This window comes from Gasterosteus aculeatus, chromosome 16 (assembly GCF_964276395.1).
Source record: "Gasterosteus aculeatus chromosome 16, fGasAcu3.hap1.1, whole genome shotgun sequence".
Classification (NCBI taxonomy): Eukaryota; Metazoa; Chordata; class Actinopteri; order Perciformes; family Gasterosteidae; genus Gasterosteus; species Gasterosteus aculeatus.
In genome coordinates this window covers 15,394,948-15,457,432 of record NC_135704.1, presented here as the reverse complement: position 1 = coordinate 15,457,432, position 62,485 = coordinate 15,394,948, and the positions used below count along the sequence as shown (strand labels likewise).

Here is a 62,485-nt window from a genome sequence, read left to right as displayed (position 1 = left end):
AGACATCTCTGTCGGGAGAAACAGGTTAATAGTTAACGTTTTCCACCACCAATCATTACTAAGAGTCTGGTGGACACACACGGACCACAGGTAGACCCAAACAGTCCAAAGCAGAGCTGCGAGAAAGTGGTCGTAGTGGACATTTTGCACATGCTCGTCATGTATCGGTCTAGTGATCATGCTGCTGTGGACATAAACAATTGTTTAAATCTGGGAGAATAAATAACCAAGAATATCAGTCTGTTGAAAGTCATGTCGAGTCCATAAAGTCCATATAGCAACTTAAACCCACATTACTACCGGTTATTTTTAATCTCCCTTCTTTTTATTAATAAGAGGAAGTAATTTGATTGCGTCATATTCTACATGACATTATTTCTGTCATGACAGATGTCGTATTGTTTAGCGATTTTAGGCCGTTGGTTTCTACGCCCTTCATAGTCAGGTCACGTTAATGTGTGAAGTTCCTGGACGGAACTGAGCTTGTAAACGACGCCTATAAAATATTGAATTCTCTGTGATCTCTTCTTCATTACTGTAGATAAGGGACAGTATAACTGACCCTTTAACAAAGTTTGCACAATATATATTGATATACTAGCATGTGTATCCAATCACAGATACGGTTCCAAGGACATCGCATTTTATATTTCACACCACTCAGAGGTAAAATGTTTGATAATAGATTGGAATTGGGACTAATGGTCATTACGTGTTAATAATTCCTAACAAAAGAGTCTTTGTAGACCATTCGTATAGGTTGATCTATTAAGGAATAGATAATCAAGGTTATTTGTATTCTAAATGTTTGCTATCGCTGTCCATGCATGTTTATGTGAAAACAACATTTATTTCATTATTTAGTATATTAAATTCTTTGATTTAAAAAGTAGATCTTTGATTTACAGTTTGCGTTTTATTCCTCATCTCGATTTATTTGATCTCTCTTACAGAAAGTATTAACAAAGTTTAGGCCTCTCTCTATTCTTTTGCATTGATTTCATTTTGGTTCTATTCTCCAAATTCTTTCTGAAGATAGAAAGAAAGAACACACAAACATATTTGCATGCACAGGCACGTTCACACACACACACACACACACACACACACACACACGGACAACAGCAACAATGCAAACCACAGATTCAAAACAGACAAGAGCAAGTCTGGGAGACACAGAGCCGCTACTCAAAGCTCCTCTCTGGCCGTAGCTGCAAAGAACCATTCATGTTGCTTCTATTCATACACAAATGAAAGAGAGGTTAAGCCAGTGGGCGCCTCCGTCCGGCCTCCGCAGCAGAAAGGTTACGCCTTCCCTGCATGGTGGTGCACGGTGGAGGCCAAATCCAAAGTGTTTGAAACCATAGATGCGATCGTAAGAGTTTGTTTTAATGAATTTGAGGCCAAAGAGACTTTTATAGTGTTGGAACATGAGCTCTCACTGCTCACACGACCTCCTCAGCCAACCGAAACGTAAATGGAGTCAACTCCTTTACTGAGAGAAGAATTTTCCCCAACGTAATTCAAAATGTGATATTTACCCATCATAGTCACCCTCAATGACAGTAACGTAAAAGATGAATAGGTATCCCAGGAGAGGAAAGTCCCCAACTTATTGAGCATCATAAAGCCCGCTGGTCCCCCCCGCTGTCTGTATCCCTTTGTGGTTCCTAGTCTCATATCTGAGTTCGGTTGCTATTGTTCTATCCATTGTCATGCTCCAGTTGTGCTCCGATTGGCCTAATGGGCCGCGGGGGAATAGAACATTTCCTGGTCGAGCAGTGGTGGGTGTTCAGGGTTGCAAGGTTCAACGTGGTTTCAAAATGAGTTGATTTATGACGGCCGTCACAACCCGAGGCCGCGGCCATAATGAGGAGGACAAGAGGGAGGAGCGGAGGAGGAGGAGGAGGAGAGGAGGCAGGGGAGGGCAGGGAGGAGGAGGAGGAGGAGGAGAGCCTGAGATTGGTGATTATTACTTAGCACGGTAAACAGTGACATGACAGTACAATGAGATCGGGCTTCGGCGTAGAAGCGGAGGGGGGGGGGGGGAGGAGCCACATAGCCAATTAGTGCTAAACGGAGGTCTGTGAATGAGAGGAGGAGACGGACACACGTAGAGCTGGTTAACACACAAAGACAGGGGCAGTGACGGGGCGGCGGAGCGCTGGCTGCAGGGAGTAGTTAAACATCTGTTGCTCTGTGGGACACCCAGACGGCTCTGCAGGGTCAGGCTCCCAAAATACCCATTACACAGATATGCTCTTCCTTCAACGCAAATAAATGAGGGTTTGTTCGCAGCGGTTCTTTTCCGTAGCAGGATAAAAACTCTTTTCTTCAGTGCATAAAATATATGTATACCGTGTATGATTTGCTTGAAAGCAACTCCTGTGCCTTATTCACTAGAAATTCCCAACCTTAACGTGTACTAAGCATCAGCATCTGCCACATCCAGTCAGGGGAAATGGTGAGTGTTAATCTCAAATCCCCACAGCAGATGTTCTAAATAATAACGCTGGAATATACAAATGCAAATAAATGTGAGCAAATAGAAACACATTAAAAATGATTGATTGTTATCCCAATGTTACAATCAGGCAGGACTCGTCGACAGCTAAGTGCCCCGGAGAGCACTTAGCTGTTGATGGCAACGTGTGGATGTTGCCACAGTGAGCCGTCTGCAATGGATACGATTGCCTGCGACTGGATGTTGACACGGGATATCATCAACACTATTACAATCAAATTTACTAACGCAAGCCACCCAACAGTCGTGAAGACAGAAACACAAAAATGCAACTGCTCGTGGGCCAGAGGTCTGTAGAATACATCTTCTGAATATCTCAACATGAAATGTCTCGTGAGATATTTCAGTCTGGACCAAAGTGCCAAAAAAATCGACCAATGGCGAAGAGGATGGGCACGTACAGAAACATGGCAAACGGAGCACAATTCAGTTCTGTGGCTATTACTGCAGCTCATTTGACGAGTCCTCGTCATTCTCCCCGTGACACTCCAACCTGGCCGAGTTGAGACAGTTCAATTAGCTCCGCGGTCAATGGACCCTCCCACCAATCAATGTTTGTGGGATTTAATCAGATCCGCTGGTGTGTGCGCGAGGGTTAGGGTGAGACGATGAAGGGGAAAAACGCACATTTCTTTATCGCCACGTCACCTCCACCCGTCCCCCTTGTCTCACCTCTCCCTCTCCTCTTGGTTGCTTGGGAATTTGAAATAAAAATTGACCTACATTCTTGAAATGAAAGCAATTGAAAAAAATGGAAGAAGCTTGCAGCTCACACAATGTGTGTCACAGGCTTTCTAACAATCCTCGCGTGTAGTCGTTGCTGCAGCGGCCTGCACACAAGCGAGTGTGTGCAGTACCGAAATGACCAAGTGATTTACAGCTTTAAAGCAATTTGGATAAAAGAGGCAATGAGCAACATTGGGGACATGTGTCCTCTACAATGACTCAAATTTGCTGAAACACACGTGTGCAGCGTGTGCGTGAGGGACCGGCTTGTCTCGCAGAGGCTATCCAGGGGCTAACGGGGGATTAGCTTTGCTTTAATTGGTTGTTTTGACTGAGAAGGGACTGACAGGCTGAGAGGCGGGGCTGTCACTTCCTGACGTATGTCGTCCCACACTGAAGATGAGATTTCATTTCCCTAATTTACACCCCCCCCAACCTCCTCCCTTTGCCCCTTGACTTTACACCTTCTCTCCTTGTAGTTTGGCCCTACCTTCTGTCCGCATGCCGTAGCCTCTAGTGGGCCTTCGCTTCTTTTCAACGCCCCGACTCCCGGATGTTGCTCGTCTATTAGCAGTCTGAACAGTTTAATTAGTCACAGTGAAACGCAATTAAAAAGCGGTTGTTGAGCGTCATTTCAAGCCACGTGAGCTGCTAAATGAAGAATCCTCATTCTCAGTGGGAGCAGCTCTGGACTAATTAACAAATCTGTTTCGCACGTCTCACAGACACGAAACAAACAGCTATTCAGCCCCTGAGATAAGTTAGGAGTGAGAATGTGTTAAAATGACAGTTTCCTAAGTTCACATATCGGGGACGGCGAGCAGATACACGCGCTCCCACACACGCTTGAGCCCACCTGTGCTCCCTCCTAATGTCTGTAAATGAGCAGCTAATGTGTGTGCAGCTATTTGCTCATCCGTATCAGCTCTGCAGCTGCTTTCGTTCACACGTACATGCAGACGTACACACTGACGGAAACAAACACACACCCCATCACATGTGTTGGTGCAATGATGACCGAGCAGAAAGATAATGGTGATTTATTATTTGACTGCAAGTGTCCCTTCTGGGAAAAAACAACAAGAAAAAACAGTTTATTAACTTCTGTTTATTAATAAAAGAATTTTTAAAACTTGTTTTGTCATTTTTACACACACCGTCGTGTGAACTAGAGTTATATAACGTGAACTTTGAGAAGCGTCTGATCGTTGTTAGAAAGCATTATGAATGAATGGCATTGATGAGGTCATAACTTGAATCCTGCTGTTTTCTAAGCAGATCATAAGTATGCTTTTAACGCATTATGGACATAGATGACCAAAAGTGCTACCCGTTGTTTTCTTCAGGCAAGTGAGAATATAAAATGTTTAACGCAATTTGAGTTGGCACGTAGAACAAAGTAGAATAGAGGAGAATAAACATCTGTCCATGTTCAACTCACTGCTATTTCCCATCTTGTGATTATAATAATATCTCACTAAAGTCATCACTTTCTGCTCCTGCACCCCCAGATGGTGCAGCAGAAGCCCCCTTTTTCCCTCTCAGTTCCTAACCCCCCCCTCCATTCTGGCCTATTGACGTGATAATGGCTACAAATTGATGAAGCCATTGAGTGTGCTGGTGACACGAGGGTGAGTGGGGACACAAACTCTCCACCACCCAGTAACACTCATTAATCAGACCTCTTCCAGCCCCCCCGCCCCTCCCTCGGGACAGCCTGACACACTACCGGGTGGGGGGGGGGGCGTCGTATAATACCGCGTGTGTCTGTCCCCGTCTCCTCGCGTCCCTCCTCGTCTGCTTCTATTGCGTTTCTGTGTTCTTCCTCTCCGTCCACCATCCGTCACCGCGGTGCAGGTTCCTAATAAAGACACGTGAGGCATTAAGACATGAACGACGTGTGAGTCGACCATTTGAGGAAATGTCCAAGTCGAAGACAAAAAAAAATGACCTTTCCTCACCTTATTATCCAACATGGAAGGTCAAAATGAATTTTCCTCAAGACGACACCCAGTGTGTTCCAGGGGTTTTATGGGAAGTTTCACTTAAATCGCACGATAGATTTATGTCAAAGTAAATCAGCGGCCTGGTGGCCAACGTGTTGACATCTACATCCTAACCTCCCTCACTCAATAATGAAATCAGCCGAGGCGCTGCGACAGTTCAATACTGTCAATACGGTTAACTAACCTCCAGCACACGCGGGATGTGTTAAAAACTCAATTTCCACAGTGTGGAGTCAGTGAGAAAGTGCTACCGCTATTCTGGAGCTGGTGTTTGTGCCGACGAACTAATTGAGCGGTGCGTCGACTACAAACGGCAGCAGATTGTTTGAGAGCAGCCGGAGAAATGCTTCTGACGTCCCCAATAAGCACAAAATATGCTTATTAAATTACAACCGTTAAATGGCGCTGCTCCAGTACACCACGGCCCAGTGTTTTATGCACAAAGGAGGCGACTCGTGCAGAGTTCATCTCTAACAGTATGCAACATTAAATTTATGGCAGAGGTGTAAAGGTTGGGTGAAGGAGGAAGGCGGGAGGAAGAGAGGGCCGGGCGGCGAATTTAGAGATTCATTAGTTCACACTGAACTTTGATCGTATTGACTCTTGACGGCAGTAAATTTAGGGCTGGGAAAAACCCACGGCAATTAACCAGGTGCATTAAAAGTAACAGTTTTAATGTTGTTTGGTGTATCTGGATCTCCGTGGCGACCCTACACTTCAAACTGCAGTCTAATAAAATAATTGTAGTTGTGCGTTTTCACTGTTGCATTGTGGCGAAGACAACGGCGTCCAGCTCGGAAGTGCAGCGGTTCTCTGCTTTCAAGGGTGTAAAACGTAAAAGCCCCCTCCGGTTACTCTGAGCAGGAAGTCAACTTTTTTTTTTTTTTTTGCTTCTTGACAATGAAACTCGATGGTTCCCGAGGGATTGTTTGGCCTCAAACCCTGAGCAGGACTGGCCCCTAGTGTCTGGGCTGTAACTACACCAGTACTCTTCTTATTCAGGGGGCAGAGAATGCTTAAACACGCATCACATTTTAATACACACGTTCTGAAAGGATGATTCTGAATTTGAGCAAAAGTATAACCAGCTTTCACTCCGGCCCCCTCAAGGTGAACCTTTGTGGCTACTCCATTTACAAGGTTTCTGGTTAACGTGTCTGTGCTTAAACGGAGGCCACTTTACAAAATTGTGAAGCTGGCATCCAGAATATTAAATAGCGTTCAGTCCAATCAGACATCCCACAAGGACCACCGCTGCATGCCGCAGGTTACAAGAGACCACAATCATTCAGGCCGGCGGTAGGTAAGCACTTTCCCCACAAAGTACGCAATGTTTTTCTTGCATCAATTTCGATGTTGCACTGCAGTCAACCGCAGCTGATAAGCTCTATGAAGCATGAGGCATTTATTCCACAAATCATCGAGTGGAAAACAGTGTTTTTACAAGAGTTTGGTATTATAATTGCAAAAAGACACGCTAAGATTTCAAAACTATACAGCACAGCAACTTAATACAGACATGCACATGGCACATGTTAAAGGAAAGAGCATATCATATTTGTACCATATTTTGAATAAGCATTTTAGACTGACTTAATATAAAACAATAAGTATTTCATTTGAATATTAAGAAAAAAATATGCATTTTGCAGTTGAAACGGCACCTTTATGGTTCATAAACCACCCTACTAGTCATTAAATACACAAAGTTGCAGAAACGTCTGTTGAATAAAGAATCAGACAAAGATTTAATGATCAGCAAAAAGGCATCACTGAGCAGAGCTCATCTCTCATCTGCCTTAGTCTTCATGACTGTAATGCCATTTAGAATCCATGGGATGTCACTAAAGACTCTCCGATCTCAAAAGCTGCGCGGCCCATCCAGTGCAATATGTCCCCCTCAGGCAGAATACGTCACAACCATTATAGTCTGTCACAAATAAAAGACTTATGATCACAGTGACAAAATCATAGTTAGTCACTTTGCAGTTGAAGCGAATTTGATAAATATTTGTTCTGAATTGGTAGAGGAAATTAAAAGCAGCCACATGACACCTTACTTTTGTGTGAATCTTCAGGAGTCGTCGAGGACCATCCGCCCAGTTATTCTGATTAGATGCAAATCTCCATTACGGTTTGAATGTTACAGGTTTTGCAAGATATGCAAAAGGCCGGCTGTTCAATTCCAACTCCCGCTGAGGGTCGAGTGTCCGCTGGGAGGCCGGGACTCCTCCTTCCTTTCCCAGCCTGCAGAGTGGTGGGAACCGGGTACCGAGCAGCCCAAAATGGTATGCTATTTTTACCGCTCTGTGTTCAATCTGAGGGCCGTGCCCTGGAGACCTGTTGCAGGCAGCTCTCCCCGAGCCGCAGAATTTAACCCTAAAGGCAGCTCTCTCCAGATGTGATGGAAAACATCTGGCCAGCTGCTTGGCGACCGGGCCAGGCCTCCATACTAGTAACCCCCCCCTTCCCGTGGATACTGCTGATAAACAGCAGCCAGAGGCCCGGAAAATAATGTGAATTTAAATAATCTGATGGAACTGTACGAGTTTTCATAAAAGGCTCAAAAGCCTTTATGATCTGTGGAGTCATTCAAGGGTAAGTGTGGAGGATGAGAAAGCAGCAAACGAAGCATAAAAAGGATACCAAGAAACGTGTCACGGAATCCCAGAACATTTATTACAGATTTTTATTTAATTTAAAAAAAAAAAAAATGTATTACTTGTAAATGTTACTCCGAGTTCTACCGAAACATTTCCATGTCGTGTCTATCGGTACAGGCTAACATTAGGCACACAAGAATGCAGACATCATTTCGCAGCGGCAGCCATCGTTCAAATACAAAACAGAAGAGAGGAGGGGGAAGAGGGGGGGGGGGGGGGGGGTCACCTCAACGAAACATTCAAACTGTGCAGTGCCAACAAAGAATATACATCCAAACTGGCATTCACCTTGACTGTTCTTGTGTGAGGGAACATGACGGATTTCTCAAGTCCCTTCGTAGCGTGTGACGTTAAACATACACCAAAAAACCCTCCCTAGAAACCGGATCCATCGTGGACTGATTGCAAATCATGACGAGACCAAGTTTGGCTGCGTTACTCCCTCAGACACCAGAGAAACATGTGGCTGACAATCAACGTCACAAATCCCACTGCCGGTACATCCAAATAAAGATTACCGTCAACATACCTGAAGATAAAGCACTCGAGTCGCTTCTGACAACCCAATTTGGCTTGCTTGTAAAAGGGCGTGTACTAAACGTGTACATCAATTTCTTCAGATACAGCACGAATCTATGGTCATGAGCGCTTAATATTTGGTCCTTACCCATAAAAACAAACTTTTAAAAAAAGGTCAGAGCGGGGTCAAGCGCTACAATAACTCAAGCTGCAGTGCCGAAAACCGCTCGTACAAACACAGCAATTAAAAAGAGGAGAGTACAGGAACCCTTTGTCCATGCCAGGGCTTCAGCATACAGGGCCTATGTACAGCGAATGGCGACTGCTAGGGGTTTGCGAGACAAAGCTTTTATTTTATTGCACACAAAAGAAAAGATGAATAAGGGGGGGGGGGGCGGCGCTTTGTACCAGAGAACACTTTGGATCTGCTGAAGTAATAATGACGGGTAGATACCGCTCGTGCTTTTCCTTCCACTAGAACGTCTGTGATAAGTTTGTCAGCGTCTTTAATGAAGTTAAAGCTGGAAAATGGTTACGATTTGTGCAGTCGAAGCCGATCACGTGACATGCAAACAGTTTTTTGGCAAGGGTGTTGTGGAGAGCGGCGTCCATCGCCTGCGTGGTTTGTGATTGGACACCAGTGAGTCGTGGGACCTGTTCAATGGCACATACAGGAGGATACAAAAGTGGTTTTACAATTATCTAGCAAATTACATTTCTCTTCTCCACTGCCCACTGTTCTGTTTCAGAGAAGAAAAAAAAAAAATATATATATATATATATACGAGAGAGAAAATAAAACATCAAATCATTTTCAGCTTCTCTTTTGGTTACACCGAGGTGAAAACAAGTGCAGTAATAAAGTTCTTCAGAGAATCTAAATCAGACAGGCCGAGCCCAAAAGTTCCCAGTTCATCATAAGTTCTAAGACATCAGCTTAAAGTCAGAGACGCTTAAAAAAAAAAAAAAAAATGCATGAGTCAAGGCCAATTGAGGCTGAAGCTCGTCACCGAGACGTTTTCTCTGAAGAATAATTCAACACACAGGCGGAACAATCATTAACGTTGCCACTGCTATACGGAATCTTGTGATTATTATTATTTTTTCTTCATCCATTTTCAACCCTTTTGTTTTACAAAGCACCAGCGGCATCGTTTACCAAACCTTCTGTGGCACGCATCCCCCACACAAGGGTTCTCTCTGCCCAAAAAGTGGCACATGGTTACAGCTGTAATGGTGCTGGAGTAAATCTGACAAGACGACACTGAAGGGAAAGAAAAAAAAGAAAAAAAACACCACGACAACAAGCCAAATGACCGCACACTCATCCGGCGGCTCGGGGCGGGGCGCTGGGGTGCCGGTGTTCGGGACCAGCGAGTCGGAGTGGGGGGGGGTTGTTATTCAGTCGTCACTAAGCCTGGCGGGGGGTGGGGGGGTTGGGGGAGCTGCACTACGCGGTCGTGGGCACCGACACCTCCAGCAGGCGGTTGTTCTTGCGCTTGCAGGAGACACCGTTGCCGTTCCTGGCGGCCCCCTGGATGAACTTCACGCACACTTTGTCGTGATTGAACTGCACCAGAAACCTGCGGCACAGAAACAGCAGCGCGTCGTTAGACCTCGTCCGGGGTGGAGTAACCACATTCTAACACGGCGCTCTTACTCGTCTGAGATGTCGATGTTGAGCCGCTCGCTGTCGGCGGCCGTGGCCCCGGTGAGGTGGAGTTTGGTGATGATCTCGATCAGACGTTCACTGCTGAGTAAGAAGTCTCCTTTGATGGCCGAGGCCGACCCCTGAAAATCAAATGTGCACGGGCGACCCAAAATACTTTAAAAACAACATTAGATCCAATAATTTAAGCACATTTGCGCTCAGGATGCTCACAATGCTGTCCAGTGTAACTTTTGTGTTTCTATCGATATTAGTGCTCATTGTCTGTCTCAGTCTTTAATAAAAAAGGGACAATTGCCAAGATGAGAAGATTGATACGGAATCAAATCTGCCGCAGACAAACGCATCAAAAACAGATATTTCTCACCTCTTTGAGCTTGAGAGCAAAAAAGCCGTCATTTTGCGTGCTGACGGACACACTGGCGAGGTCCGGCAGGGGAACGCTGGCCTTCACCTGGCCCGTCTTCTGGTCGGCCAGCACGACGCCCTTCTTAGTCAGCAGGAAGATTCGAGCCGTGCCCTGCAAACAGGAGCCAGAGAGCCCGTCATTCTCACGGAAAATTGTCCGTTCAGCTGCATTTCTTCAGGCGGAGGCCTCCGCTGGAAACCGGGACAGGGTTAGGCGTAAAAAAAAGAAAGAAAAAAAAAGCAGACGCGTCCCGACACGTCTGCCCTCTGCTGAAACAAAAATGATGATCGCAGTTGTGATGTCAAAACATATCAGATTGTTGAACAGGTGAAATACCCGTCCACTCAGCTGCCGTGTCGCAGCCCGGAGGGCTCTTTCTCACCTTGCCATTGGCCCTGTTGATCTTGTTGACCACGTCGGCCAGCAGGACCTTTGCATCCACGCTGCTGTTGAGCTTCTGGTATTTGGGGTTCTTGGTGATCTCCAGGTAGTCTCCTTTGAAGGGCTGGCTCACGCTGAAACGGACGCATTACCATGAGAGGTCTGACTCTTTGCGTTTACCGTGAAGTGGAGGGCTTGACTCCGTCATCTAGGTGTTTCAGGTACCTGCTCGGATAGAGAGCCTTCTTATCTTTGAAGATCTCACTGGCCTCCAGCTTCTCCTTATAAACGGCCTTCTTCTCCTCTGTGAATTGGCTCCTGTACTTCTTGCACTGAAAACACAAACACCGTTCAAATGAGGGTTGCGGTTTTAAACTAAAATGCTCTGTATTGTCTATCCATTGGTTTCCTTTTTGGAGTTTGTTTTTCCTGCACTAATTTTTTTGATCGGTCAATCCTGCTCGTGAGTTGAATGCTCGACCTCTTCTCACTTCATTCAACTACTCGCCGCCCGTCTACCAGGGGTGCAATGGATCATATTTGACAGTACAATAATTAAGTATCCTTGAGGGGGACGAACCCTCCAGTGATGGAAGATTTTGCGCAACTCGGCGTGGACTCCATCCAGAAAGCGGTAGGGCCTGGCAGGCCAGCTCTTGTCTACGGGCGACATGGGGGGTGAGGTGCTCTTCAGGCCCAGGAAGTATTTTTGCATCTGGAAATACGGACATACATGCATGTTAAATACGTTCTACACATTTGTTTGAGATAATAGTCAAGTCCCACTTACAATCCTCTGAATGGTGAAGTCGTAGATCTTCTTGCCCGCATTTGCCCTGAAGAATTTTCTATAGTCTCTGCGAACCTTCGAAAAGAACAACAAACAAACAGTCAATCACCTCCTGTCACTTTTTAGTTTGAGGCGAAGCAGGACAGGAGCACACTGAAGGTGGGATGGTGGGAGGACACACAAATGGACGTTTGGTTAGTCACAAACAATGAACACCTGGAACAGACAACGTCTGCTCCGTGCTGCTGGGATGAATGAAAATTATGATTAACAACGAATTTTAATTACTGAAAAGTCAATGATGGCCGTGAAAAAAAAAAAAAAGGACCTTCATGCTGACCTTAATTGCACAAATTGAGGGACAGGGACATTGTGCTCAAATCAACAAAATGAAGGGATTAACACAGCAAAGAATGAACACTGACAGCTATTGTGGTAAAAACCAGAGACGCACGCAACAGATAAGCACCACACACTAGGACACGTGCAGACGCTACACCTAAAGCCAAAGAAACCAGTGGAACAAACACTATGGGGTTATGGTCGGGTTAGTCACACAGATGCAGACAGCGGAAAACATTTAGAAAAGAACAGATCAGACAGACCGTCCCATGTCAGTCAGGCGCTGTTGAACCTTTGCCAATTATTTCACTGGATACATGTTGCCTATTGAATTAGGTGGAGTTGAAATCCCAGAAGAACAAATGTGTGTGTGTGCTCTTCGGCTATGGTGAAGTAAATTCTCTGATGCATGATCATTACACCAAATGTTTCCCTGTTTGGATGGAGGGATTAGCAACAGGAGCTGATCCGCCAATCACCATGTTCCCATGTCAACCGCCGGGTATCTTGCAGAGTCTACGACAATGCAATTACGGATAAGATGTGACCACAGCACTAGGAAGAGACTGGCTCCTTGAGGGAGAGGGGGGGGGGGGGGGAAGTAGCAGATGGATGAGGAGGATGAAGAGGGTTAGGGGTGACGAGTAGATGGCCGACTTGGCGACGGCGGCGCCGTGGGACCGCTAGGTACCTTGAGTCCCTGCCAGTAGGCCCAAATCAGAGCGACCGCATTCTTACGCCTGGCCTCTTCCTTCAGTCGCCTCAGCTCCCTGCGAGCCTGTTTGGGGAGGGGAGGGGGGCGGAAAGAGACACAGAGCGAGGAACAAATGAAGAGAGATGAGAGGAAGAAGAAGGAGGAGGAGACACGGTCTTGCTTGTTGTCAGCAAACATCGAACACACGCACACTGCACACCAGAGCGACCACGGGGAGATTTCTACTGCTGCAGACTCCAAAAACAAATATGACACACATTTATCAGAGGAACTTCTGTAACAGAAACAGACGTTGTGCCGTTTAGTGGAGCTGTGACAGCAACAACAGGAAGGACAAAGTCACATGTGGGGCGACAAAGGTCACCTCAAAAAGGATTCAAACCGCTCCCTCTAAAAAGACAAAAAGAAACAAGACAAACGAGAGACAACAGAGTAAAGATGCATTAACTACACGAGGAGGGAAGAAGTCATGCAGAGAGCAGGTGGCGTGCGCGGGTGAGGCATGGACCTGGAGGGAGAAGCTGACATACATACGAGAACGTCAGTCTTATGTTTGAGCTAAATGACTTGATTTATTAGTAGGACTCCTCTTCACGCTGAGAGGGTGAATGGTAAACTGACTTCTATCCTACATGAAATGAAATGCTTGGAATGGGTCGAGCAGAGCGACGAGCACGTTTTGTCTGGATGGTGGAGGAGGGGTGGGTGGGGGGGGGGTGAGGAGGGCTTCGATGGAGGCGGCAAGTCACGGCAAAACAAGTCAGCAGGCTTCCCAAATACCTTGGTGCCCTGCCAGCCGGCCCAAATGACCGACACGGCATGTTTATTCCTCGCCTCCTCCTTCAGCTGACGGAGCTCTCTGCGGGCCTGAAGAAGAGCGGCGGAAGTTTGCCGGGGGAGGAGGGGAGTTAATTTTAGTGACATCAAAACTTACTGGTCCCACAGGTAAGGTGTGAAAAAAGAAAAAAAGATAGATGTTGGGATGATGGGAAGAGACGGGACAGCAGTCTCGACTACTATCGGGTTAAAGAAGCTGCCGACCAACAAGAACAAAGTTTGCTTGCGACTCGGAATAATTAACAATATTTACAAGGGCTCAGTATGGAGTCATCAGGAGTTTGAGAGATCATAAATTCTTCACATAATAAACCAATGGTATGACAAAGGACAACGGTTACGTTAATTCTGATAAGATGTTATACATGCAGAGTACAAAGTCTGCACACTGACATTGAATACACAATAATTAACGATATTTACAATTGCTCAGCGTGGAGCACGTTGTTAGACCATGAATTAAGTTTCGTAGAAATCTAGCTCTGCATTTTAGCAACGCCAGGATAATCCTACTTATACGAGCAAAAAACAACAACAATAGGGCACTACAAGCAGGCCGATGGGTGAGGGAGGGACCGTATGGAGGTACATTCAGAGCCACTGACACTCCGTCAGGCTGTTTTCTCAGTGGGAGCAGGACGGGACATCGGGAACAGGGAGGACGAGACAGCCGGGACAGAGACACACTACAGCTGGGAGGAAATACCTTGGTTCCCTGCCAGAACGCCCAAATTACTGTCACAGCGTGTTTATTCTGCGCCTCTTGTTTTAGACGCCTCAGCTCCATCCGAGCCTGGTGGGACGTGGTGGGCGTTAGGTAGGACAGGTTGAGGAGGTGAGAGGAATAGAAATAGAAAAAAGAAAGGAAAGCGAAAGAGGAGTGGGAGGTGATGTGGGGGGAAGAGAGAGAAAGAGAAGTGGCAGTTGTGTGATCAGCAAACTAAGCCGGGCCAAAAGGGAAACAGCAGCAATAACATCCAGGACAGCTTTGTTAAAGAACAGCTTTTTTTCCTCCAATACTGTTGTGCAATTAGGCAGGAACGCTGCGCAGGACAAAAAAAAAAAAAAAAGTGTTCAAGGCAAAAGTGTGGAGACTTCAAGAGCAGCTTTTTTTTTTTACCACCTTCATGAACAAAAAAAAGAAAAGAAAGAAAAGCCTTCATCAAACCCCGGCCGACTAAATCCTTCTGCACTTTAGCGCCGCAGTACCTGGGTGCCGTGCCAGAAGGCCGCGATGGTGGTCACCGCCTCTTCACATCTCTTCTGATATTTCAGCTCTCTCAGGAGCTTGCGGGCCTGGGGAAATACAACAAGCAAACATTGCCTTTGCTTTCTTCTCACAATCTTTGCTTGGCTTCCGGCCGCATTTTGTTCTCACACAGAGAGAATTGGCGGGACGGCGTGCGCACCTGCCATCCTCTGGTGTAGGACTGCACCACAGTGGTGGCGCTCTTGATCTTCTGGTATTTCTTTTCTTGCTGTGAGGAGGAGGAGGAGGGAGAAGTTAGGACCTCTGACCGCTCAGGGTCAATTTGGCCCCGTGCATGATTTCGGCATTGCCCTTTGCCCTCACCGCGTATCGGCGGTACCACGCTGACACCACTATCTGACTCTTCTTCAGCAGCAGGAAGTGGGAGCGGCACTTATGGCCGCGGTAGATCTTCTGAATGAGAGTGGCCAGGTCTTGCAGGCACTGCCTCCTCCTCTCCTCCAAGGAGAAGAGCTGTAGGGAAGAGGTGCAAAGTACATGCATGAGGCCAGAAGAAAACACTTTATCTATACAGTGTAAAGTCCATTCGGCGGCTATCAACATCAGAGGTAGTTTAGGCAGGTACAGGTGTACCTAGGTGTCCTTCGGACCTCTGGAATGAGGTCATAGTTCTAAGGAAAAAAAGATATATAAATAAATAAATAAATAAAAGGAAACTTAAAAACCTAACTTCCTCTGTGGGATCAATAGAAATTTTTTTTTTGTCAAATACTGATTAGGTGGTTTGAAGTACAAAGTGCTAGGAGGGACGAGGTAGAGGGGCTCAGGGCAACAAAGAAGATTGACTTATCTACTTTAGCAACGCAGAGATTTCATTGCTCTGCAGTCAGCTAATGCAATCGTCACATCACTGCTTTGCACACGTGTTGGAAAACAGCATTTGTCGTTGCCGAACTACCTGGCTGTCAATGTAAGAGGATGTTATATAAAAGGCAAGGTAGAATCAAAAATGTACCCCGAGAACATCACTATTAATGCCACATCTTGTTCCATGTTTTAGAATACACGCATACCCCGACCATAATTCAAATGGAGGTGTGGCTGTCGGATTAACAGCCTGAAAACATGGATTAAACTACATCAAGCGATTTCACAGCTGCAGATGTACGAGGCAGATAAGGGGATCGGATAGAAAGTCAATTGTTCGAGAAAAAAAAAAGAAAAATCTCTCCAAATGATATGTTATTGCAAGCTTTGTTGGTCCGTTCAAAGGCCGGAGGCCTGAGCTGACGAGGAGCCTGCAACCGCCTTGCAGAGACGCTCACTTCCCATGTTGGATGGGAGGGCTAAGTGAGACCATGTGTTTGGGTTTTTTCTGGTGGTTTCATGCTAATTGCCGCAGTGGGGGCTCTGAGCGCAGATCCCTCTGCTTCACAAACATCTTACTGTGAGAAAACAGGGCAGCTGTAGTCATTAGACATTCAGGGCCCGATCGACCTGAGGACGCATAACGTTTAAAACTGGCTACAAAACACACTCAAGGGCTGCAGGGCTGCTCTGAATGCGTCCTACCGTTCTTGGGTTCCGGATGAAGATCTTGGAGCGGCCGTAGGAGAAATCGTCGGCTGGGACCTGTAGGTCGGCCATCAGTACCTCCACCCCTTCCCTACGGGGAGCCAGAAGGGTCAGATCGGTCACAAAAAGCATACTTGACACTTCCAGAGGCCGTGAACATTGTGTAGAAGTAGTTGAAAGACTTTTTACACAAGAAGAAAACAGCACTGGGGAATTAAGAGTTTGACAAACAGAGAGAAAGAGAGAATGATTAAAGGAGAAAGAAACAATTCCAGAAAAACATGTGCTAAAAGCACTGAGGGAGGGCGGAAGAACAAGGCACTGACGTGTGGTACAGCAGATAGGAATCAGCGCTTTTACCCGCACAGACGAGCGAACAAGAAAGTCTGGCTGATTTAGAACAGAGGAGACAGATAAAAGGCCGAAATGTCTCAACATGTTGTGGTGCAGAGAGGGAATGTTCGCTTGCTGCTCGACAACTGGAGCTGTATGAGGCAGCACTGTGGCTAGTTCCTGAAAAGACACCACGCAGAGCTGCATACCTGAAACTGTATGAATGTATTCTACTACTTAGATATACTGTGAGTCAGTGTGCAGAGAAAACCGTAGTCAAGTTTGGCCAGTTTACCCTCCCCCCTTACTGCTTAGAACCTGTATTAATCCAGGAAAAGCTATCCGGACTCATTTTCCAGCAATAACTCGTTTCACATCCACACAGCCGAGCGCTCAAACTGCGCTCCATTAGCGGCGGTCACAGTCCCTCCGCTGGGAGCGGTCTGATGGGACAGCGCCTACGGTTAAAGATACCGACGAGCCTCGCTCGGTTTCCACGCTCTCATTTTCTCAGAGAGAGAAACCCGTCGGAGGGATTTGCGCCGGGGACCTTCCAGAGACTGGAGCCCCTTTCTCTCCGCTTCCCAGCTTCGAAATAGGCGCCCCAGCGTTACCTGGCGGGTCCCTTCCAGTGGGGCCAGGTCCGCTTGCAGAGCATTTTGTAGCGCTCCAGGCACGGCTCGTAGGCCTGGCGGAAGGCGTAGCCCGCCCGCCTCACGCGGACGTTCTCCATCAGGCCGAGGTAGCGCACCTGGTGGCAGACCAGAGTGTCGGTGAAGATGTGGGAGGCCTTCTTGTCATTGGGCTTGATGCACCTGGAGAAGCAAAGAGAGGGAGAGGTTGTTCAACCCGAGGCTACACTGATTATTGAGCGAAGTTATTCGAAGCAGCAGTTTCGATACGGTAAATCTCTCACGCAAACAGCATTTTTTACAAGCGGGTTGATAACGGCAGGGATGACTTTACCGGATGTAATTTGGGTTCTTGGTTTGCAGGTTCCTCATCAGCGTCCCCACTGATGCCTTGAACTGGAATCCAGCCGTCGGGGGTCTCTTCAGGTTGACTTTGGCCGGGTTGCCCTCGGGGAACAGCTGCTTGATGAGGCTGTGTTTGGCCTTGTACATGGCCTGGGACATGTCCCGGTATAGCAGGTCGTTGTTCTTGTCCACGAAGCCCTCGGCCCGGTACAGCACCTTGGCGTGAGCGGGGCAGAACAGAAGAGGGTTTTTTTTATGTCGAGTAGGTAACCGTCTGATCAGATGCATCACATTACTGCCTGCATCTCCATAGGGTATTCTGGAGTCCCTTTATGACACTGCATCGCCCTACATCAGAACCCCTGGATGTACCTTGCCCGCGTAGTGCTGGATGCGGAAGCAGTTGTGCGGCAGGCTGTGATCCGTGAGGAACTTGGAATTCTTGCTTTGGCGACTCTCAAAGTGCTTGTGCCCGGCGCAGATGGTGTTCAGCTTGTCCAGGAAGGTCTCGTCGGTGACCGTCCCCGGCCGCAGGCACTCCTCGTCCAGCATGGCCAGGATGCCGTTTTGGTGCTGCAAACAGCAAAGTGGGCTGCGTTTAATACTCACAAGGCACATTGTTCCTCGCCGCTGGTCTCTGGCTGTTCGCTTGAAGAACTCAACTGGTTCCTTGGTAGCCGGGAGAGTGACTTACATTCTCAATGAGGTCGCAGATAATGGCGTTGTTGAAGTATTCAATGTTGGTCCACTCGATGCCCTGCAACAAAAAAAAAAGAAAATCTTGAGCTCCTTGAGGTTCTCAGAATCCAACTCAAAAGCGAGTCAGATACCTGAAGGACAATCGGCCACTCAGCGCTGCGATCACAGCGGCAACAACGAGCTCATCATAAAGACCCGACAGTGCAACATTTGTGAAAGCTTTGTGCGCGCCCCCGGCAGCGACTCGCCATTTACGACATCTTCTCTGGTTGAACATCATCGAGGCAATTTACAATCATACAATTTACCATTTCGTGCCCTCTATCCCGCAGGGGAGAAGGAAACGCTTTCAATTGAGAAAAATGGAAGTAACCTCAGGAAGAGCAAACAACGAGGGATTATTTCTCCCGTCTTGCAACAGATGTGTGCAAAGAATGAAAAGAACATTTATAACATACGGCAAATGATTCATTTAATGTTAACATATTCCAAAAGGATGAATCGTTGGATATTAAGCACCAATGGAAATTAAATCTTTTAAACCATATGTTTTACATTGTTAGAAACTGAGGCTACACTCAGTCTAGGGGCATTAATATCTCCAGCACTTATGGGGCATTTGGAACTAATGAGAACAAATGTCCCGGAAACTCTGAATGGACTAACCCCCTTCAAGATTACATTCATCATTTCTCATTTAAGCCTTCTTTGATAATTAACTTCAGGGCAGTTCTTAAAAAAACATCACATGAGTGTGTTGGTTCATCCATCTTCACAGCCATATTTGTCCTTGCAGGATTGTTACGTTCGCCAGGCCTTCTCCTCTGCCCGGTCTCATCGGCTTCAGTTGGAACGCATACGGGGCGGGGCTTAAACCGAATTAAACGTCCTGATTGGTGGGCCTCCTTCCTTCCTCAGGCCCGGTGCTATTTTCCCATGCAATGCGCTGGACAGCGGCCAGGAGGGGGACTATCCTCGGTGGTGGCGTTACTGGGGAGGGGGTGTGGGGGTCACCACTGCAGCGCACACACACACACACACACACACACACACACACACACACACACACACACAGCTCTGAAAACAAACAGAGCTTAAAGGCCCACATCGGCCAGTGTTTACCCTCGCTGGAGTGAGGGATCACTTCCGTCCTTGCAAAGGGGGAGACGGGAGAGAATGAAACCATGAGTGTGATGGACGACGGAGACGGGGTAAAGGACACTACTGAAGTAGAAAGTCCTTTAGGTCACAGGCAGGATTACAGAGCAGGCCCAAACAGCAGAGGACGGTCCACAGACGCAACCAGTTTAGGGTTCTGCTGTGGGGCGGATGAACTGTGGATTATGTCTGCGTGCGCGCCACCACCGTACCTCCCTGACGTACTCCTCCTGCTCCTCACGCAGAGTCAGCTCGATGAAGATCTGCTGCAGCTTCTCGTTGCAGTAGTTGATGATGAACTGCTCAAAGCTGTTGTCCTGTGGGAGCAGCGGCGGGAGAAAAAAAACACCAATCAGTCCCAGCCTTTGTCGACATGAGGCGTCCTGGCGGGTTCTGTTCACTCGTTGCTCAGTGAAAGAGCTCCTTTTGTTTGTTTTTAATCCCGCAAAAATGCTAAAGTGGAACTTTTCAATATCCGTTACATTTCCCAACCTATTAAATCGGATAGCACACTTCTTGTTTCTAATGCTTCATTTTTCCTATACCTCAAATCTTTGACTTCATTCTTCCCTCTCGGCAAACATTCATAAGCATGCTAAAATCTCTGCCAGCTTTTGCCGTTTCCATCAATGTCCCGCAGGGTTTCATCAAAGCGGATGGTGGTACCGACGCATACTGATAAGGAGAGCTTAGAGGATGTTTTAGACATTTGCATGACCAAAGAAAGTTCCTTGAATTATAGGTTTAACGTAAAAACGAGTCGGCCTTAAAATCACATCCACACTGAATGCAATCAAAACCTGCCAACGCACTTCTGACTGTTTGAACTAGCTATTTTATACCGTTTGAAGTTACATCCAAATAAGATTGATCTTTTATGAGCTTTGAGGACAGACCAAGTAGTATAAAAGCAGTACATCCAATTTTATCATAAGAATAAACTTGAATTAACGTCATCTTGCAGCTCCCTCACTCTCCTTCGTCCCTTTAACATCCATCACTTAAAAAACACGTGATCAATCTTGACAGCGAACAACTGTTAACAACAGATCGAGCCGGTGCACCTTATGACGATAAAACACTTTCAGATCAACTTCCTGTAAATTGTCCCCGACTTCATTAAACATTGACGAGTCCTTCTCAATTATTATAGACGTCAATTATGACCATTGAGTGGAAAGTCATGCTTGTTGGCAGACAGCCCTATTATGCGCTGGTTAGGTTAACATTCATTTGCTAGGGACGCAGCGGCGGTGGTTAAGAGGTTTAGTCTCGGAGCTCGCAGGGAAAGACGCAGCAGGGTTTCTCAGCGACCAGGAAACAGAAATGTTAAATCTTAAGACTTTGTTTCCTTTTACGGAGAAACCTGAAGGTCGTCTTCACCCTTAAACACACACACACACACACACACACACACACCGAAACACACAATGACATGTCTATACCCAAGTGGCAGCAGATACCAGACTGAAATGGGACAAATATTTCAGCAGAAGCTGGGCTGTAGAAGGAGGGGGGGGGTAAAATAGTTATACAGTAGCACCAACTACCTGCAAGTTACTCTAAACTTGCAGGGGGGGGGGGGGGGCGGGGGCACATCTCCCAGTTCCTTTTATGAATGCAGTGTTCATTGCATGGCCCCTGGATTACGCCGCATATAACCGGACTGGCAACGGAGTCCCACGGCACAATGGAAATGGGGGCCAAGGCTTCACTTTGAGTCGTTTCAGTCATGTGTCTGTGCTGCATACCGGGTGGGGGGGTCTCTCTAATGGAGGAGCTGAATTAAGTGGTTTAGATCACAGCATGCACACAGGCACAGCAAACCGGCTGGTGCAGGTGTTACTTACGCAATCCTGGGGACCCAGACGCAACACGACAGTGAGAGGGAAGGGATGACTTGAGAGTGAGTGGGGTGAACAGGCAGGGATATGAAGGAGACATGAACATATGGGTGTGGGGGGGGGGGAGGGGGGCACTTAATGCATCGAGCAAATGGGCAAAAACATTTATCCTTTAGCCTTGTGTCGGCATGCACATGCGTCCCTATGTGAGTAACTTTACGGAACCATACAATCCTATTACTGTGTCCCGTTGGGGACGGTCTATGTGATGCGTTTTAGCCGCGTTCCTGAATATTGCTTTTATTTCCTGCTGTGAAAGGCTGATTTTAGTGTCGAAGTCACCTTGTCACAATAAATGACTTCACCTGCGGGAGCAATAAAGCTGCACTAATATGACGTGAGGGTGGTTTTAACAGCCCTCAGCTCTTATTGATAAGCTCCTCGCAGGCACCAAAGCTCGCACGCAAACAGCCCGGGGCAGAATCCTTTTCATTTTCCTTTTCAAACGTAATAAAATGTCCGGGTGGCTTAGAGAGAGTTTGATCTGCCTTTTGTCTCACCTCGAAAATCTCAAAGCCATAGATGTCGAGCACACCCATGACCTTGTGGCGAGCTTTAGTTTGTGCCTGCAGGGAAACAATATGGTCAATATCAGAAACACACTATGAGGGTGGTGTCAGTTACACGGAGTTTGAAATATTCAGAAAGACAAAAAGAACTATCTGATCAGGAGAGATAAAGTAGAAAAAACAACAAGGTTTTCTTTTAAACTTACTTTAATGCTTTCATTGATCCTGGTAACTAGCCAGCTAAACAGACGACTGTAGAGATTCTTGGCGAGGGCATCTCGGGCGTAGTACGCCTGAAGGAAGGCACAAGACAAACAAAAACGCATGAATTCCTACAAACACATCACGTCTGACACATCCGCGCCATGTGAGAATTCAGAGTGAAGTCAGCCTCTTACATGTGACCTACATTTCAGTTTCCAGGCAGAATGAGACTCATCTATAATGGAGAGGTTTTCATGTTGCATTGACATGGATGAGAGTTGGCAGTCGCACGAGCAAGTCAGGGGGAAGAAATGCCCCTTCATCCTTTAATGCCATATCTGTGTGTGTGTGTGTGTGTGTGTGTGTGTGTGTGTGTGTGTGTGTCAGATACATAACTAGTGCAGTCCAGGTTCATACGGTTCCCTTTTACCTGGGCCACATTTAGCGTCGTGGACACTTTCTCTTGCTTCGCCTCTACCGTGCGGTAGCTGAACGCTCTTTCCAGCACAGACTGTTCAATACCAAGCAGCTCGCACATCTCCTTCAAATCTTTGAAAGAAAAAAGAAACATAGGGATAATAAATAAGACAGAATAGTGTGTGTGTGTGTGTATATTATATGCTTTACCGTTACTTTATAGGAGTTGTTAGCGCCTTGTGACGATATGCTATGTCAATATCAGCATCACAAAGTCAGTACAGCTCTGATGCCAATAATAAAGCTTGTGGAGATGTGTAACTTTAAATGGGAGAACATGGATGCGTGCAACAGGAACACATGAAGTCATTCATGGGACAAAAAGGAGCAGTTAGAGGAATCCTGCCACTGTCATGGAGTGACACATGTAAATGAGTTATTTGACTAGGAGAACAGCTGTGGAAACGATGACACAAACAGCTTGTCCCACGCAAATTATACAAATACGTAATAGGTGAGGGACGACTCGGGAAGAGATCAGAGCGGCCAACAGGGGGCAGCGGCTCGACAGCAGGCCGGTCAAAAAGGTCTGAATGTGAATAATCGCCACAATAAATAAATTAATCCATCCAACATCTGATTACACACAAACACCCAGAAAGCTTTAGTTCTTCACAACCGCATCGTGCTGCCGTGAAATGAGTTGTACTGATAGGATCAGAGATGTTTGTCGTCCGTCAAACCAACCGTTCTTGTCTTTGATGCGACTCTCGTCGGTGCCGTTGCTGCGCGACTCCGGCTTGAACTCGATGTTGCCGAGCTTCAGCACGGCAGCCACCAGCTGCAGCACCGACTGCACTTCGTCCTCCATGAAGCCCACAATCTGCATGGCATTCTGGAAGGAAAAGAAGGAAAGTCAGCTGATGTTCCTTAATGAGGCTTAATCAACATGTACACTTTTGTTGCAAAGGGAGAACGAAGCCTTAAATGCATTGTGATGACGAGCGCTGTAAAGCTCACGCATTGTTAAATGCTGCCTGCAAGCCGGAATCGCCATTTGAGGAATTTGAATAGTCAAATATAAAAATAAAAAAATAAAAAGCTGCCAATGTTTCTTTTAAAAAGTCTTTTCTGACTACGGTCTCTATTTCTAGAGACTCCAGGCCAAGGGTCCATTTCAGTTCATATTATTCATGGGTGTCAAGAAAAGAGGAGACAAGCATAACTCATAAAACGTATCTTTCCATTAAAAACTGCAAATTACTCCATTCCAAATGTAATGTCTCGAAACCGAATCCCAGACCGTTACACAAGTGCCAAATATGAAACAACTTCTCAAACAAAGCTTACAAAATAGATCAAGTGCTTCATGAATCTTGTGTGATGTGGTCAGTGGGGGAAAAGCACCAAGCACATACTTAGTTAAATAAGAGCAGCAATGCCGCAGTGTAGAGATTTTGTTACTAGTAAAGTGATGCAGTCAAAGTGTTCAGTAAACTTAAAAGGTGTTTAAAAGTATCCGCTTCTATTGTTACTTAAATGATCAAAAGTAAAAGCACACATTAAACAGAATGACATTCTTCAAAAAAACCCATTATATTCAGTCTATCATAAGTTTGTTGGAAGTATTTTGAATCGTTCGACGTATTTCTCTTGAAGGACGAAACATAGTAGCTTTCCACCACTGGCCGTGGTACTTATCGTGTGTTAAAATCTAACTCTGTTCCATTTAGTTTAAACTAAAGTTTAAACTAAAGTTTAAACTAAAATGAAAATGGGAGGAAAGTGGGGCCATCGTTGGCCAGAACCATTGTTTAGTGGGAATGTCCCCTTGTGTTTCCGGTGGTGAAGGGCTGCTGCACGGGGAATACTGGGAGGACTCCACGTGAGAGGGGATGAGAAGCAGGATGTGAAATGCGAGGAAACGAGTGGAGCAGAACGGGACCGAACGGCCTGCAAAGGGCCTTCCACAGAAGCCGAGGGGAGCGGGCTGGAGCGCGACCGCAAACAATGGAGCGCAGTAGAAGAACTCTCAGACACAACATCCCGCGAGGATGACAAGTAGAGGCAATGTGCATGCGGGCGGGATGGCAAATATTTAAACATTTAAAGCGAAGCAGCCGCCGAGTGCTTTGTGGGGTTCTCCCTCCCCACCAAACAAATTCTGCAGTTACAGGTTAAAGCTGTGTCATTTATTTAAATGCCTCTCGTTTAATTATTGTTTTAGCTTAATCAATGTAGAACTAGTAGCTCATGTTTCAGTTTAATCAATGAAGAACCAGTAGCTCATGTTTTAGTTCACTTTCAGGTTCCGCTCAAAGTTCACCTGGTTTTGCAAAGCGTGGGAGGCGGGTACGTTGGAGCGTTTTCACAATCCAGAAGATGTACTTTCATAACCCACGGGCAGACTGATAATGTGTTTGATGCTGGAGATAAGGAGAAATCCCCCTATGTTAAGGATTTAGATTATCTCGGCATGGTGCAAAAGGAAAGTCGGCCCTGCAAGAGCCCGTTTGGAAAACTAATCAGGATTTATTTTGTGAGTGAGATCCTTTCTACCGGCAGGTATTTAGGCCAGTTCTTCAAATGTTTTCTGGGAGAATCTGAACAAGGCGTCCCGGAAACACCATGAAATATGAATATGTACCACTCACTTTGACTGTCCTGAAGTTGGCCGCGTCATCCAGCCCGATGACCGCAGCGGAGTCCAAGCTCAGGTAGTTGTACTTGCTGAAGTCCCGATCCAACTTCAGCTTCTCTGTGACACACAACACGCTGGTCAACCTTCACTCATTTACAGCTGGTTGGTTGATCAAGAGTTTCATTTGCATCAAATGAAGATTACACAAATATAGGTTTTTCTAGAAAGAGATTCATGTTTTGTAATAACTATTAAGATGCTTTCTTGTATAGAAGGTCCATGAAAAATGCATCACTTGAAAAGGTGTAAAATGTGACACCCAAGTCCCGCTTGAGCGTTTCTCCATACACACTGACTGCTGTGAACACCTCTGTAGAAGATCAAATGGCGTTCTGAAAAGTCCCACTCAGCTGTAGCAAATAACTCTATTCCTCTGCTGGGCGCTCGTGTCGGGTTTCATTAGTGGCTGCGTTAACTACAGCTGAATCGGGGCCCTCTGATGTGCCAACGAGCGTTATTTTTTTCTACGGCGTGCCGGACGTAAAACAATGCTCTCTGTCTGCGGAAAAGCAAACAGAGGGAACAGGTTTCACGGCCGGCCTTTGTTCTCTGCACCGTTTGTTGGGACAGGAAGATCGGACCATTAATGCCTCGGCCCGGTGTTGTGTGCAGCTGCAATCCTGCTGGAAAATATGTATGCAAGATTCCACCATTTTGTTTTCAGGTGACCGCCACCACCCCCTCCCCGGTGCAGTTTGGGATTATAAACAGAGTGCATTTAAGTATTTCGAACAATCATTTGATCCAGCAGCCCTTTAATCGTCGAGTTACGTTTGGCCCCCCGTCTAAACGCGCACTTTCCAGGACTTACTGAGTGTGTCGTCGGAGGCTCCGGACAAGAGCTGATAAAAGACGTGGAAGTTCCTCTCTCCACGCGGCTGCTTCACCACGCGGGACTTCTCCAGCAGATCTGCGAGAGTGCAGGAAAAACAAAAAGGAAAAAAATGACACGCGATGACAAAATGTTATTTCCCAAACAATAGTCCCCACGGGGGAACCGTGGCTATGGTGATCCACTGAGCAGTCCTGGAATCGTGACAAAAAGGGGCCGACCTGCTGAAGGAAGTCCTAAGGATGTCCAACAACTGCGTGGAGCTAAGAAGGCTTCCTGGTTGAGAACTACTGTACGGATATCAAAGTTGCAAAGTAACCGAGCTATTTCTATTTGTCTGCGTGTACACAAACACCCACACCCACACAAAGGAAGGAAGATTACCACACACAAACATCAGCCCTTTCTCCCAGGCTGCCGATGAAGCGCAGCATCCCCTGATTAAAAGGGGACCAGACATCTGCTCACTGCGTTAGGCTCAGTGTGATCAAATTAAAGACCCAACAGCAGAGCTCTGCATCTGAGGCTACTTGAGACCCTCTTCACTGGCTGGATAATCTCATCCAATTTGTCTAGTTAAGAGCATTGTATTATAGGAGGAATAAAGGAGTTTACATGAAACTGACCGAAAAGAAAAAAGTCTGGCATTTTAGAAGCAGTCGTTGAGGTTGAGGGTGCCGAGAGGACAGAAGGGCCACTATAAAATCAATCAATAGTTTGGGTTGAAGTGGACGTCCCGCTCAGGGAGAGATTGGTTTCATTGAAGCTTTCATACCTCTGAAGCTTTTGTATAAAACTCGACTGTACCCAAAAGTTTTATTCCAAGGGCGTGGCCACGTCATCCCTACTCACAGTTGCTGATGACTCCACCCAGAGGATCTCCTTTGAAGTCAAACTCAATGTCCATGTACTTTCCCTGTGGATGAGAGCGCAACGTTTAGAACAAGACCTGAAGTGAAATGGAATACGCACTATGCACAGAGAGCTCGGTCCAACAACGGTGTCCTGGGTGTTCACCCCCCCATCCCGTTGCAATAATAGCAGCAGGCCCGATCTCCGGCCGATTTCAATAAGCCCGCTGCACTCAGCAAAATGCAGAGGCGGTTGGATTCATGAGTCTCTGGTAATCTGATGGAGCTCCGGTGAGCATCTAGCGGTGAGACCCAAGGTAAAGGACGTGGGTCATAATCCTTTATAATGCTTAACCCAGTTTGCATGAACCGTTGCATGCAGGACAACGACAGTTAGCCTGCTAGCATCGACTGGCCGGTATAACACGTTTTCTTTCAAATCGCACTCTGCAGCTGACAAGCAGCTGTGTGTGTGTTAGCAGGTTACTGAGGCAGTAGGTGGCCTGTTTTCACATGATATGGAAAACCCCATCAGAACATACGTGGGGACGCGATCCCCTCCACAGCACTTTCCTCTGCGTATCTGATGTGCTGCTTTGTAAGTCGCGCCGACATGAGTCACTGGAGGACGCGCGTCAGCCTGCGGGCCTTTTCTTAAACCATCAAGCTACAAAGGCTGTTGTGTCTAGACGGCCCCACCGGTTGAAGCTCTTTGCTAGACGTTCAATTTGGTGAACGACAGACTGACGCAAGCAGACAAAAGGGAAATTCACTGTGTACGAAAGTAAGAAATTAAGAGGAACCGACAGACAAAAGTATGGAATTGGTATTCACGTAGTGGCGGATGATGCAGTGATAGAACCATCAAAGTTGTGCATAGCACTCTGCAAATGAGGCACTATTCAAGACATATACTCAGATACTTACAAATCTGGAAGAGTTGTCATTCCTCACGGTTTTGGCATTTCCAAAAGCTGAAAAGCATAATGGGTTAGCGATGAAAACATTGCAGACAATGCAGCATTTATGCATAATCCATATACAACAATATCCAAATAATATCCAAACCAAAGCTCGTTTACGATGCAAAATAGTAAAATAAGATATCGATGATCCTCAACATTGTGCCTCCCTCTCGCTAGCGGTCACTGGATATGGAAGTGGTTTCTGCAGATGAAGCCCCATAATTGGCATGGATTAGGCAAAGCACGCGGCTTTCCAGGCATAGGAGTGGCTGAACTTTGCCTTTGCACCGTATTCAAATCAAGTCTTCAATGTGTGCCTCTGCTTATGAACAAACAACAACAAACAGGATGTTGTTCACAGGAAATCCCAAAAGAAAAATCGCCAGAATCGCAAACATGTGTGCACGAACACGCCTCATATTATGAGCACAAATGAGCCTTCCACCACTGTATTTTTCATTCCACAGCCCTCTCAATTTGCTTCCGGTCACATTTCTACATTAAACGCCATTAATGTGTCATGCATCACGGCGCTATTAGCGTGTCAGCGTGATTGCCGACAAACGGCTGATTAACGTGCGGATTCCGTGTCAGGTCGACAACCAATGAAACCCGAGGAGAGCAAAGCAGAGAGGCGCACAGAGCGAGCGCGACACGTTTGTTTGTTGCGCGATGGCGGCGCTTTCCTCTCCCTTTACTCCAGCGTGGCGGGGGGTTGGGGGAGGGGTGGGGGGGGGGGGGGGGAGAAGGGGGGTGGCAATTAGGTTTGTGGGAGCTAAACTCTTGCAGATGTGCAGGTTTTTCGGCAGCGACTCAACTCGGGTAGATAGCGCCATCATCATTCGTGGGCGTTTCCTGTCCACTGCCCCCAATTAAAAGTACAGCTGTTTCTGTGCCGGCACTGAGCTGCGAGATTCAGACACGCTAGTGACTCTCTGTGTGTGTGTGTGTGTGTGTGTGTGTGTGTGTGTGTGTGTGAGAGAGAGGTGAAGATTAAGAGATTGTGTTTGTATTTACACAACCTCTAAAGCTTACTTGTCTGTGACATTACAATTACAATGTTCATGTGTGTCGCCATCTACGAGCCAAAAGTAAAAAGGTTCTGCAGTTGTGTGACTGGATGCGCCCGTTGGCTGACGGTCGGGGGTTTTGCAGGGACGGGGGCGTCGGAGGAGCCCGGCCCCCCTTTGGATTGGCTCGAGTGTGAATGGAGCTCACTCACCCTCCAGCACGGGATTGGACTGCAGCAGCTGTTCCTTGACCTTGTTCACCTCCTGGCCCTTCCCGCACACCGCTGCCACGTATGACATCACCAGCTTACTGGCCTCTGGAACACACGCAAGCAACACATATTAGGTCACAGCCTTCACTAGACATGACAGGAGCAAACAAGAGAGCCATCTCACTATTCCCTTTGAAATTCCCCTTACCTCGCCCCTCCCCCCGACACCCATCAGACTAGGGTGTGGGTCATTGGCCTCGGGTGCAGAGCAGAGGAGGAGGCCGAATAGTGGAGACCCGACTGTGACCATTATTGCATCAGGTTATCATCATTCAAGTGACTGATTTCGCTGTATAAAGAGTGGGCGAGCTGAAGAAACGGGACTCTATCCGGGTCGCCGGAGTTGATCCCCGCTCATCCACTTCTTGTGTAAGGGCTGAAGCTGATCTGAAAGACTCTTGTGAGTGCACCATGTTCCCAAAAACAATCTGGACGGGAAAAAAAAGCACGACAAGGGCTCAGAAGGCCTCTTGTGGTGCTCTGAGACGAGGCCCGCCGCCTGGTAGGATGACTGCTGGCATCGGGACCACCCGGCCGGCCCAGTGAGAGGACAGCGACCTAGAATGGCTGATGTGTGCCAAGCAGGGATGGAAAAGAGCCGACTGGTAGCCGCTTGTAAACACTGCTGATGAGCCTGGCATGAAGCACGCTAGTACATTTTGCCACGGTTTGGGAAGGTGTGCAAAAAAAAAAAAAAAAAAAAAAAAAGCGTGGCGATCAAGAGCCCCCCCACTCTGCTAGGTAGTAGTTCATCTTTTGTTGCTCCTATCTGTCAGGAAAGAAAAACAAAACTTCCCCAGTCACCTCTCGCAGGGGAGAAACAACAATGTTATGTCTCCGGCACGCCGTCGCCGGCATCTGATAACGATGTCCGTCACAGCTCCGCGCGCGTACGGGAGCCACAGCGAAACAGGCATAAAAGTCAATGACCCACATCGATGGGGTATGCGCGTTTTTGATGGCCTTATTCTGCTACAAAGCTCCAAGGCCGATGTGATTACTGGAATCCAAATTTATCTCCTAGACTTGGCAGAACGGCTTGTTGGAGGTGGGGGGGGGTTTAAACATCCACGAGAGCTCGAGAGAACACAAATAAAGGCTAGCGCAAAACACGATCTGTCATGCTTTACCGTGCTTTCCCCTTTTATTGTTCATCACCGCATTACCCGACTGGAATGACCATTGCTGTTGTGTGTGTGACCGACAGCGCGTCCTGTTAGCTGTCGTTTGTGTGGCTCGGGGGTCGCTAATGTCTGCTGCCAAAGTGCTACAGGGACAGTTGTGTTGTTAAACATCTGCTCCAGAGATCAATGGGCGAGTAGATCGAATGCCATCGACACTATGAAAACAGTGCGTGCGCCACATTGTAAAATGTTGTGCCCAAAGAAACGCGAAAGAAAAAGTGTGACAACAAGAGCAAGGGTCCAATCTTGAAATCCTCAGTGTCAATGCACGTCTGTGACGTCTCTGCTTTTCAGGAATGTAGTTCAGCAACACATTCCAACTCAAAATGTATTTTACCTGAACCCGGTCTCTGCCACGCAGACGCAGAAATGCCATTCCTCTTGGCTTTCTGCATGGAATGCGGCACTGCTTTCGACCTCAACATGACCACACGATTATGATACGGACTCGATAGAGGACTGAGGACGTGGACACGGCGTCCTCAGATATCACACCGTTCCAGTTTGTCAGACATGTGAGCAAATCAGAAAAAACATCCGTGAGCTGCTGGTCTTCTTTGATTTGTCTACATCTATCATTTAACAGCCTGTCCGTATAAAAAAGCTCTCCAGAGCGGTATGCACTTCTCATGTGCCAACCTGAGATTCATGTGTGCCAACGTGAGAAACTCGCTTCAAGGCTGCTTTAAAAAATTAGAGATAAAAAAAAAGGCACATCTGACAAAATCTGCCCTGTGGCTTTATTCCTAACAGCCCTTACAGCTGCCTTTACAAATAGAGTTTGACTACGCCTACAACAACGGTTTGTTCAGCACTTCAAACGAAGGCCGACGGGACGAGAAGGCACGACGGTACATTTAACTCTCCTGGGATCTATTAGCCAAGATTCTCTTCTCCTAAATCATAATTAAAGTCTTTGCTTGTGCAGTGCTAGTTTGGATCCCCCAGAATAAATGAAAATTACCATTCTGTGATTATTCCTGATTGAAGATGCAGGAGCAGACAAAAAGGGAACTTTAACCCGACAGCAGCCGCAACGGCTAATAAGTAACAATAGTCAACGTGGCCGATCAGGACGGGCGCCGCGATTGCACCAGACGTGGCTCAGATGGCAGCGCGACGACAGAGCCCACTTCTCCGCGCCACAATTAAATGCTGTGTTAGTTCCGTCGCCCTCGGTTTGCGCTGGCCTTCGAGGCTGATCTAAATTCACCTGCCATCGGGGAAACGCTAGTGACTCTGGCCCGCGGTAGGGCTTCATTTTAAAACCGCGGAACGAGGGCGACGGCGGACCACGCGGTGCGCTGCCCGACCTGGAGAATTACGTTTCGCGCTCGGGTGCACGGACGTTGGGATTAAAAAGCATCTCGCCACGTACCGGTTTTCCCGGCCCCACTCTCCCCTGTGATGAGGATGCACTGGTCCTTGTCCTGGTCCCTCAAGGAGCGGTAGGCCTCATCTGCCAGAGCATAGCTGGAAGACAAAAAGGGCACAAAGTCACAGGCTTTCATAGTACAAGTACAGGCCCTCAGCTTAGCGAAACATCCTTACTGTCAAAGCACCGGATATTTCAGGAGAGATGCTGGGGTGGACCAAGTTCAGAGTAAATAATACAGTAGTGCGCCAAGCCGCATGGCGTCCATCCTAATCAACGGCGTGCGGCTTTGTGGGAAATTAGGTCGCATCTGTAGAACAGACACAGGGCTGCAGATTTATTTAGCGCCTCTCGCTGGTTCACATTTGTGATTTGGCTTTGAACATTGACCGTTTCCTGCTCCTTTCGTCCAACACGAATGATGCTGGAGCTCCTGAATCCAAATGCAAAACAAACTAGTGACAAGCTTAAAAAAAATACATATTTAAAATTTGTCTCCTCCGGTGACAGTTAAACAATTAGTTTATATAACCTTGGGAATCCTTATGCTGCTATAAAAACATAAAACTAATCTGCTTTGTGGCCTGGCAGGTGTATGATTAGTTCAATCACTCTCGGTAAAATAACCCTTGGTGTATTGAATGAAAAAAGTAGAGTGCCTATTATAAAGTAAAGCCTATTGTCATTTATTCCAGGAGAGTGATACAATGGGAAAGTGGGACAGATTATTGCAGTTACACCCCCACTGTATTCTGGAACAATGTGTGATTTGTTCTCTTTATGCAGACAGTCCCCTATGATGGTTGGAGAGGAGGGTGTGGATGGTTGGAGGGCCGGATCGCAAGTAAAGATGTTTTTTTTTCTCCATGTGTAGCACAGTGATCTTTAATTTCATTGTGATACACCCAGATTTACAACTTCCTTTTGGGAGGCGAACAGATCCTCTCCTCCAGGCCACAAGCCTACAAATTATCTCACTTTGTCTCCTGCACAACCCTCCACCTACACTTGAAAAATTTGAGTTAATTTGAGACGGGGTGAGGATGAGTGTTGCCCTTGAGTGCCCTTGAGCAAGACGATGACTACCAATTTGCTCCACAAATGTAAAGGGCATTTTAACAACCGGCGCTCAGTTAAGTAACGCTAGTCCTTCTTGCACTTTTTTTAGGTAACCTACTACATCTCTGGGCTGGGGGGACTGCAAGTATCTTCAAGTAAATGTAAAATCCCAAGTGACTGGAGCTGACCACCAAAGTAATTTTGGATATGATCAATTAGTCTCATGTATATCTCATTTGTGACCTGAGTGCAGGCCTCTGACCATCTCTGCAGAGCGATTGTGTCTGAACACAAGTCAAAGCTAGTGCCCTTAGAACCGTCACCCAAGTAATCTCCCGACTTCAATATCAAGCCAGATCCACATTCTTAAATCTCCTGTGTTACATTAAGTACGGGATAAATACAGCTCAAGGTAATTCAGGCAGAATGCACCCAAATAGTCTCTTGCGAGAATCCAATTCCTTACCTGGGGCCTGGGGGGCAATCCAAGCCTCCCAGGTCTGAGTACCATTAAATCAGGTATTTACATGCAAGTGCTAGACATGAAAGCAGGAAGGAATGTCTGACATTTACAAATGCTGACAGGGGTTTAATAAAGCACCAACACTGGGTTGTACCTGGGTCTGAAATGGGATGTTGAATTCTGACCATGGTTCACTGTGGTTGGATTTACTTGTAGAGGCAAAGCTCTTTTGCACAAAGACATGGAAAAATACTATTCTAATTCGGGCTACGGCAACTAAATGAATTAGTCGAGTCAGTGCGGTTAAAAGCCCAACTTGGAGCGTGTAATCACACACTGAACGAACACGGACCTCCACTTTAAAAAGCGGCTGATTGCTAGTAAGAAGCCATGACAGCGAGGTTGCCCAGAGATGGACATCCAGATGAATGCATTCCAGGCCACAGTAAAAAAAATAAAAGAAAGCCAAAGCTCAAGCGGTCTAATGGAGCTTTGGGTTCCGCACCATCACACACACACACACACACACACACACACACACACACACACACACACACACACACACACACACACACACACACACACACACACACACACACACACACACACACACACACACACACACACACACACACACACACACACACACACACACACACACACACACACACACAATTTGGGACCAGAGCCCATGCTGCCCGGCAACCAGTCCGCTCCCTCTTCAACGCCCAGAGTGGACCGTCCACCGACGGACCCTCGGACAAAAAGGAGGCAGGTCAAAGTAACGCCCTTTGAGTAGAGCTGCAGCAGAGAGTTAATAGGCTTGTGAAATTACTCAAAAAGGGGATTTTGTTTTGTTTTAACTGGAGATGCTAGGATGCACTATTTTTACACCCACACAATCCGTAATCACAGCCCGGCGCTCTGCTGTGCACCGGGGTTGTGTGGACGAGACTTGCCACAGGACATTACGTCACTGTTGAAAAGGGCAGCACAGCGCAGCAGATGTCTGCTTTGTGAAAACACTCCTTTTGCCTGACCTCACCCCGACAATGAGCGAATCGCCACGCAATTATGCCGGCCCCAGAGGACGCCAGTGGGAGGGGAGGGGAGTGTACCAGGGGAAGGTGAGGGGGTGTAAAAAAAAAAAAAGGAGTGGGAGGATATGAATATGATTTGAATATGAATGGCCACCACATAATGACAGTATGAACAGAAGCCGTGAGAAGCGATGGGCCACGCCCAAAATTCTGCATGTACAAATCATATAAAATGCTTGAATTTTGAAAATAAAAAAAAAGATTCCAAGCCAAAGTGGACCTTTAAAACGACACTAATCTGTACGTTTAGTCTATGAATGTTCATCCCTGCGGCAGCAACATTGTGCTATCATTAGGACCTTGAAAGCCATAGGAATAGCTTCTGGCTGTACCACTTCACAAACATGGAAGTCCAAAAGAGGACGAAGCTCCGAGGTCACCATCAAAGGCAGAGGAAGCAGTGAGTGAGGCCCTGAAATCCCAAAGGCCCCCTGATCAGTGTACGTGTATTCGGGGGTGGTGGTGGTGGTGGGGTTGTTAGGCTGGGAAGAGGGCCTTGGACCATAAGTGCTACTTGGCACCCCCCCCGCCTCCCCCTTCACATCTGCCTGCAGGCTGTAATTTGGACATGCACGTGGCAGCGGTGAACCTCACTGGCATGAGGTAACCCGTAGAAAATAGCCGAGTCAGTGCTTTTTACTACAAACCCCTGGTAACTGGTGGAGGGGAAATGCTCCTGCAGTGTGGCCTGGATCTACAGAGGGTGGAGCACTCTGAGGGCAGAGTCTGCACTCTTAAAAGTAGTCACTTATAGATGCTAATGAAGCTGTAATATACGGACTGGAGTCCAGCAACTGGGAAATGACAGGACAATTGCAAATAATAAGGTCATGCGGGACATTTTTAAAAAAGTACAACTTTGTTCATTTCTCCAGCCCTGAGATGGGTAAACCTGTTCAGTACTTTGATGATAGACCCAGGGGTATGTGGGGGCGAGGGAGGGATGTGGACTCCGCGTGATCTGGCTCCTCCAGAAGCCACAGGAAATCCGGCCGGCTCTGTTGGAGCTGCCAAGAAAGCAACACTTTCCTGACGCTTTATGACCAGGTGGAAGAGTGCAAACACACACACACACACACACACACACACACACGTTCAGTTAGACGGACATGCTGGTGCGGTCCGGACAGATGTGACCCATCTGCGTGTGTTACAACAAAGTGTTGCTATATAACGGGTGGCAAGGAAAGGTAAAAAGGTAGCGAATACCTCTAACTCTCTAAATTAGACGCTGCAGCCAAAGATCTCTAATTTAGTCAACCCTCGCTCAGGGTTGCCGGAGACGCCTGCTAAATTACTCATTGATACGCACCCAACTATACATCAAACTTCGAGGGGGTCCAGGGCTTTAATTTACTTTTCTGCACAGCAATTTAGCGTCCCGCAGCAGGGGAATCCACTGATTCAAGTTGTTTGTCTGATCCTTGGAAAAGCAGGAAATAAGCATGCTGAGCAAGAACGCAAGATGTCCTCAAAGTAATCCTGAAACAAAAACTCCCCCGAGCCTCTTTTAGGGGGTTTTAGGGAATCAGCATGGAGCATATTAATCAAATGAATAGAATTAAGATCCTCACATGATTTCCAATCGTTAGTTAAAAGCTGCTTAAAGCCCGTCTGAGACATGACAGCTCAACAATGACAAATGAAAGGCCATGTGCCTTTGGCCCGGAGATAGAGAGAAACACATTTAAGGAAAGAAAGTATCATAGCCACATGTGCACAGCCACAGACAGGACGATGGAAACAGAGGAGCAACATGTCTTTTTATAGCTCAGAAAGCACCAGCTCTCTCAGGTCAGAGGACTTCCTCTCGGTGTCTCAGCCCTCAACTGTGACACTTCAGGCTCCTGGAGGCCTTGTAAAGTACAAACACAGGAGTTCTACTGACGTACACAGACTGTCCATGAAACAAACTACTGGACTGGACTGATCAACACATGTTTATTTAACACATTATGCATGGATATTTAATTGATTACTTCTCTGAAAAGTGAATGCCGTATTATCTACTATACCATTTGATTGGTTTTGGAAAAAGAAAAACTAACACAGTGTAATCTATTTAACCTTTATTTAACCAGGTAAAAGTCCCATTGAGATCGAGATCTCATTTTCAAGGGCGACCTGGCCAAGAAGGCAGCAGCACACGTCGTTAAAAAACAGCCATAAAATACATGTACATGACATGTTAAAAACAAAACACAAAGAAAAAATGGTCAAAAGCAGAGGCACCGTTCAATAGATTGTTGTTATCTGTCCATTTGGAGACGTCTGAAAACATTAAAAGATACAAGTTGAGACCATTTCAGTTCAGCCTGGAGATTGTACCATGTTGATGGGGCGGCAAAACTGAATGCTTTTTTCCCCCCCAATTCAGTCCGCACTCGTGGAATATACAAGCAGTAAATATCACTGGACCTTAAAGCGTAGCGGAGTGAACATAGATAAGACGGAACCATTCCGAGGAGAGCCTTCTAGATCAAGGACAACCAGTGAGTTTCTCTGAGTGCTCAGAGATGGCCACCCAGACGTCATATAAAGCTGACTGTGATGTGTGAGTGAAAAACCTCAGTGCACTGTGATATACAGTGTCCAGAGCCGCTAGGCTTTGGGACGAAGCACATATGTACAGCACATCTCCATAGTCAACTAAAGGTAAAAAAGTTGACGAGACAAGCAGTTTCTCAAAGAGAAACACAAGCGATTTCTGTAAAAGAAGCCAAGCCTTAGTCTTATTACCAGGTTTCTATGAGCTCTAGAGGCATGGCAACAACCGCTGCACAGTGTGCAGGTGTACGTGTGCGCAAGGTCTGCATCAGAGAAACGGCTATATACGCTTTATTCAGTAAAAGATCACCTGGCTCCTCTTCAAAGACAAAAAAGCCTCCGGGGTGACCATGTGACCCACTGACCCCCTCAGACAACAGACAACATTGTGGGTCCGACTGACGGCACCACGGTGGTGGCTGACAACTGGTCCCACTCTGCACCGGGAACTCAGGAGGCCACCGACCAGGACGTTTTGGTAAAAGAAAAGGGAATAAAGTTGTTGTTGTTGTTTTTCCCGTACAGAGCACTGTCCCCTAAGACACATTATGCCAGCGTTGACGGGTCACCGACCTAAATCGTTAATAATAATTGATCATTTTCCCTTGATTGACCAACTTTTTAGAAAACAAATTGTCCAAGATCCACTGCAAAAATCTCGCTTGGCAGTGGACACTTCCGGACCCGAGCTTAACCCCGCTGCGATGACTTCCATTAGCACTCCCCCTGTGTAATGTCAGCCCGACCCTTTGGACTCATGCTCCGGTCCTTTGGGAGGGCTTGGACAAATTGTTACATCCAAATGAATCCTCAATCCGCGCAAATAACTTCTAAATCAGTTCGACAGCTTGTTTGATTTTATGTGACCAGTCACATGCTGCCCAACCATCACTGCACGCCAGCTGCAGCTGTCCTCCATCAAAGCTGCTGTCCCTACGTTGTACACCACACTTCAAATGTGGCTCTGGAAGATGCACACCACGCCTAAAATTCAGTCGCAGTTTGACCCAAAAGGTCTCTAACATAAATGATAGATTTTATTTTGTTGAGAAAATAGTTTTCTACCATCTTCTAAGTAATGAAAAATATCTGTGCTCCTTTCAAAATTGTATTGTCCCGTATAGAAGGTCCTATGGTGGATCAGTACAGCAAACAGCAGAGAGTCTTCTATTCTCTTCATCTATTTACCTCCATTTCGGTAAACTCTCACGTGTGGTTATGCAAGCCGTGTACACAGATAGGCCGATACTCATTGTCCTGGCTGTGAATAGAGAGCGCTGACAATGGTTTTGGGACAGTCACACAAAAGAGTCCTGTGCTCACAGAACCAATAAATGACACCGCAGCCAATGTGTAATCAGTATTCTGTGAACCAGTCAGCAGGTGGGTGCTTTATCTTTGGAGTTACTTCATAACCGCTCACTATTTATGATTACCACTAGGTTAAGTAATAAGCGCTAGTATTGGCTGCCAGACAGATCCTGGTTAACACGGCTTGATGAAGTCAACACCACTAGTGGTGTGAATAATAAAAGCATCGGGGGCCGATGGCAACTACAAGTCAATTCTAGCCATCCTACTGACGGGTTCCTAATCATGGGAAAGCATTAAGTTGAGTTTCTTCTGTAGTAATAATCCAATGAGGCTCCATAACTGCCATTTGGAAACGGGTTTGTGTAAAGAAAGATCCTGAGGGCAGTTTATAATGTAGCACTGGGTTGCGAATGGTTAAATCGGCCACTTCAATACATTTGCATTGTATTCCTGGCTTGAAGAAGTGGGTGGACAAAAGAACACACACACACACACACACACACACACACACACACACACACACACACCTTTTCCCCAATCATATCTCTCAAGTTTCGCCCCCACTCACCATTACGCCAACACACAGGCTGCAGAGAACTCGCACTGCCCACCTGAGTCAAAACGCAATTTCACCGAGTGCCTACTTAAATCTACCTACGCTCAGGTCCTGTGCCTTACATAACACCAAATCAGTGTGTGCGTGGAGTTACCAGATAACTATCTCTGGATAAAATAACAAGAAGACTGCAATGATTGCAAGAGACAAACGGTTTTACTGAGGCTCGTAGCTTTTATTTGACGGTAAGAAACAGCGATATCAGACAGGACTTTCTTGTACCAGTCCTGTGTCTTTTTAAGGGCCTTGAGATTTTACAAATTCTGGACGCCTTCTGACACTTCTGCCACAACAAATGTAGGCGATTACCACCTTTTGCCAGATTCAGCAGCATTTCAGAACAACGTTTTGAAGAGAAGCCCAACACAAGAGGGAAAATGGATGTGGAAGAGCTACCAGAACAAATGGTAATAGAGGGAGTTTCCATCTAGTAGCTTCTCCTTTTGATCAGCGTTCCAACTGACGAAACTAGAAACAGGCAGCAACAGCTATGACGGCTTCACGCAGTAAATGGCTCCAAAGTCCATCCGACAAAGTCATGTTCCCATCGGGCTTTTTATCTTAATCAAACATCTCGCATAATATAGTCTCACGCCTGTCGATCGTAAATTAGGTGAATGCGGACAAAAGGTTTAACGCAGTTTGGGGGTTACACACTATGGCCTAAACAAGTTGCTCTCACAAATCCGGCGGTAGCTTAAAAGAAAGAAGCAGGACGGGATGCCAGGGCGTCACAGCCACAACGGATTCCACGGCGCTGAATGCGGGTCTAATGCACGAGCCACGTGCCCCATTCGATGCGAATGGTTGGGGCAGTTGTTGTAATGAAAACACACACACGCGTAGGACGGGATTGCGTGGAGGGAAGGTTTTGACGCAGGCCCTTGATACAAGTAGCTCACTCCCACACACACTGATCTCTGGTCTCCTTCAGCCCAGTCGATCTCCATGTAAAGTGCGTTTTATCTTCTTTGGATACACTCGAGTTTCTGTATTTGGTTTAATATTATGCTCGTGAAAATCAGGGATATTAACGAGATGTTAGTTTGTGGATTAATACAGCGGTTACGCAAACGCATGGCTAAAATCTTTGCCAAACTGAGTAAAAGACTGAGCTTCAATCCCAAGCGGCTTGGGTAGCATCACAAAGTGCGCTGCAAGGACACGCACGCGTTTACGCTGAATTAAAACAAACACACAAATCATTGGGAGACAATATTCCAAGGTGTTAAACCTTGACAACAAAGCAGATTTCATAGCCGAGCTGTTCCAACCTTGTGCAGAACAGCTGAAACCCCGACAGAGGCCTTGCACGGGGGGCCTCTTTGCTCCATTAGCCCGTCTGTATGCCCCCCCGCCCCCTTCAACCAATGCTCGAGCGCCATTAGGCATTGAGCGCAGGGAGCATCGGGGGTCTCCATACCTCATTAAACGATGGGGAAATACGATCCCACCCTAGAGGTGTGGGGCCAGCTGCGCGCGCACACACACACACACACACACTTTATCGGTGTCTGGCTCGGGTGGCAGAGGGCACACAAAAAAAGGGACTCCAGGCCATCTGTAATGCTGCTGTGCCTGGAGAAAGGCCACTGATTAGTTCATCTCTAATGCGTCGACTTTGTGTAGACTGGGTGGGGGGGGCGTGGGGGGAACACCTGCCAGTTAATTACGAGGTGCCTCATCTGGGCAAAGGAGCGATTTGCCAAATTGGCCGAGAAAATGATGGACAGCTCGAGAGTCCATTCACAAATCCAGGCACTTTTTTTCTTCTTTATTCCAGCTACTTTTTGTTTTGACGATTATGACCATTCAGTTCAAGGCAATTTTCTGCATGGTACAATTTCCTGGTGTATTTTAATGTATATACACACACACACACACATCCTTTTTTCCTGAAGTTACATCATCTGCGTTCCATTAATAAAGGCATTTTCTTTGTTTTCTCACTCAGATGAAGAAAATCACCATCTCTGCAGGTCTAGAAATTCACAACAGCATGAGAACCGCTTCAATCTTTTTCTTAATTGGTCAATAAGCACTACATGGGTCTCTGGCTTGGCAGGAGCCAGCGTATATCGGCAATAGGCGGAACTCTAATTAAGATGGAACTCAACAGGCAATTAGTCTAACAAGTTTAGAGTTAAGGGACCAGCTGCAGTTCTCCCTGCTGCCAACGTGCACACGCAGACAAATCCCTCCATTTGTCTGGGGGATTACAGGAGCAGGTGTGCAATGGATGAACACCTGCAAACTCTCACTGCGACGTGGTTGTCCACACAGATACATACACAAGGTACTTTGCGCATCCTTGGAGTTGCAGACACACCGCCAATAACGCAATGACGATGCAAAGGCATAGATAAATAAATGATAACACGTTTGTAACTAGTAACTCTTCTCAGGAAACATTTTCAGGCTTTATCGACACCTTAATATCTTTCATCTCAGCCCGACGGTAAATGGTGGCGAGTCAATTCGCACAGCATCAATGAGGACTTTTCACAGAGCCTGCTGCGTGTTCTGTGGAAAGCGAGAACCAGCGACTGTTTAAGGCTCCGCATGAGTCTTACACATCAGCTTGTATTAGTAGGACATACTGCCGGCACATTAACGTGCCCTAAATGTTATCGACGCTTTGCTTTAATAACGCGACTGGGGTCTCAGGGTTCAGCAATTATCCGTTACTTATTTGTTCTGTCAAATAGCTTTGCAGTGACAGCAAGGTGAGAAATCTGACGGAGTCAGTAGCGTCATGCTTAAAAAAGAAAAACAATAAAACGCACCAATACAGATATTAGAATGAATCTGGATTTATTTTCCTCTTGAATAAATTCCCCCCAAAATTGCCCCACGCTTCAGTCAGTTTGGGAGATTATTATATCTGATTATTATAACTCATGTGACTAAATGTTCATCTTATTGTACAGCGCTAACTAAGATCAAGACTGACATTGTACTTTGATTCTTTCAAGAATATGGTCTTAATTATGATCCATTTATTTATTGATTGATATATTTTGTTAGCTTTATTGCCTCACCCTAGATCAACAACAACAACAAAAACCTGGTTGAACATATTAAGTTTTGTTTGGATACAGCAAGTCAACCAGGTTTCATATATCCATCTTACAGCTTTACAGCCTATGGAAAACTTCCCTGTGAACTACTTTGACCTCACCAGACGCAACCTGTTGCGAGCTGCTGACGTTGTGCTGTTCAAGTGTCTGATGAGGCAGACGCAGGAAGAGGAAGATGCCTGGGACCCCCCCCCTGGTGTTTCCTTAATTAAAGCCAAACACTGATCCTTCAGTCATTGCAGCAATAAAGCCCCTCAGGTCAGTCGAAGGTCAGCCATGCATAACATAAGGTCACGAAAAACAGAAACATCTTCAAGCTTGGAAACCTCAACAGGAATCGGAAGTTATTCATGAATGCAGAAATAGACGGGACACCGGGATTATATTTGAAAAAGATAACTATGCAGACAAGGCATTGTACGGAAAAGGTAAAGCACCAACGCAATCTGGTTAGAAGTTCCGAGTCTACTTGGGTGAAGCTAGATACAAAAAGGAAGTACTATTGAGTCAGCTCGGAATTGGGCCTGGAATTGGGGCCCCGCCTCCACGCTGTGCACTCGCCGTTAATGCGTTCTGCACTCAAATCGCTCTTCATCTCTCTTCTCATTACGCATTTAGACATCTTGAATCTCCAGACCGAATGAATGAGTTCACTGATGACACGGCGGTATCGCATGAGAGTGACCAAGGCTTGAGGAGCCAAGGGGAAAAACATGAATGTGAGATGACATGGAAATCAGAAGTGAGGGTTTAGCACTACTTGAGGGTGATCAATGCAAAGCCCAAAGCTTGGTCCAGATGGCCCGACCGCGGGATTAAGATTCATTTATGGTGCACGTTGATACAATCTGCTTTTGACTTTCAAGGTTCCGTTTAAGAGCCTGTCCCATTAAACAGGGTTGAATCTTTTTTAGTTAAAGACTAATGGTAAGACTGTTTTCAGGATATTTACCAGATGTACAATTCAGTCAACAGCAAGCTTTGCCTTTTGACAGTCTGACGAAGTCATCGATCACGGAGGACGCAGACGTCGCCGGCTTCTTTCTACTTCACTGTGCTCCCGGTTTGGACGGCTTTTGCTTGGCGTTACGTTGCAGCTGGTTCCGCTTAGTTAGGCGATGAATGGTAGAGATCCATTTCATTGCATCGTGTTCTCTCTGGTTCAACACATTCAGCCTGGCGTCCACTGTGTGGATGCACAGACGGCTCAGTCGTCGTCTTCATTTAAAACGTGGTTTTCAGATGAGTGGGAATGGCTCAGACAGACACGGAAGAGTCAAAACCCATTTTACTGATTCGTTACATCCTTCATGCCTTGGACAAGAACGTTATTTAAAGCCGCCAAATTCACATACAGCTAATAAATAAACACACTATTTATTTGACGTTTCTGCGCATTTAAATCCTTCATCACTGGCTTTCGAATGAAGCAACTGTGCAATCATGTTCATACCATACTGACACGAACTGAACCCAAAGACTGACAAATCATTTGCCATTTAGCCTTTAGCCTTCGCTAACTGCCTACATGATCTGGTGGGTTCAATTGCAGATTCTTTAAATTAAGTAATTCCCCATGCACTTCCATTGCAGCATTACAGTTTATTAGTAGATGCACTTTGCAATACACTATTTACCAGAGCAAACAACGCATATGTCCAAGTTTAAACGACAGCACACGCCGAGAAATCAGTTTATTTGAAAATCGGGAATTTTCTGTTAAATTATCAAATCCTTCAACAGGTAATCACCACACTGCCAATGTATGTCTGTGTGTGCACATCAGTGTGTGCGCCTTTAAAACTCCTTGCATACAACAACAATCCCTATAAAAGAACTGGGAAACTTACTTAACGGAGGAAAAAAGAAAAAGAAGCGTAAAACAGCTTGAAACCGTGTGGTGACAGTTCTGTATAGCTTTTGTTTGCAGGGAGCACGTCTGCTCTGGGACGAGGGAACACTCGCTCTCTCAGTCGGCCTCTCTGAGGGGGTTTTTGCCACAGGCTGGAGACGCGGCCGGCTAATTGACGAGTGCCGGGCTTTGTTTGATCTTGGCAGCCTCACAGCGACGTTCACTAAATGATGCCAACGGACAGATGGCGCGGCGCACTTTCTGCATGGCCCGCGAGACCACCGGGCTGACTCTAATGCTTGTGTCCGTCTGATCTCAACCCCCACCCCCCGTTAATCACTGCGTCCAAATTGATAATCCTTACAGAGGTGGAGAAAAAAGAAATGACCTGCTGTAACTTAGCCAGACAAATGTGCTTTCCACTTCAGTTCTTTCTTGTAGCAAACAGATTCTCACATGAAATGATAACAATAACAGTTTAGTTTTTTATAGCGCTTTTCTTGGTACACAAAGACTCTTTTGACTGTAAATCAACACGAAAGAGCCCAAACGTTCAAACTCTAAGGAGCCTTATGAGGCACGATCAACGTGGACACAGAGGGACTTTGGAGATGTGGGAGGCGGACTCACATGTGTGGACTGAGTTCATAGAAGTTCCTGTTGCGATACTCCTCCACCTTCTCCGGAGTGTAGATGGGCAGGGCCCGGTAGGGGTTCATGGAGATCACCACACTGCCAATGTATGTCTGGAGGAGGAAGAAGACACAAAACGCGTTAGAATGAATCAACTGAGACCGGAGCAACAACAGCTCTCCCTCCCCTCTTCCCATTTGGGTGTCAGCTGTGGCAGAATGAACAATCGAGTGTTCTAAATATGTTGTTGAGGCACGCGTTGCCTAAACTGAAAACAAAGAAAGGTGAATAAAATCTGTGGGCTCGGCAGTAAAGATAGATGGCAAAGAGGTCAAGGTGAGGAGTGTTTGTCTCCATGTGTTCCAGCATTCATAACGAAATACCATTAAAAAAAAAAGGCCTCGATATCATGAAACACCTAAAACGCTAAATAAATGTGAAGCATGTAGCATTAATTACATAACCCGTAATTAAGGCATAAAATATAAGGCTGCCTTTTCAGTTTCGCATCCTCGCATGAAAAGAACAACTCTTGCGTAACATTCACACAGGTACTGTTTAACAGATAACACCTCTCTGATATCACTGAAGGCGAATGGAACCAGTCATCATCTTTATTGTCCTCCTACGCTCAAATCAGAGCCAAGAGAGCACTCTCAAACATCAACCGGGCACATTTCCCTTGCTTCCCATGCTAATGGCTGTTGCATAAGCCACTCTGACAAGAGTGGAGCACGGCCTTGCCCGCGGCGTCGCCATAACCTCCCACAGACGCTCGCTCACAAGTCCACCCCAGGCACTAAGAGGCCATTTCAAGTGCAGATGAGAGGTGGACAAAAATGAAGTTCTCCCTACCATAAGCACAAAGCAGAGTAAACAAGTTTTCTTCAGCCTCTGCCAATCATCATTATCCCGTCTTGCAAAGGGAGAACTGGATCTCACCATGTAACAAAAAGGGGGACTTTGGGAACTAAGGCTGAGGGTAATTAAAGAACGGGTGGGGCGGTAAATTTAGTGATTGTGTCGAGCAACTTTTACCTTCAGTCACCCTTTGAGAAAATCCATTCAGGATGGAGATTGGGTACTCTTGTTGTGATGGAAAAAGAGGCCATTACATCTAATCATGCAATGCACAATGCAGAGGTAATCATGGTTAAAACAATGAGGGCTTCAGGGATTAAATAAACATGAAAGAAACAACTCATTGATTCTACTTGCTGAGATAAAGAGGACGAGTCAAACATGAGAAACAGGCCATCGGTTAACGGGGCAATTTTCATTCTCTCTGACTTTCAAGTGAGTTATTGGATACATGATGCCGTACCCTGCACAACAAAGCCATGCTTCTTCGGCTGTGCGCTGTCATGTGATAGTTTGGGGAGGGGACCATTTGTGAGAAATTATGCTGCATGGAGGGAAAAAAAAATACGGTCGCGAGAGTTGTACACCACAGATTTATTGCATAAGTATAAGCTTCAGTGATTTCCCTGGTCATCACTTGAGGTGCAGCTTACATCACCAAAAAGCCCCCATTATAGATTTGGAGCCATAATTTACCTTTCCATAAAAAAGGTCCCTTCTAAAAAGCAAAAAGGTCAAATCAAATGGCAAGATTGTGCACCTTTTGGAGGAGCATTCATTAAATAAACCATTTAAAAATTGCATGCTCAAGTAGGTGCCCCAACATTTAGGTCAAAACCACACAGGAAATAAAAAAGCTCTGAGCTTACATCCATCTGAAATATGAAAACACAATTCCCAATCCTCAGCAGGGCTGCATATCGGCAGAATATCTAGCGCGCCACGAAGGCAATCGTCGCTGTATGAGGTGACATCATCCCTCGGGCCCGGAGCCCTGTGAGCCAACAGCAGCCGGAGCCGAGCTGTAATCATGCAGGCTGACGGCGAGCAGAAAGCGCCAACGCAGTCGCTTCTAAAGATAGCCGGCCATTCCTCCCTCATCCGTTCGGAGCTCCGGGTGGCAAGAACACTCAGAACAGAGTTGTCTACATTCCTTGGTGAATGGCTTCATTAATTGGTTCGGTTGCGGTGTGAGCGAGGGACCGGGCGAACAGTGGAGGCGTAAGAAGCAGCTGTGCGTTGAGGGAAGCCGACGCCGGCCTCTGGAAGCGGGGACGAGCAGTTGAATACGGAACAGTGGCAGGACTTGAACGTGGTCGACTTACGTAGATCTCATTGTGGTCAAAGCGGTTCCTCAGGTTCTCAATGAAGGAGTCCTCGGACAGGGGCTCTAGGAGGACCATGTCGCCCACCCCAATCATGTTGTCCAGGAGTGACGTCTTCACCTCCATCTTGGCTGCAGGTGTCCCCTCCTGCACAAACAAACAAGAGCACGGGAGAGATTAGATTGTATTTACTGTAAATTACAAATTATAATACCGTGTTGAGCTTTTAGACAAACAGTGTTGCTGAGACACCGGGGGTGGCGTGCAAAGCCAATGAAGCAAACAAACACATAGATAAACAATGCATGGCTGATAAACAAGGAAAAACTACTTTTGACTGCATATGAAGAACAAAAATCACATTTTGTCAGATGTGTTCTGCTGAACATTGATTATTCTAACATTTGTTGTCATCCATTGTGATGTCTCCAACTACGTTTTTTGAGAGGCGTTCTGATCAGAAAGTAAACAGTCCTAAACTTAGCCAGAGCAAACAAACTCCGGGGTGGACATGTTTTTGCAGCAGCGGTTCGACTCCAGGGGGAGAATCGGGGGCTTTTGATTGGCTATTCAGTTCCGTGCCATGTGAGAATGTCTCATATGCGATTATATAACTGAAGGAACTTTGACTTTGACCTCTGGCTGTCTGCTCAAAAGGAATCTGCTCCTGTTTTGGGGCTTCTTATAAATCAAACAAAATAGCCAACGGAAACAGGCGGCTTTTCTTTCCAGCAGCCCTCTTGCTTGTTGCAGCAATGTAATATTTGAGGCCAGTAAAGGATCTGGGCTGGAGGGCACCATGACAAAGACACTGCTGGGGCAGGCGGTTTCCAGTCCAGTGTTGCCTCCAATCTCCCTTTGGACAGTAATCCCAATGCTATAGGGCTGGAGATAAAAGAGGGGCCTCTGATACATTCAGGGCCTTGATGCAGGGCTTTGTTGCACCTAAAAGCCAATGTCTGCTGTAGCAACCGGCTTTCCACAACAGGCCATATAGTCGCCTGTTGTCCATTGCTCTTAGTAAAGTCTGGACATCTGTCCAGAAAGGGACAGTGGTTGGTGCAGAATTGTACACGCACAAACATACATGCACACTGTGTATATATGCATTGACTTAGTCTTTGATGTATCTTTCAAAGGGGGGGGGGTATATAATGTTCTGCATGGCTTAATACTGCAGAACTGACGAATAATGCAGCCAAAGACATGCCGTGTGAAGTTCATGTTCGAGGATTAAGCCACTGGATCAGGGGATAATAGAGAATGTGATCGGAGACAATTGGCCGACACTGGAAGCCGACTCGACATGCCAACATTTCAGTACAAAAGACCCTCACTTTGGCTCCAAGACGCTACACCCTCCATCAGCTGTCAAATGAACTTTTTGCAGCAAGTCATTGCTGTAGAAATATAAATGGATTCCCCGGACAGACTTCCGCATTACTTTTTTCGCTGGCTTCGGTTCCCCCTGCAGGGCACAGTGTTATTGGACCATAAAAAAGCTGCCAGGCTCTTAGTGGGAGGCAAGTGTCAAGTTCCAGAACCACTCACACTCAGCATGAAAACAAATCTTTTGAAAAGGTGGGCCGACACTTAAGGGGGGAAAAAACGTTGGAAATGATTGATGTTTTATTGCAATTAAGCCGTTTTCAAAAAGGGCTGTAAGAGCTCCATCTCGACCCAAAGGCGAGCACAAAGCAGTGGGAGAAAAATGTGACTACTTGTCAGCCAACAGCCCTGTAAGGTCGGCAACTTTGTGCACAACTTTCCCGTCTAATGGCACCGTGTCAAACAACCCCAGCAGGGACTCGGGTCTCCCAGCTGCTTTCAATTGTCCGAAACGTTGTTTTGAATCAAGTTATTTCCCTTTCACATTGTTGCAGAGTCTCCGGAGGCATGAAATAACAATCTTCCGCTCTGCTGGGATATCACAACGGATGGTAACCGAAGGGCATTACATTAGTTATAGAATAGATTGCGATGACCATACAAGTCACAAAATGTACTTAAATCACACACGCAGTTCCAGACCTTGCTTGAATATCAAGAGCCTCCAATGACGTATGCATTCGCCCGCCACAATCAATGTTTAGTTAGCTAGCTGCCCAGCCGCTGCAAGCGGAGCGACAGTAAGAGCCTTACCGTCGGCCGGTGAAAGTGCTCAGTCTAGTCTGGTATTAACAGGCAGGAGTTTAAAAAAAAGGATAAAGCCGTTCTCCTCAGTGAAAACAGATGCTGAAGCCCCGATGAGCCGTGAGGGGGGGAGGGGAACAGAACGGGTCCATTCTGACCACCAGCATTCTGCTTGCGTCTGCACTGGTCGGGATGCTGACAACCCCACTACCCCAGATTGGGCTCTGGCTTCTAGGAACAGAGTGACACAATCCCATTAGCAAGAGTCGCTGCCTGCTGTTAACCGTTGTACTGGATCCAATGGCGGGTGGGGGGAGGGGGGGGGGGGGGCAGAAAACCTGACAGCCTTGATTAAACTCAGGGGATTATTCTCACTGCTGAGCGGGGGAGAGAAGACAATGTAGCCGCTCTGTGTCGGTAAGAATTTTTTTTTTTTTTTTAAATATAACATGAAAGATGAAACTAAAAAGACTAAATAACTGGATTTGAACTTTCCCGCTTTATCAATCCCTCTGATGCAGGAGATTGATGAAATCTCCTTGATGCATGTTTAAAAGGGTTGACATTGCGTGTGCTCAAATGGTTTAGCGGCTATTAATCTGAAATCTAAATCTCATGAATCAGCGATGCAGCGAAACTTATGGTCGAACACCCTCATCTGGATGAGTGTTCCCTTTTCAGAGTGCGCTCTCCAAAACCTGACTGGCATTACGCGAGGCAGATGGGGGTTTACACATCATTTAAGTTTGGCAAATTAAATGCTGACCTTGTGAGTAAAACATATGCTTATAAGAAAACAGCATGTGGAGAGTGTTTAAATATGATTCTGTAGTTTTACTTTTTTTTCCCAGGACATCCGGGTACGACCGCCATTAGTCATGCCCTGCTATCAGCAACGTACAATAAACAGAGGCCTGCGTCTGGCAGTAACACCCCCCACCCCAACCTGGATGTCACGCAATGTGCTGCAGGCTTGCGAAATCCACCAAAGCACCTTGAATGTCAGGAGAAGGACATGATTGAGCGACTGTTTTGATCCGATATTACAGTACAAGTCCCGGGATTTCCCTTTAAATTGGAGTTTGATCTATAATTCCAGCAGATTAATGTGCCGTTTTTAGAGGCGCGACTGATTTAATGGGACAGACCTGGGATTTCGATGCGCGCCACCAATATTATGAGACGCACTTTGCTTTCGACATTGACCTAGATTTCCCAGCAAGATCAAGAAACATTAAAATAAACGCCATTAAATGTACATATATTATTTACAAGCCCCAGCCTGAGCCTACGTGATCATGTCTGTCCTTACCGAGGAGAAAAAGTCACTGAACCACAAAAGGTCAACAGCCGTGCAGGCCTTCACATGCAACACACACACACACACACACACACGAAGATACAAAACAGTGGAAACAACAAACCGGCTGCTACTTGTCTGGGTGCATGTGCTTGACTAGAAACGAAGGGTGGCCATTTGGAAATTGCCATTTCCATCATGATCGGCAAAGCAGGCCCGCAACGACATGTGCTCTTTGAGAAAGAAAAAGTGCATTGTGGGAGCTGCACTGAGATGATTGCCGTCATTCTACCTTGAGAGCGGTTGTTTGAGAACACAGAGGCATCTATGTGCAAACAAATGATAATAAAATGCATTATGCGGCATAATTGTCTGGAGAAAAGAAGAAGAAAAAAATCCCCAGTCAGGTCACGCTGGCCTTCCCAAGGGGGGTGGGGTGGGCAGGAGAGTCACAACATCACCGGCTGCCGGCAATGATGCAGATTAAAGCACTTGCTAATGGCTCGGCAGCAGGGCATCGGCTTGTGCCAAAGAGGAGGCCCAAACAGAGTGGGCGGAGGGACGGGCGGCGGGATAGAGGGGTGGCGGGTTAGACGGGCGGCGGGTCAGAGAGCGAGCTGTGGCCTGACAAAGTGACCTGGATTCTCGGACCGGCGCTACGCCCGCGGGCACGATAACATGACTGCCGATTTCGAACCGTCGAAAAGCCATTTGCATTTCAAATGGTCGGCGTTCATGCCACACAACTTTCCAGCCTGGTTAAACATGAAGCCGTCACCCAAACAAACACTGAGCTTTATTTACAGTACAGTTCAAACAGCAGGAGGGCTGGTAAATCTGAAAGACGTGAGCCGACCTGGCAATCAAAATGACAAAAGGATCAAACAACCACGACATAATTAAGCCAGCAAGCACACAAAACCGTCATTGAATTGAGATTACCGAACATCGGCCAGTGTTGGCTTTAGAATCAGCCCAGAAAACAGCTTCTTCATCCGCATTCTGCCATTAGCGACGGTGTCCTCCATGACCGAAAAATATCCTGCCAAAGTTGGAACACTGTCAGCGTCACATGAGATTTCTTTATCTTCCTTGCTCATGGCCGTTGGTAGGCCTGTCGCGATAAGGGATATATTGACTCATCGCACAATATAGGAAAATTAGTTTTCATTTTATATATAAATGGACATCACCATGTTGGTTAGTAAAGAGTTAGTCTTTAGTTTTAGAAAATTGCAATATGGTTTATCGTAAATAACAAACATGCGATATCATGGCGGCCCTCGCCATTGGACGAGGCTACGGCTCAGATGGAAAAAAGGGGACGCGGCGATCAGGTTTCGGCACCGTTTGAATCAAAATCTGGTGACCGAAGGTCTTTTTAAGCGGCTGACATTGTGACTCTTAAAATGCCTGCTCACGTCCCGTATAATGATTGTCTGATAAGCATGGACAGTACGTCCCTCGCCTAAAGCAATTAAGCACAAGACATCCCAGATATGTTTGTAGTAAAGACACACTGTAAAACCAAAGAGTCATGTACATGCTATGGACAGATGAGGTGAACGCTATGAGCCTTTACAAAAGAAATTCAACTTTCGAGACAGGTGGCAGTAAACTCTATACCCCCCCCCCCCTTCCCCCACATACACACAATCAAAAAGCCCCCAGAGGACGATGCCAGGCAACTGGCTGAATCCTATGAAATGCCATCACCAACATAAAGCTGATATCTGTACGAACGGTCTACTTGTAAAGCGGTTTGAAAGAAGGGACAACCCTGGTGGAGTTGAATATAAAAAATAAAAAAAAACCTGCATATGGAATCTCTAGAATGTACAATGAACATTGTTGACTGGCTTCTTTGCGATCCTCAAGGTCCAGGCTGTAGCGCTTTACGAGCGACAACAGCTCCGTGGAGGCAAAACCAATATCAGCCATCAAATACAAGCACGCAGGAGATCCCTGCAAGGTTGCCTCTTCTTCTTTTCCTTCTACCACTCGCCCGCTCTTCACACTGGGTCTCAGTACATGACTCCACTCAAAACGCTCCCCAGACGTCTCCGCATTAGCGGCCTCGGCGTTGTCTGCAGAACAGGCTGTCAAACACTTGGTCTGGCTCGGTTTGCCATAAGTGAATGGAAAAGGCAGCTGTAGTGGACTTAACAAAGCAGCCGTGAGCTGAAGGAGAACGTGCAGGGTTATTACCCGAGCTCCACGGGGAGACTTGCAATTAGAATAGAATGGGTGGAAAATTCTCGGGAGTCGAGCAGCACCGGGGAAAGTTCTTTGCGGGTCTAACTCCAAACAGAAACTAAAGTCCGAACGGGGCGGGGGGCGGGTTTGGTGAAACACAAAGTGTCGATGAGGGGCTGAAGCCCGAGCTTCCACTTCCTATCCTTCTCAGGACTTTGGATGCTTCTTCAGAACCCTTTGGCAGGCTTGGCCAAGGACACGGTCCACTTCTGCAGAGGCCGGGTTGACACGAGACGCGGGCCTCACGACGCCGCGCTGCACGGCCAGACAAGTGCAAACATGGTCCAGGGGACTTTGCTCCCCTGCGCGCACACGCACACACGCGCACACGCACACACGCACACACGCACACACGCACACACACACACACACACACACACACACACACACACACACACACACACACACACACACACACACACACACACACACACACACACACACACACACACACACACACACACACACACACACACCAGTTCACCCAACAAGGTCCATGAAGGAGGCTTTTGGCACTTAAAAATAAATATTAAAAAACGACTGATGCAGCTGGAAGCCGGGCCAGTCGACAAGCTCTCCGCGAGGAGAGGCCAACAACCAAGTCTGAGCGAACTGGTTGTTACTTATTTTATTTTATTTCCAGGAGCCTCAGTGAGACTCTGAAGGCCTGCCACATACTACCTTTCACAGTCATCTTACATCACTGTTTGTTTGATCAGCGCGGGTAATAAAGTTCCCATCTGGCTTCCCGGCGGAGACTCCAGGCCAACAGAGGCGGGACATATTTGTGGTGGAAACCACAAAAGAGAAAAGACACAATCACAAAAAAATCCTCTGGGGAATTTAAAGTTCACGGATGGAATTAGAAGTTGAAAACTGCAGCATTGAAAGTGGTGCCGAGCGTCTGAAAGAGTCGACGGAAAGTTTAAGAAGAATTCATCTGTGATGTTTCAACGGATTTTATGTTTCGCTTGTTGGTCGTGAACCAAAACTTAAAGCATGTTTGTATATAAATGTGTGAAAATGCTCATAGCCTGGAATGAACTGCTTAGAAAAAGAATCTAAAGTAAAAGTGAGTTTGGACGGAGTACAAGCAGCAGTTTCTGTGGTCCTTGACTCACATTTAAAACCCTGTTAGTTTCCAGTTAGAAAACCGTTAACATCTACTGTACCAAGAACGTTACATCCACGTTGTCTTTGCAGCAGCATTTCTCTTATATAATGATTTTGTGTCGTTTCTTTAAAAAAAAAAAAAACTGATTCAACCACACTACTTTGATACAGTAAAGTGATGTTGCTTTTTCCTCAAACCTACCAGTTTTTCTTCTCAGACGGCATTCCTCCCCTCTGATTTTTATAGTTTTAGGCCGGACCCCGTGGGGGATCCCGGTAAACCCCGACAAGAGGAAACTTTGGGATGTTTCTCAAGTGAGGTGAATAGTTTCATTCATGCAGTCTGTGCAGAGCAGTAATTTATTCCCGTGAGCAGCAGCAGCATTAAGATCTCCTAAAACCAAGTGTGCCTGAAGGGCAAACCCACCTTCAGTCACTTTAAACCCCGGCATTGATCTTTGACCTGGTGGATCAGAGAGTATCCACAAAAATCAGAGGCTGCATAATGTAAGGATTTTCATTTTAATGGGATGGGAAGATTTTCTCTTTGAGTGATCCTTCCCTGCGAGGGGGGGGGTGTCAGAGGTGACACTTCTCATTCACCCCCCCTTGCATATCCACACATCTGGCAGGCTCCTCTGCAGTTCTGGAGAGTTGACACACGTGTAATGTGCAAGAGTTGGGGACTCTCGCGAGCTACAAAGATGCCACTTAGACCGCGCAGATGTATGCAATTAGCGAGCGCAGTCCCCATTAACTAAAAACGGCCTTAGTTCGGCTTGAGAAAGGGAATAAACCGAGGCTTACCGGTGCTATCCTCCGAAACCGATGCGTTCAGTACACAAAGAAAAAGAAAGTTACAAAAAGAAAAAATCCCAACCCCCCTCTTTACACGAAGTGAGGAGGTATGAATGAGTTGGCGAGCAGATGGTCCGAAGACGATACAAAGTTAGCTTTAAGGGGGGGAATACAAGTTGCAAAGAGTGCAACAGAGTAACAGAGACGACTCAAACCATCGCGGCCGTTACAGTGTGCAGCACATGGGGACAGGAGGGGGACGTCAAACTTGCCTCTTTTAATTTCTGCAACACTCGCTCCCTCGCGTCTTGAAAAAAAAAAAATCCACTCCACGAAGCAAAAAGTAGGGTCCCACAAGGTGGTGGAGTGGCTGCCGGAGCCCCTTCCCCGCTGCCTTTACTCTGGCTGGTGTCTGCTGGGCTGGAGGCGGCTGGACGCGGCTCTCATCTGGACCTCGGCGCTGCGTGTGAACGGAGCTCTGGGTGGACCAGGAGAGTGCTTCGTGCGCCGGGGCGTAGGGAGTGGCTGGAGCGGCGGCGCTGGGCTATTCCAGCGTCCCTTAATCACCTCCAGCGCGTGGAGGGTGTGTGTAGGAGGGCGGTGATGCCTTCAATGTTGTCGGGAATTTTGGCAGAGTTATTTTTTTGTTTGTTATCTTTTTTTTTGCCAGATTATGTGCCAAAGACTAGGCTTTCTACTACGCTATTATTTCAAATAATACGGCTACTCGTCACACCCGCATAACACAACCGTGAATGGGTTTATAGACGAGAATAGAATTAACAAAAAAGACAGAAAGAGATGGGCTGATACAATGTGATAAAGTCATGTTTTAAGAAAATGTTTTGGAATACAGAAATAATAACAATTGGGCTAAACGTGCAGTCTTTATTAAAAACAAGGCGAAAACATAACTGCCAAACCTGTTATGTATAAATTGAAGCCGAGCTTTACGAGGTGAATCGTAACGCAACATTAAAGTTTCCCTTCATGCAGATGGACGGGTAGCCGAACCAACACCCCCCTCCTGTGTCTTAATGATAGATAGCAACGACTCGTTGACCCATTGTTTAATGCTCGCCCGCCCACAAACTCTCGGGGCAGTTTGGTGTGTCAATAGGTTAAACGTATACTGCATGCATGAATACAGATGGACGTTATGTGTACAAATGCGCTTTTTTTCACACAGTTTATTCGTTAAACCGATCCTGATGGCTATGACACGCACTCCAGTTCCGAATACTTTGGTTTAAACGTGTTCTCTATTCATTATTTTAGAGCTGACACAGCGCCGTGGAGATAAGTGGCTCTGCTGGGCCTATTCATTCAACACAATGACTACGAACTGTACAGGGGGGTTCAATGCAAGGGTTCACGTTAGTAATCCGTTTTGCCAGAGTAGTCAGAGGATAAATTCAACCATAGTATCTTGAATAGTAATTATGTACAGTACGCTTAGCACGGTTATTTAATTCCAAAAATATTTTCTCAGTTTTTAAAAGTTTGTGAATTGTATTTACCCCACACAAGTGCGATGACCCACATAGAATCAGTGTTAATGCGCATGCGTTGCGTCTTCTGCACTTTCTTCTTCCCCGGAATTGACTGCCAACGCTGCCTGACTGTAACGTTTCACCAGTGGTATTAGTTTCTATTTTACGGATTGTTTTTGCTCATAAAGAGGATTTCGGTGGGTTGCTGTTTGTATCTGTTCAATTCATCCGAGTGACGGTCGTATATTCTAGTTTATTTCGGCACTGCGTCAGGCCCACCGCAGCTAGCGTTGGTTAAGCTAAGCTAGCGTTAGCATCGAGGTTACCCTCCGTTGTCTGAAGTTAGACATCTGTGTGTCCGAAACATGTTAAGCAATCCTCAATTCATTAGTGTCACACTTTATACCCCCTTGTTAAAACTCGATTAACACATATTTTGAAAATAAGTTAAGCTGACTAACGTCGTTTGACCTGTTAGCACCAGAAACGTTAACGTAATGTTAGCCTTAATGCGGTTCAGACGTACGCCGCGGACTGTTGCTTTGTTACACAAATTCCATTCCGCTGATTTAACTCGCGTTACATAATGCTTAAATTTGCACTCAATTATAATTTCATGGCTCCCTAAAATATGTCGTGTACGGAGGTAACGTTAACCCGTGAGAGGTGGCTGGCTTGGTTTACCATGCTCCATTTGCTAACTCCAGTGTTGCTCCTTTGTTTGTTTCGATTAAATGTAACGTTATATTTTTAATGATGCTGATAAAAAAAACCGTTAGTTAGTAAATAAATGTGAACTAGATGGCCGGAGGTACCGTTCAGGCTTACCATTTTTTTCCATATTCTACATTTTTATACCCAATGCATACTTTAAAAATATATATTTGATTTGTAAGAGCAATACATTCTAATGCTGATCTTCTATCTCGTTTTTGTCTTCCAGAGTGTCTTATATGAGTAATCAAAGGCAGCAGAAGCCTACGCTCACAGGCCAGCGTTTCAAAACCCGGAAAAGAGGTGACTCACATGAGTTATTAAGCGCTCTTGTATGGAGGCTCTAGTTTTAACCGACAAGTAGGCCTCCACCAGGCTCCACGAAGAGTACCAGCTTCGTGTTCCACCCTGCACCGTACCTGTTTGCGACCACAGACACATGGATGGGATTTTTACAGTTTTATAACTGAAGAGCATGCCCATTAGTTCACTCGCTAAATATTTAATAATTTTGATTCAACAATTTGCATTTTAAAGGGCATCTGGTCGGACTCTTTAGTGGTAAAGCATTCACTTCAAAGGGATATTGTTTAATATTTTTGTTAACTGCCACTCAAGAGTAGGCTCACAAACATACGTAAATGTGACACCTTCAAGATTTAACTGAAATCCCGTAAATAAGAAAATATGTGTTGCATCTGAACATGACTTGACTCTGAACATTAGAATGTCTAAGAAGAGTGTCTAGAAGTGGAAGGATAAACTTGAGTAAACAACACTTTTTCTTTTTGGTAACAGATGAAAAGGAGAGGTTTGACCCCACCCATTTCCAGGAAAGCATCGTACAAGGTCTGAACCAATCTGGCACTGATTTGGAAGCGGTCGCGAAGTTCCTTGATTCCTCTGGTGCCAAACTTGACTACCGCCGCTATGTGGAGACCCTTTTCGACATCCTGGTGGCTGGTGGGATGCTGGGTACGAGGACCCTTTGTCTTATTTACTCTATACATTGTTAAGTGTAACAATGAGATGAGACTTTAAAATAAGAGGCGTATTACTCAAACTGTTGCTCTTCAGCCCCAGGGGGTACCTTGTCGGATGACATGACTCGCACAGAGTTCTGTCTCTTCAAAGCACAGGAGGACATGGAGACCATGCAGGCATATGCCCAGGTAGATGCCATTGAAATGCTTCCACAATTGCCACTGTTTTCAGTGAAATTAAGAATTGACTTTTTGTGTTTTGTTTCCTTTAGGTCTTTAACAAGCTCATCCGGCGTTACAAATACTTGGAGAAAGGATTTCAGGAGGAGATTAAAAAGGTAGCGATTTAACCAAAGGCATATTTACAAGACGACGTGGTCCCTTTCAAGGTCAAACTCAGGACCGTGTTATTCCGACTTAAATGTTCACTCAAACTGAACTCAATTTAGCCTAAGAGATTGTGTTTGTTTGCTTTTTGGCAGCTGCTGCTGTTTCTCAAGGGCTTCACTGAGTCCGAGCGCAACAAGCTGGCCATGCTAGCAGGAATTCTGCTGGCCAACGGCAATCTCTCTGCAGCCATTCTGAGCAGCCTGTTCAATGAGAACCTCGTCAAAGAAGGTACCAGCTTCCCTGCTTCTGCCTTATAGGCATGCCTACTTATGTTTTGTAGAAAAGAATCGCAGGTAGAAATGGGTGAACGGAGATTGAATAATTGGTTACGCAAAGTGGAGAATTACATCAGTACTTGTGATGGAATTATATTTTTAATTAAACAATCTTCTTGAAGCTTTTTAATATTTTATGGCTTATTTTATTCTAATTGAAGGGCAACTGTGAAGTTCAACATAGATTCCTAACTGTATGCAAGCCGTAATACTTTACACAGTTCATTTTCATTGAAAAGTAGAGCGTGTAATCATTTAGTCTTTTTGTTGCAAAAGCTTCAAGGCTGAAAAGCCCTTAATTTCACATCTAAAATCTAGTGGGGAAATAATGGAGCAACATATTAACCATGTGTTTGAGTTGTAGCAATTGGAAAGCAGTGGACACCCACAAAGCCGTCTGGCATCCATGGCGCTAGTACATTTATGGTGCCTAGATCTTAGTTTTTTCCTTTCATCGCTTACCTCGACACACCCGTTGTCTGCATTTTCATGAAACGCGCTAATTGTAAGCATTATCCTTTGCAATTCCAATGACGACACCATTACTAGACAAATTAAACATTTGGGCAAATTAGTCAGTTGGCAGTCACAAATGCACAAATCTTTAATCCTTCCATAGATGAGCAAGCCGGCTTACAAACCGACATGCCAAGCTCCCCTCATAGATCTGGTGCCAACGACGAGCAGCTGATCAAACGACAAACTACTGAAAGATTGTCTTTCGGGGCCAATATTTATGTTCTCCTACATACATTCATAACTAAACTTTTGTGGAACTGGTGAGACCAACAATTGTGATTGTGTGCCGAGTGGGACATATTGTCTTTCAGAGGACCAATTATGAAACTGAGACAAAGCTTCTTAATCAGCTCAAGCATCATTGTGGCTTTTCTGTTATGTAGTATTTTAGTACTGGTCGGCTGATTTGCACTGATGAGCATGGCTGCAGTAAACCTCTATGCTCTGCCTGCTTTCAGTTGGTCCCAATGATTGCTGTTTGGCTCAACGTATCAAGACCTTTTTAAAGATATCTAGAGGCACAGCAGCTGTAGAGTATGCCCTGTCACTGAAAGTTTGATTCACTTAAATCATACACAGGTGTTCCAAACTAAATTACATGACTGGCTCCTTGTTGTTGTGGGCATTGTTCCAGTTAAAACCTGACTAATCGCATCCTGTGAGGTTATTTACCAATGTATTACTCAGGCCTAACTTTATCCTAGCAGGTCTGTTCACAACAGCTGACTCCTCTTTATGCATTTGTGCAGGTGTCTCAGCGTGCTTTGCCGTAAAACTCTTCAAATCCTGGTTTTCCGAAAAGGACATCAACTCTGTTTCTTCCGGTCTGCGCAAGGTTGGCATGGACAGCAGGCTCATGGTGAGAATGAGGCTTAGAGGAAGTAGTACGCTTCCCAATGCAGTACGGGCCAGCAGTCTGCCTGTGCACTCAGGCGTCTATTTTTGTTTTTGATGAAAATAAGGTTAAAAATCTGTGTTATTGTTCCATGCAGCAATCGGGCAATTAATGCACAAAGGCCTCTTAATTGCTGATGAAGCCTTTTCAGCCTCAATGTTTGCCTGTGTGCTTTTTCAGGAGCTGTTCCCTGCCAACAAGCGCAGTTGTGAGCACTTCTCAAAGTACTTCACAGACGCCGGCCTGCCGGAGCTTTCGGACTTTGCCAGGAACCAGCAGTCCATAGGTGCTCGCAAGGAGCTGCAGAAGGAGCTGGAGGAGCAGATTTCACGTGGAGACCCCCTCAAAGATGTAAGCCCAGTTTCCTCCCCAGAGCTGCTTGTGAGAAACGGCTTCTGAGGTGTTTTTTGGGGGGGGGGGGGGGGGGTGTTGTAACTTGGCGCCTGCTATCCTGTGACTTCTCACATAGTCCACCGAAATCTGTTTATTATGCAAGCAAATAAAGTTGTTTACAGGATAGTTAACATTCATTAATTTATAATTAATGTATTACTCAATTTGTTAACGGGGGCTCGTTTAAAGGATTCCATAAATATGAGTTTACAGATGGTGGTGGAGGTTTTTATTTTTTGTTACACTTTCTGCTTTCTTGGTTCTTCACAGTTGGTTTAGCTTGTTCGCCCCGACGTTTCTGAGAATAATGCGCAGAGGACAAACGCCTCCGTGCGTGATCAGATAGCTCGCGTGCCAAGCGACAGCACAATCAAAGCTTAAGATTGCGTTCTTCTTAACCTCTTCACCTGCTCCTTAAACCCACTCAACGTCAACATACTATCTGCTCCTGCAAGCCTCTGCATCCTGCCAGGGTTCTCATACGGCCGACTTGTGACTGCTTTGAAGAGCAATGCGCCTCAGCCTGTGCCGGCATTGGTTTGCCCACCTGTCCACTAATGTGTGATCCGTCCTCTGGTCTTACAGATCATCCTCTACGTCCGTGAGGAGATCCAGAAGAACAACATCTCTGAGCAGATGATGATTGGACTAATCTGGGCTAGCGTAATGAGCTCGGTGGAGTGGAACAAGAAGGAGGAGCTGGTCACGGAGCAAGCCATCAAACTTCTCAAGGTGACTCGGCGGTGAAGATGACTGATCTGCTCACCCACCACCATGTTGGAGGAAATTGTCCAGATCCCTGTACAACTATCTGTTTTACGTTCTCAGCAATACAGCCCACTTCTGAAGGCGTTCACCTCCCAGGGCCTCTCTGAACTCACGCTCCTGCTGAAGATCCAGGAGTACTGTTACGACAACATCGAATTCATGAAGGCATTCCAGAAAATTGTTGTGCTGCTCTACAAAGGTGAGTTATGTGTGTCTGAAGCTCCCTTTTCCATCCTCGAGTTTGGGGCTTTAATTTTTTTTTTAAGTAGGGAAGCTGTGAAGCCAGGCGCGAACGCTGCCAGATGGACGGAGATTATTGCTAAAAGTTTGTCCTGATTGATGTCTTCTACCTGCCTTGCGACGTGTTTTTCCCAAGCACCTGTGGAAGTATTTGTGCTGTTGACATAATTTTGGATGCGTTCATTTTTAAATTTTTCTTTCCAATCTTTGTTTGTTCTCTTCTCAAAGCGGATGTTTTGAGCGAGGAGGCAATCCTTAAGTGGTACAACGATGCCCACGTGGCCAAAGGAAAGAGCGTCTTCCTCGAACAGATGAAAAAGTTTGTTGAATGGCTGAAGAACGCAGAGGAAGGTAAGCGGGCCGCCTTCTGCCTTAAACAGAACGGTGTTTTTGGTTCTGCCGTGTATGCCAAAGCACAGATTTATCCTGCGTGGTTCCAAGTGCTATCTTTTGAGTTTAAGGAGTTTCAGTATTGTGCTTTCATGAACAGGCATTGTGCTGACTGATTTTATATCTTTTTATTTTTTAGAGTCTGAGTCAGAGGAAGAGGAGGCAGACTGAGGACTTCTACCTATGACTGCCATCTTGATTTGTATTTTTACATTAGCATAGCACCAGATGCAGTAGAAGCACTCATAACGGGAGTCTTGTCTGTATTTTTTTTCCCTTCTATTCCCTACCTCCTTTATAACTAGTTCAACTGTAATGTAAGGGCTTTAATATTGTTTGATTTTCCAACATGTTTTCTGTCTGACTCAATACTTGTACTCGTCTTTATACTCCCTACAAGGAGCCGGTCACAGAAACGCATTTAGCTGAATTTACGTAACAAAGGGGACTTTTTTGGACTGATGGTTTCCTTAATAAATTGGCCTGTTTGGAGGCATATTTCACAGCTATTCTATTCAGTCATGGAACTCTTTGCCAGAGGTCTGTGTGTGTGGCCATGACATCTCGGCCCTCTGGAAGGCAAAATGTTTTTGCAACGTCATTTGACATTTCTGCCAATTAAGTGACAATTTGAAGTCGTTTTGTTTTTTTAGATTCCGTCTCTGTTCTTGGTGATGGAGCTATGCCATTCGAAGCTATGCTTGTGGTGGCAACGGACCATAAAATGAGCTTCAATTGTTTTCTACATCTTACAAAATGGAGCCATGCAAATGTATTTTTTTTTCCTTTACCATACAGTTTGACTTTTTAAAATAAATGGAAATTAATGGGTCTCGTTAGTGATGGATTTACTGTTAGTCATATTGTGTGAACTTGCATGATGGAACTTGGAAGAATATTTCAGTCATTAAAAACGCTGCCATTGGTACAGAACGGTTCTTGAAGAACTCAACTTGTGTTCCCTCAGTTTTCGCTTGTTTGATCTCCATCAACCTCAGTTAATCACGTAATCAGGGAAGGCAGCCTAGTGCGTGACCTGAGGCGCAAACAACCATTTCGTTCACCCCACTTTGAAAGGGCAATTACAGCTCAGTCAAGCATGCAAAAAAAAAAGCGTGTAGACTATTAAGGACGTTACGAAAACGCACCATTCACATTCATTACGACATGTCCTTTTTTACAAAGTGTAATGGCACCACTCCTTTCAATGCCACTCTG

The 62,485-nt window shown here is 46.1% G+C and overlaps 2 protein-coding genes across 11 annotated transcripts; one reads left to right on the top strand and one right to left on the bottom strand.

Annotated features, from left to right (window-relative positions):
• Positions 1-7,913: 7,913 nt before the first annotated feature.
• On the bottom strand, positions 7,914-54,814 carry myo1b (myosin IB). Of its 8 annotated transcripts, none has more exons than XM_040200835.2 (32): positions 54,480-54,814; positions 46,608-46,754; positions 44,419-44,534; positions 31,761-31,855; positions 29,139-29,243; positions 27,879-27,925; positions 26,953-27,016; positions 26,080-26,178; positions 25,222-25,325; positions 23,315-23,462; positions 22,581-22,699; positions 22,153-22,239; positions 21,938-22,003; positions 19,746-19,850; positions 18,371-18,433; positions 18,049-18,249; positions 17,666-17,892; positions 17,314-17,514; positions 16,364-16,457; positions 15,155-15,304; positions 14,991-15,059; positions 14,791-14,877; positions 14,288-14,374; positions 13,525-13,611; positions 12,721-12,807; positions 11,688-11,762; positions 11,478-11,612; positions 11,123-11,229; positions 10,899-11,031; positions 10,475-10,627; positions 10,099-10,229; positions 7,914-10,021 (listed from the first exon to the last, which is right to left on the bottom strand). In XM_040200835.2, exons 2-32 carry the CDS (start codon positions 46,731-46,733, stop codon positions 9,889-9,891), a joined length of 3,501 nt encoding a protein of 1,166 aa, XP_040056769.1. In that variant the 5' UTR covers positions 46,734-46,754; positions 54,480-54,814; the 3' UTR covers positions 7,914-9,888. The 8 variants fall into 8 exon arrangements, with proteins under 8 accessions (XP_040056769.1, XP_077947354.1, XP_077947357.1 ...); XM_078091228.1 differs by lacking the exon at positions 54,480-54,814 and adding an exon at positions 48,750-48,963; XM_078091231.1 differs by lacking the exon at positions 12,721-12,807.
• Positions 54,815-55,304: 490 nt separating this feature from the next.
• LOC120833596 (eIF5-mimic protein 2-A) lies at positions 55,305-62,200 on the top strand. Of its 3 annotated transcripts, none has more exons than XM_040200838.2 (12): positions 55,305-55,897; positions 56,644-56,717; positions 57,213-57,389; positions 57,492-57,586; positions 57,670-57,735; positions 57,880-58,015; positions 59,331-59,440; positions 59,657-59,827; positions 60,455-60,601; positions 60,698-60,836; positions 61,106-61,228; positions 61,407-62,200. In XM_040200838.2, exons 2-12 carry the CDS (start codon positions 56,654-56,656, stop codon positions 61,436-61,438), a joined length of 1,260 nt encoding a protein of 419 aa, XP_040056772.1. In that variant the 5' UTR covers positions 55,305-55,897; positions 56,644-56,653; the 3' UTR covers positions 61,439-62,200. The 3 variants fall into 3 exon arrangements, with proteins under 3 accessions (XP_040056772.1, XP_040056774.1, XP_040056773.1); XM_040200840.2 differs by having other exon boundaries at positions 55,580-55,831; XM_040200839.2 differs by having other exon boundaries at positions 55,751-55,848.
• The last annotated feature ends 285 nt before the right edge of the window (positions 62,201-62,485 follow it).

Coding starts and splice junctions, on each gene's coding strand:
- LOC120833596 (XM_040200838.2), top strand. CDS start 56,654: ATGAGTAATCAAAGGCAGCAGAAGCCTACGCTCACAGGCCAGCGTTTC. Junction 58,016..59,330: donor TGAGAACCTCGTCAAAGAAG/GTACCAGCTTCC, acceptor GCATTTGTGCAG/GTGTCTCAGCGTGCTTTGCC. Junction 61,229..61,406: donor GCTGAAGAACGCAGAGGAAG/GTAAGCGGGCCG, acceptor TTTATTTTTTAG/AGTCTGAGTCAGAGGAAGAG.
- myo1b (XM_040200835.2), bottom strand. CDS start 46,733: ATGGAGGTGAAGACGTCACTCCTGGACAACATGATTGGGGTGGGCGAC. Junction 29,244..31,760: donor GAGTGGGGCCGGGAAAACCG/GTACGTGGCGAG, acceptor CGTGTGTTCCAG/AGGCCAGTAAGCTGGTGATG. Junction 11,763..12,720: donor CCTACTGGCAGGGACTCAAG/GTACCTAGCGGT, acceptor TTCTTTTCGAAG/GTTCGCAGAGACTATAGAAA.